This window comes from Corvus kubaryi, unplaced genomic scaffold, assembly GCF_017639235.1.
Source record: "Corvus kubaryi isolate FWS band 111438036 unplaced genomic scaffold, C.kubaryi_AGA036_p1.0 136, whole genome shotgun sequence".
Taxonomy (NCBI): domain Eukaryota; kingdom Metazoa; phylum Chordata; class Aves; order Passeriformes; family Corvidae; genus Corvus; species Corvus kubaryi.
Genome location: NW_024580670.1, coordinates 6,439,010 through 6,511,098, shown reverse-complemented (window position 1 = coordinate 6,511,098; position 72,089 = coordinate 6,439,010). Strand labels below are relative to the sequence as shown.

The following is a 72,089-nucleotide window of genomic DNA, read 5'->3' as shown; positions in this document are numbered from 1 at the left end:
TGAGACACCAGCTGACCTTAAGCCATATCTTCCTATCACCCTTATTCTCATATCAACTTATAAACTGCTGGATGAAGTTAAGAGCAGGATCCGTCTTGTATTTAGAATTTACGAACTATTTGATAGAGCTCAGCTCACTCTGACTTTATTTTGTTCTCATCACTAAACCACATTCATTAGTTACTGGTAAAGAATCCCTGAGCAGGATCTAGGGATTGTAACGCAGCAATTAAATGCCTTTTGGGTCCAAACAGTAGCTATCCAGCACCAGTCTGTCTTTCCAGCTCTTGACAAGTATCACATAGGCCGACAACAAAAAGAGCTGAGTATTTGACAAAAATTTTACCAGATGATCTGGGAGCAGCAGAAAAGTTACAGACTTTGGTGCCTGTACAGAGTTTAGCTTGTGGGGTGCAAGCTAGAAATGCCTCTGATGTACCATCACAAAATTAATGCTCAGTATCTTTAATCATTCCCTACGGTATTTAAAATAGGAATCAATCTAAAGCCTCTCAAATGAACATTGTTTATAGTCTTAGACAGAAAACAATGTGGGAGTTAATGTGCATGTAGAATACAGTATTAAAACTCCCTTCCTATTTTTCTGTTTCTTTGCAAGGGTCCAAGTGAAAATAGCACTGTTCCCTGTTCTCTGAGTTATCTGTCAAAGGGAAATGTTTCTGTGAATGCCACCAGCTGTTTTATATCATAATTAAAGGATTGGTTTTTTTATGGGTACTTACAGAAAAATATCTTTTACTGATAACTACAGCATAAATATTTATGTCAATTAGTTACAGAAAAACAGAAACAGCTTTAATCAGTTATTACACTACCTGGTAGCAGTGTAACTACTAAAAGTATCATGAATGGTAAATAGAAAAATAAATGTTGAGAGTAAGGGAATCTTCATATTTGCTCTTTTCTTGAAGACAAAGAGAGACCCTAGCCCAGCTCTTGCTGTGCACCTGTGATGGGTTTTTTCAAATCACAGATGTGTTGAAATGCAAATGCTGTCATTAAAAACTAAGTGGCTGCTGCCTGTAGTACCTTGTGTACCTCTATTTTTCTATCCTGCAAATGAGTTTGCTTCAGTTTTGCTGCTCTCCAGCTATTTGTTAGCAAATCTCTCTGCTAGGAAATTCACACAAACAACATTGTAAGCAAATATTGGAGCATACTAATGAGAGACAATATTTACATTTACTAAATATATTCTTGAAACCCAAGTCCAAATGCCACAACCACTTATCCAAGGTTAACTTTACGTGCAGTAGAGATTTTACAGACCTCAGGACCACTGCAGTGCTCGAGTAAAGTAACTCAGACACAACCCTTCAGAAAACAACAGCAGCGTGAACTTCCATTTGTTTACATCTGAGAGAAACATTTGCTTACACTCTTAGTTTTAAGCACCTATTTAGGTCTTTATAAACTGTTTTAAAATTCTCAACTGCATAGAGGTGAAACCTAATTCAGAGATGCCATTAGAGAAGAGAAACATAATGAGAAATAACTAGTAATTTGAAAGTTGTTTAAAACTAGCAATAGACAAAATTGCTGAGTGCAAACATGGCCTGTTGATCTTACCCTATTTCTTATTTAAAAAGAGAAAGAAAAATTCAAACAAAATTTGGTTTCAAATATGGATTATTCAAAGCATGAGTGAAAACGTACTTGGTGGATTTCTGAAAGTAGAAATCCTGTGTGGGGAGAAATAAGAGATATTTAATGCAACTGAAGATTTTTTTGTATTTTGCCACCCTCCAGAGATTTTTGTCCACTGAGGACACGTTTGCCTTCCCCAGTTTTCGATTGACTAAAAATACAGAGAAATAAAGAAAATGAATAGGATTGAGTTCTTTTTAAGGGTGATAACATACTTTTAATGCTCCCCCTTAACCAAAGCACAGCTCAGCCTGATGAACCTGCAAACCAGATTGATCACAGAAGACAAGACCACTTCAGTACCTATGTTCTGGTAAAGTTTCTGCAGTTATATTATTCATTATATATTGCTGCCCATGGAATGCACAGGCTTAAGTACCCTAAAGGATCAATACTGTTGGAAAACTACCTTATACACCTCAGACATGCATTTTTGAGCATAAGAAGTTGATGTAAGGATGAACTACTCTGTGCTGGAGATGATGCTAATAGGATGTTTTTGAAAACATCCTGTCACCATCACCCAAAAGATGTATGCTTCTAGAGCTGTAAGCTTTGCTCTGATATTGACAAACACATGGAGGAAGATTTCCCATTAATGCCAACAATGGCAGTGGAAATTGGATTTGAATAGGAAATAGCAAAACCAAGTAGGAAGATGGTCTCAAAATTCCTGTGCAGGAAAAGCACCTTGGTAGATAATTAACTTGCAATTGCACCATGTACTTGAACCAGGGAGGTGAGATCAGAGACACGGCTGAGCACAAGTAATTAATGAGAACAGCTGTGATGTCTGCAGCTGTAACCATAGGTCTGACTCAGAGAACAAAGAGAAGACCTGCTTGGAAATTCCATAGCTTCAAAAAGAAATATTTTTAGCCAAAACAATTACATTGTCATTGAGAACTTCATTGTATGGAGTCTGATGGTTGTGGTAACCTCACCTGCGACAAGGCTGAGTGCTACCCTGTCCCTGAGCACTCTAAGGTGATCCACCTGTTTTGCTGCTGCTGTTGTACCCACACCAAGTCAGACAACTTCTGTGGGCTAGGAACATCTGCACTCAGGTAGCCCAGGCAAAAGCAGTGGATCTGCTTGCCCAGTGAGGGCAACTGCTTAGAGCTTGTCCCAGGGAGAGCAGGTTGGTAGCAGACATGCTTGAAGGCTGTGCTGGCTCCAGGGGTTACCAGCTGCAGGGGTGGTGAACACAAATCCACTGAACAGGTTTTAATTTTCTTCCAGGTATTGCAGCTACATGAAATCCTACCATTCTTTTTTTCTGTCTCAAATTCTACATGTCTCCAAAGAGCATGACTCTGGTGACTAAAGAAGCGATTCCCTTGCATTGCTGGAAAAGACAAAGAAGTTCTGAAGAGAAAAAAAAACAAATAAAAAACCCCTGAAGGTGGGGAAAAAATAAAAAAGAGGTACAGCCTCTTGACTAGTATTGAACAATAATCCTCACCCAAAGTTGTTCCAAGCATATTTCCATTCCCACATGGCAAAATCAGGGCTTTCAAATAACACCCCAGGACAAGCCTTTATTTTTCTTGGAAGATTTCATTCGGAAATCTAGACTAATAGATTTGGGCCGTGAAACAGTCCAAGCTTTTGGATTCTGAAAGGAAAGGATTTCCAACCAACTCTCAGTGAGCTGATATCTACTATCTGTCATCAGTTCTCTGCTCTGTGCACCTATTAGAGAGGGTTTCCTCTTTTCATTCTCCCCAAGAACTTGGTTGGGTCTGGTATGAGAAAATATCCAACAAGGCTGTGCCAGGTATCTCCAGCCCCCTGTGTACAGGCTCTCAGCTTTTTCTTACAGATAAGGAAAACGTGCTCTGTGTGAGGCCATGGCACAGTCACAACATTAACTCCCTCTCCTCCAGGCTCCTCTCCTTCTCATTGTGATTGCTGCATTTCCTTCCCCAGCACACTAAAGTGACAATGCTGAATCCTGACACTGACCCCCAGCCTATCCAGGGCTTCTGCAAAACCAAACCTCCAAATCAGGGTTTCACATTTGCTTCCACAGAGTACTTTGGGGATGCTGAACACAATCAGGGAGAGGTATATGCTCACATAACCCTGGTATTCTGTGCTGCCAGTGAGCTGTCTTTCATAAGAAGAACTGACTGTTTATCTGTCCTATCCATAAGAAATGCCTGACCAAGATTTTCTATTCTAGTTTACGTCAGTTTTCATTAAGCCTTTTGTTTCTACCATCTGAAGAAGCAAGCTTTGAATGGGGTATTATAAATGAAGATCATTTCATCTTCACCCCTCGTAGAATAGTCTCTTGACTTAATTAAAAAAAAAAAAAATTGAAAGAATGAAATCAGACAATGATGCTATTAGAGAGTTCCATATCATTGTAATTTGAGGTCATTTTCTAAATGGAACAGACAAGTGGCTGAATAATACCACAGATGACTGTCTTAACAAGAAATACTTTTCTTATTTTCATCTGTGATGTATGCACAGACAATAATAATGATAGCATGGAAATAATTTCTTTAATTACTGTGTCACAGACTATAATAGAGTAAAATGGCTATTGTTGGCTGGGATTAGAATCAGATGGATGCCTCAGAAGGAAATCCCCAAGATGTAGCTGGACAAACACCAGGCACAAATACATGCAGAAATTCCATGAAGCACTTTATTAGTGGGCGCATTCACTGACTGTCAGCTGATAAGGTTTTCAATTGCACGGACACTGCTAGATGTATAAAGCTCTGTAATCTAAACATAATTAAAAGTGTTAACAATTTTGTAGCCTTATCTGAACACATTTTTCCCACATGCTTTAGGTGACCAGGTCATAATCCAAAGACAAGCAACTCTCTTGTTTTACACTATTAGTCTAGAGAGTAGCAATCTTTTTCCTGCACACAAAGGTCATTGTACCCCAGGCAACATCTCATTTCAGTGTCTTCCACAAATCCAGGATGCACCAAAACAAACACAGATGGATTACATTGTTACTGAGTTAACAGTTGCCTGTTAACTCAGCATTCCTCTTTCTTTCCTCAGATGCCAAAAAGTAATTAAAGAGCACGTCTGTGTGAGTGGTGGCAATGCATTCAAATAATTTGGCAATTATCTTGTCAGCTACCTTTATTAGATTCTCCCTACTGTAAATTGCTTTGAAGTATGTGCTATATGGCTCTACTATGCTTACAACACCAAATCCTGCAATTGCAAGCTTAGAGATAAGTTTTAGTGGTAAACAAGTTTGAGTGAAGTTCAGAATGTATGTATATAAAACATTTCTTTTTTCTGTTTAAAGTCAAGGAGGCTAAATCTTTCATAGGAGGTTAAGTAGGACTTTGTTTCGCTCTACTTTTTTGAGAGGAACTTGGTTCCCTTCCAGTCACACATGCAAATCAACCAATTTTGAAAGATGCAGTGTGTCTCAAAAGCTCTCTTTTAGGCACACTAGTGAATTTTCAAATCTAGCCACAAGAATATTACCCCAAGCCAGGGGACAGGAGATGAGGTATCTATGTCTGACTCTGCAGGAGCCCAGCTTAAGAGAAACCTTCACCCCAAACCAGAAGGCTGTGGTAGCAGACCTGGGCCATTGGCAGGAGGCATATGGGGCACAAAAGCAAGGATCCCCCTTGGTAAAGTGACAAAATTGGAGAAGAAAAAGAGTAAAAAGAGTGTGATTTTGTGATGAACAGCATTACTTGATAGATCAGAACTAGCTGATGGACTACAACGTAACCGTGATCTTAATGTACCCTGAAACACATCTTCTTTTTTCCATCCTCTAACTCAGTGAACATGAAAAGTTACAATAACAGCTTACAAATTGCTTCTCCAGCTCCATTTCTCTCATGCTTACTAGTTTTTTAAAGGAAAGATTTATCTGTCTCCAGTTTCCAGTACTTACTGACACATGGAGATAGACCATGACAACAGCAAAGCCCAGCTCATGGTGTCATGTTGAGAGGCACAGGGTGTGTATGAGCCATCAACATCTATTCCAGTGCTACTTGGAGCACTGAGGGATACGTGGAGGATAATTACCAGCTCACTTTAATTTGCAACAATTTCTGATGAGCCAGGATAGTTGAATGCACAACAAAACTACTGAAATTGTTTGAACATTTCATTCTCACTGTAATGTGTACCTAACAAATGCAGGTGTTTTTAGGGTGTATACTCCCCTGCTCTCTTCCTGACACCTAGAAACATGCAAAATTTTTCTGCTCTATAGCAGATTTTTTTGAGGTTCTTTTTTTTTTTAACATAGGTAAGGCTGCCTGTACTACCTCTCCCCATGGGAATGTTTCTTTCCTGGATTACACACAACTGCAAGAAAAATACAGATGTGCAAAGGTAAAGAAAATATCTCAAAATTTCCACGTACAGCTGGTGTTTCAAGTGTCCTGGATACTTTGGAAGAATCTTGCTAGGACCATACCAAGTTTAGATAGATAAACATCGATTTAGATACATAAACATACCAAAGTACTTGGTTACCTTGATATCACAACAGGATCTAACCTACAGCCTAAACTTCATATTTATTCTGTATTTAAACAATACCATGTAATTTCTACTGGCCTGGATCCCAGTATCACCACTTCCAGGTGACTATCCTAACCAAGACACTCCAGGATTCCTTTCATCATTTTTTTAATTATTTGGTGAAATTCAGGACAATTTTAGCTGAAGAGACCTTCATAGACAAATAGGCTATGAACATGGGATGTGTGGGAACTCATGTCTTCTGATCAACGAATCAATGATTTCACAGAAGCTTCTTATTGTTGAAAATACACTCCACTCACACATTTCACAACTTTGACGTCATACCCTACTTATACACCTTGCTTAGTTATACATTCTACCTACTTATCTTATACTACTTATACATATACATATTACTCTACTTATACATTTTCTTACTTGCTTATACATTTTACAACTTATCCATAATACAGTACATACACATTTTGCAACTGCTGTGCATGAGTTCTCACATTGCTTGATTGGCTTTTCTATTTTGTCCATGAGCTCCACACACACTTTTCTGGTAACATGATTGGTTTTAATCCAGTGTGGCACAGTCCTTTTTTAACTATTCCTTGCTGTCTTGGTATTTAGTTTTTCAGCTTCTTCTTTCCCAATTCAGCACAGTTTACCTTTCAGTCCTTGATTAATTCCTGAGGGATCTGACAGGTTGGGCTCCTGATCCAGGCAAGCAGCATTGAGATGATGACAGCAACAAAACCCATCCAGTCATCAGCAGCCAAGTTAGTCCCAGAAATCCAAACAAGAAGACGGCAGGGAACAGATGTAAGTCTGTCCCACTTCTCCTCTCAAGCCTTCAGACTGGAGCTTAAAAACCCTCTTGGGGCTGATGTGCTGTAGCTGAAGGTGGAAGGCCAAGTGAAGCTGGTGAGGGTAATTCCAGCCTGGTCCCACTCTGAGGGCTCTGATAAGAATAGCTAAAGATGGTTTGGCTGAGGCACACTATCAAGTTTCAAATACCTTACAACAGGGATGGGAACATGAGCCTAATGGGCAGAGGTGGCAACTGCTCAGTGGGGACCCACCAGCCAGAGGGAGGACTTCCCCAGTCCTGGAGCTGGTGGGTTTAACAAGACCTGGCTCAAGGTTGCCTTCTCCACCAATTTCACAGGGATCAATAAATTATTTTCACAGCCAAAAATGTAGATAGCATTGTTGTTGCACTAAGTTTTTTAATTGCAAAGGCACTGCTTCCTCTGTTTGTAAAGGGAGGAAGTATCGCAAACGAAACAATTCAGCTTTTCCCTTGGTGTTACCTCCTTTGTAAGTAACCATCATTTAGCATTGCAGAGTCAACTCCTTTTAAGATACTCTAACAGTTGCAGATATCACACAACTAGAACCAATCTCTGCTGGCTTGCTCACTGCTCTCAAGTTCAAACTTGAGTGATATTGTGTCTAATCCTTGAAATGTCATTAGTAATTATGGGTCTATAATACACCCCTTAAGCTACAACCTTGTGACTCCGCTCACAATGTCACTGTTACTTAAACAAACTGACTGAAATATCCTTCCCCAGGATAAATTTCACCCCAGCACAACTGTCCTCTGTCCTGCTGAGGTAGTTCAGGTGGTAAACTTTGCCTTAACAATACCACAGTTTGGGAATGGGATTAAGGGGTAAGAAACAACAATTGCAGGTCCTCTACTAGAGGTCAGCTCATACATGCTTCCCTGGATGTGTCAGGCAGCCTCAGAGAGGCAAATCCAGAACCAGAGCAGTATGCAATCCAAATGGTAAGTTCAGACCAGATACAACTACACCATCAGGAAGCAAATAATCATCACTCATTTGCAAAAAGCTGCATTAGGAGGGGACAGTCCTATACCTCCCCAGTGATTTATAAGCTATGATTGTAATTACCCCTTTGAAACAACAAAGAGAATGGCCTCCCTCCAAATGTGCATACAACACCCAGACAACTACCCTCTTCTTGGAAGACAGAAAAAACCCAGACAAAATTGATTATTTAATTCTAGCAACAAAGATCTTGCACAGAGGGAAAATGATTCACCTTAAAAAATTTCCAAGTGATGAGTGTCTCTGGAGGTAACATCCCTTCCTTTGAACCCAAGGGTGAAAACCTAGAATCCTGGCCAGTAGACAAAAATGTGTGCCAAAGGCATCTCAAGGTAAGCATGACTAGCAGCCCCTCGTCCAGACAGCTGAAGCCTTTGAAGATGAAGGCATTAATTGAGCTCTGACCTGGAGTTGTACCACTTTTCCACTATTAATTTCTGTTTGTACATGAAGAATAGACGAACAGTAGCCAGGAGACTGAAGAAGAGAAGGTGGCAGAATCAATTAATATGTACTTGGGAAAATGTCAGAGCAAGAAGAGCTCATGAAGTAAAGCCAGGGCAGAGGTAAAGGTCAGGGTGGTGCAAAACTCGGGTAGAGGAAGCAAAGGTGCCTCTTCACCACCTTTATGTAACGCAGGTTCCCAGGGCAACAGGGGGACGGGATCTGTTCACTGCCAGCTGATCCTGCCACATACATGACATGCCCCTAAAAGCCCCCTTTCCCTTGAAGGGGAAAGAGAGGGGACTGCAGCAGAGCCAGCTGTATGGAGGCCAGCCCAGCCTTCTGGTTGTTGCACCCCAAGCAGCAGCTCCACCACTCTGGAGGGCAGCTCATTCTAAGGATGGTGACTGCCTCCTAAGACCAATTCTATTCACCAGCTTATTCAAGGTATTCCAGTGGAGAACACTTTGTTGTATAATTCCCAAGAGAAACAGTGAAATACCAGCAGTTTTCAAGTATTGGAATCAATGGCTGACAGCATGTTGCAGGATATTCCTTCATTGTATGACACATTTTTGTTGGATTGTGTTCACCAACACTTAAAAGAATAGCAAGGATAGCAATTATACCTAGGATCTCAAACATTACTACTACTACTTCCCCACATCCCTGTCTAACTTGGGACCAGACAGGCATTGCTTCCTGAAGCCACCCACATTGAATTTTACAGTAGTGTACCAGGAGCTTTTCAGGCAAAAAACAATGTGGGAGCTGGAACTAATGAACAAAAACTGGGGAAAGAAAAGGCTCAGCTACAAGTCATTTCACATCCTCATCCTGAGGGCTCACTAGACTTCTGCGTGTTTAAAGTCAGACCCACCTTCAATAAATAGAGATAAGAAAGGATATCTCTCCTGCCTGAGGGACCAGCTTCCCTCCTCTGCCACGCCACTTCCCAGATTAGCCACTTAACAGCTCAAATCCTATATGATCCTACATGCTACAAGAGTCAACTGCATCACGAAATCTACAAGGATGTCCCCAGAATTCACGTACTCTCAATCCATGAAAAAGGGACTGACATAAGGATTCTAGTGTAGAATTAGGACATAGTATATCAATCATACTCCAAACAATGCATGGTGAGAAATGTTTCCTTTTTTTTCCAGAAGACTTTTGGAAATTATTTTCTTTCAAACAAGAAAAATATGTTTTTGATATAAAACAAGTCTTGCAAACCAAAATTTTACCCTGGACGGAGATAATTCAAGCTCTTTCCAGCCATGAATTCACAGTGGGAGAGAGAAAACTATTGAGTGTAAAATAGCAAGCCCAGTTTAGCTAGGACCTCAGACTTCTCAGATAACTAAGAAGTGAGTCACAGAAGCAACACAACTAAGCTTGTCATTCATCAAAACCAATCTAGCCACAGACACCACAAGTCCTGTTATCTTGCTGCCAGAAACTACATTTTCCCATATCAGTCTGCCTTGCAGCCTGGTCTCCTCATGGTCTCACCGTCTTCATCATTTCGGTCTTCTGTTAATTTCTTCCTTTCTTGCAAGCATTTTCACTTGATCCACCAGGTAACAGGGAGAGGAGAATGTTCAGACAGACCAAGCCCACATTTTTTAAAATTAACTTGCTGGCTCTGGGAAAAACAAAATAGTTTTTCCCCAGCCCTCTTCAGGGGGTAAAGAAAGAAATAATCTGCATAAAAACACTGACAAATGTATTTTACTGACTCTCCTACTTATTCATGGAAAAGAAATTCTCTCGGGGAAAATAAGGGCATTTTTAACCAGGTCTCTTTTCTGAAAGAGACAGAGGAACAAATTTAAGAGGTAAAAAACCCCTTTCTAGAATCAGAACAGTAGAGATTTGCCCTTGGATAAGCACACAGGGTCTGTATTAGCCGTGTCACTTAGTGCGTGATTAGTGAGCTGTTAAACATTACAGCAATGAGACAACTGCAACAGCATATGCAGAGGAAACAAGAAGCAAGGTTTTTCCTAATACAGACCTACATTTTATGAGTGGCTCTAGAAAGAGACCTCTCACCACCATCACAGATGGCTCAACGTGCACATCACTGAGGAGCCCATTGATGCACCAAGTTTTTCTTTGCTGGAGGCTCTGGGTAAACAGCAGACAATGGGCTGTTCGTATACAAGTCTCTCACATGGAATGATTTCCACCCAGAACTGCTTCCAAACATTGCTTTTGCTAACTGAAAGGGAAGTAAAATAACTCCTAAAACATCTGCACTAGTGGTCCTGCTTGGTTTGTCTCGAGCACATGCACAACTGCAACACAAACACACCACCTTCAGCTGGGGAAAATGGATATGGCTCCAGTGACCTGCCCTGTGCTTAAACCCTGTAAGACCCACTGAGCCTGGATCCTACATATTTTCCATTATGCTACAGCAGCTGATAGAACTGCCATTCCCCTTTATAATGTCTGTGCATATCTGATTAATTCTTCTTTCCTGCAGGAAGTCCAGCAGCCATAGACTACACTTTATTAGGTAGAGTATAGCCAGATGATTTCAATAAAGCACTTGAAAAAAAAGAGACTAGTTTCCTGGTATTACAATAAAAAGCTACTTGAAGAGAATACTTTCAGATGATAAATCTTCTGCCATTCACCAACACTTGCATAGCTGATTAGAAACAGTGCATTGTCCTAAGCACATCCCCTCCAACTTCCCACTGAGAACACTCCTAGTTGTACAGATATAAAACATATTCTCCTACACATGGATACTAATATTGGTGATAAATGTTACCAGTTTAACAGCTATTGTGCTACATTTCTTGACAGACTGTGTAGAAAAAGATCTGTGCATTTTTGTAATATTTACGTCCAAATACATTGGGCATTCTCCTACCATCTTGAACTTTTTATTTAAAGTCCAGAGAAATCAGAACAATCCACTGTCAACACCAAACCCATCAAAAGCTAAAGGAGCAGAATCAGGACAATGACAGGAGTGTTATGGATGATCTCAATAGAGCCCTACTACATACATCATATAGAACTTCTTCTTGCATGGCTCCAGCACTGAATTTTCCTTATTCATCTCATCACAGCAGTACACAGGGAAGCAAAGAGGCAATAGAGAGAAGAACATGAGAAAAATAAAAATCACCTGTGAGAATAATTATTGCATTTGAAATAAGTTTGTTCCAGCCAGGCTTTTCCACTGCTGTTTGCTGCATCAGTGAATGCAATAAAGAATTTTAAGCTGGTAAGCTCAAACATTGCCCCCAGAAGCCACACAGGATGGATCACTGCTGCTAACATGGTACAAGCTGCTGCTCCCAAAGCCACTCAGGATTCAAAAAGGGAACTAAATGAACAAAATGAAGGTGAAACACATTTTCATGTGATGACTGTGCAAACACATACAGTCATTTTGCAGCAAGAGAAAAACCAAGCTCTACTAGCCCATAAAGGAGTGATGTTGAGTATCGCTGGTTTAATAAACCAACAAGAAATGCTGGTTTTGGTGCATTTTACTAAATACAGACATTAACAGTTTCTTTTATTTCTCATGCAATGCTGCCCTTTGAATTTCTATGTAGTTTTGTACTTTGATCCCTTTATGATGCAGCTGATTCTACAACACTGCGCATTCAAATCCCAGACCTGAAATACGAATATAACTGATGAGAACTGACTAAACTGATTTGATCTCCATGTTAAGACTGAGCAAAAAATGTGGAGTCAGAAGTCCATGACTAAGTTTAAATATCCTCTGAAATAATTTTTGCAAGAGTATTTGTGTGACGAGAGGAATACCTACCTCCCTGTTCACTGATGCTCCAAAAAGGAAGCATAATAATTTATGAAATAGGTGTATCTGTCTAGCTGATAAAATGTGGTTTAATCCATGGGCAAACAACTGTCATATGCTAACTCTCTGATTATCCAAAAATCTGTAACTCTTTAATGAGCACCCAGATATCACAACATACTGCATGCAGACAGACTGCAATAAATGCATCTTTCTTTTGGTAGGTGCCTACACTTTAACTGCTGTTCCCAAATCTTTCTTTAGTGTCAATAACCACCCCTGAAAATCAGAATCCCAAGTACAGCACCAATTTTCTGTTGTACGTTGGAAAACACTGCTTTAGTTAACAATGAAGTTCGACTGCTGTGTTTGTGTAGGTTGCTGCTCCAGGCCATCCCTGTAGCGTTGGATGTTTGAGGTCTCCTCAACTTCCTGCCATTCCATCACTTCTCGCTTGGTGCCTGCCTTGAGATGTGTCAGCTACAACATCTGTGCATATAACATCAAAGATTCACTTTAGTTTACATTCTGGTGAGATGATGTAAAAGCAAATTGTTTGGGTCTTTTTAAAATTTATTTTTCCTCCTCTTCTTTCTTTGGAAAAGGACATGCCACTGATGAGTCTCAGTTCCATGCTGGATTAGCACAGTAAATTGTGATGGTTGTCTATGAAGGTTGTTCCATGTTCTCTCCATGGGGGGAAGGGAAAAATATTTTTAAAATTTCCCATCATCAGGTGTAGAGGGTCTTCTCAGAAGGAGTTTAGTCTATTTGAACTCAGAAATTAAAATTAGCCTAGCAATGACGCTTTTTTCGTCCTTCCACTTTTTTAACTTCAGATGACACAAGTTTACCTGGGGAAAACAAATTTATTTAGAAAAACTTCTGCATTGAGGAAGAAGAACCTCATTGCAACACTCATATGGCGAAACAATTACTTATGAACTGGTTTAGAGAAAGAAATCTGGTCTGTCAGGTAGGATGCTAGTCTCATAACTGCTGTATTCATTGTCATACAGGTTGCCACGTAGACAATGGCAACCTGTCATATATGTTGCCTCAGAAACTGCAGATCCCATCCCTGGTTGTGCCCAAGGCCAAGCTGTACAGGATTTTGAGAGACCTGGTCCAGTGGAAGGTGTCCCTGTCCACTGCAGGGGAGTTGAATCTAGACAATCTTTAAGATTCCTTCCAACCCAAAAACATATTATTTTTCTGTCCTTAATTAGGCATTGAAATATTTTGATGAAACTGGATGCAACTCCCACGCTTGAATGCCACACTGTTAGAATGAGGACAGAGATACTTCTCCACCTTCTATGTTGGGAGAATAACTATAGTGAACCCACAGATGATCACATCTCATGGTGACAGGAGACATGAGTTGGCATCAGACAGCTTTGTGTGGTAGAGTACCTGTGTTTGCAAGCCTTAAGAGAAGCTCATACTAAAGCCATCTGCTTTCAGTGTCTCTCCAGAAGTTATTACCACTACAAGGCTCTTTGGGATATTAATTATCAATAAGAAAAAAAATGAACAGAGTTGAGCCACCTAAGGCTTTAATACACAACCTCCACACAGTGGTTCTGGGGAGCAGGAAAGCTCCTGCTGCACACAGAGCTGCTGTGGGCAGTACCAGGCATCCTGCAGAACAAGCAGCGTGAATTCTGCCAGCAGCACTTCACAGGTATAGATGCTCCCAAATGCACCATTAATGTTTGTCCTCTGGAAAATGAGCCTGGATTAAGAGAGTTCTGCATTTCTCCCTTCATCCATAGCCACATACACACAGCAAAAATGCTGGTGTCAGGTCAGGGGGCACGAGGGCAACTTCTGGCTATTTTCATCATACTAGGTCCTGTAAATAAGAATTGCAATTGCTCAGCTGTGCAAGGCCCACATCCATTTGGGCAAAGCCCTTGTGGCTTTTTTGGTGTGCTGTGGGTGTTTTTTTGCTTGGTTTTTGAAATGAAAGAATGACCCTAATATCTAGTTTTCCTCTTCAAGGAAAATTTTTCAGTGTAAGTAGTGTATTTTTTTCCTTCTCTGTGTGTGTTTTATATATATATATAAAAATATATCCACACATACACCCATGAATTTATTTCTATGGGCAATTTATAACCGATTTGTCTCTGAAATGCTCTTTTGAAACATAGCAGGGAAAAGCCACTGATTCAATAGAGAATATTGACTTTTTTTTTTCTACTGGCCGGCATATCTACCCAAACAAAGAGCTGGTTAGACAAAATACAAAGGACCCTTTTGTGTCGGGCTAAGTCCACCTGGGAGAAGTATTAATGAAGTCCCAAGGGGGTGGGGACTCAAACTCCCCTCTGTTTTCAATGATAAAAGAAGACAGGCTCAGAACACTGAATACCCTGCCTTCCTCACCCCTTTCTCTTTAAACCACGAGAAGGAGTGCCAACATAATTGAGAATTAGGGACTTTTCTGCCATTAGTCTATAGGGTCTGTGAAGAAAGCAGGTAGAATTTCAGATGGCACACCAGCTGCTGCATGGCAGCTGAGAATCTAAACCAAAGATTTTAAGTAGGTCAATACTAGAGGACTGTTAACTCTCACTAAAAGACCTTCAAAAAAAGTCAGTACCATAAGCAATAATTACATGTGATAGCTGTACAAATGTCTGAACTTGAAATATGGTTGTTTAGTGTGTATTAAGCCATTTGCTCAATTTTATTTCTACTGCAGAAGACAAGAAACAAAACCATTGCTCTGCCAGGGAATTTATGTCCCTTCTAGTGAAATACTTCCCTACCATTACTGTGTAAATTATAACACTCCTAATTGATTCATCAGCTGTGCTGAGGAATATTCTTTTCTCACCTCATATATTTGTATACTATATGTATACTATATATATATACTATAGTATATATATATATATACACTATAGTTTGCACCCTAAAGTTGGAATAGTCAAACATCTTTATTTGGTTTTGCTCATTTTTAACTTTTCTTTGACTCCTGCTGAGCCCATTGCCTTAACTATTACACCACAAAAAACCACTCCTGACTTGACTTGGGCATTACAGAACCTATACCTGATTTCAGCACTTCTCACACATCGAAAAATAAGACAGTAGATTGCATACTCTCAAGAGAGCTTAAAAGGATGGAAGTGCATGAACAAGGGGCAGCTGACCTGATCCAAGTGGTACTTCCAGGCCTTCTGCCTGGGCAGAGCAGACAGCTGCAAGAGCAGAACAGCACAGGGAAGAGCATCACCCAAGGGATGGGACCTGTCTGTCCACCTTGCTGATGCCACAGCCTTGGCTTGAGTTGGGTGTTCAGCTGCTTCCCTACCCACAGGATGAAACAATCACTTCAAAAGAGAAGGAAAGGCCTATGCCACCACACACACCATTGCCACACCAGTAATTGCAGGAGAAGAGAGCCCAAGCAAGCAGGGAAATTACTTCTTCCTTACAACCAAGGAATTGTGCGATTCCTGAAATACCTTGACACAGTTTTGGGACAACTGTGCTGCCCGTTGCAGTACAAACACAGCCCTGCTATCCTGTTCCCAAGGGCCTTTTGTAGCACAAGTTCTGCTGCTACTCTAGTGGAACCATCAGAGCATCTCTCTGCAGCGCTTTTCCTGTGCAAAGCACAAAAACACCTACACAAGGTATTGGGACTCAATTGCTTTTGCAACAGTCACTGTTTCAATGAGAAGGGCATACTTCCAGATCATCTAATTTATTTTGAAGACCACCTCTGGAAACTGTGCCATAAACCTCTTTCTCCATCTCCAGTGCACACTCAACTTCCAGTAACACAGTGCACGAGCACAGCTTGCTCCAGAGGGCTGTGAAACAGCCCTGGGTTTGTGAATTGTGGCTACTACTAAAGTAATGCACATGGTCACCTCTGCTGAGCACAGGCTGCTGACACAACTGCACACCTCTCTCTTGTGGGTGCTAAAAATCACAACGGCATGTAATTAAGAGCACATATTTTGAATGACTAGCTCAGGGCTAGGAACAATTACAATAGGCTACCAAAGCAGAAAGGTTTATGGCCTTCAGGAAACCACTATTTTGAAGGAGTCATTCTTCAGACTTGTAATGTAAAATCGTTTTGATGAGCCAATTTCCTTTTCCCCTTTCATACATCCCCAACATACACATACTGCCTAGGTTTTCTATTACTTTATTTCCCTAAAAATTTAGAAATGCTGAGAGCATACCAGCACTTGACACAGATACACTGTCATTTCAAATAATGCTCATCATCCAAGAGAAATACTACAACAATCACCATGTAATATGCTTTTAAGCAGGGGTCTCATAGAACAAATGCTATAACGGCATTTTAGGCTGGACTTTTTAAAGTAAAAATCTCATAGCTGATCAAATGCTTTTGCTCTGGGTAGCTTAGCTCTATCTGCTAGTAGAACTAAATCAAAATGAACCTGGTTAGTATTCTTAGGTAAACTATTCTGTCATCTGAAAAACAAGTCTCTGTAGACATAATTAAAGGTTACTACTTTATGAAACTTGATAGAGGGTGTAATGACTCCATTCTAGCTGCACTTAACAGGCAGTCTGTTATGGTAAGTCAATATAACGTTAAACAGGATATATTATACTGCCTTTGTTATGAAAAGCCAATAGCAAAAAGACAGAAACATAATTTTTCAGAAAGTATAGCCCAAGACTTTCTGCAAAGACTCCTTAGAAAAGCAAAATAAGGCTGAGTAGTCCAATTCCACCAACATTTCAGGTTAAAATATACACACAAATTCATTACCTAGGAAGAACACACATGCAGAATCTTCTGTCTTCATGCAAAAAAGAACATGAGATAGCCTAGGTGCTGAACTTTCTCCTGGGAATGTAGGAGTACCTCTTTCACCCCCATCTAGCGTACCACAGAGCACCTTCCAACCAAAAGGAGTCACCACACCTATCAGCTAGCACCTTCCACAAGCTAGTTTCCTTAATCTCTCCTCTCAGAGGAAACAGCTGGACTCATGTTAATCACAGAGTGAAAGCACCTTCATCTGCCTTTCAGTCTTGCTTGTTAGAGTTGGTTAGTAAAGGGCACTGAGGGGCTACAGGTGGGTGGCATTGTCTGCTGGCACTGATGCCTCTCCCCAGCAATGCTGCTCTATGAGCAGGGGCAATGCCAGTTTGAGTTGTAGTTTTACTGAAGCAATATAAATATATTAAAGGTCTGAATGTCAGGTGACAGTAAGCAACTGCTGCAGCCTGTACAAGGTACAAAAGCACAGCAGTAAACTCAAGCACAACATGGTGTCATTTTGGCTGAAATACTTAAGTGAATAATCATCACCTTACCTGCCAGACACAATGCTACTTTATAATCCTTAAGAATCACACCTATGTTTGTGTGCATACATAGATAAAACACAAGCTCATCCCCTTTTTGGGCAGATTGGAGACATGCTCTGTACATCCCAAGTTAAACAGGAAACTTGCCTATACCATCTAACAAGATTTGTCTCATGAGCACTTTATTAAATTTTTCAGTGCCTAACTGTTAAAATGACAAAGCATCAGCACAAGCTTAGCTTTTTTGGTTTAACCTGAAGACTGATGGATATTCTCCCAACACTTGCTGAAAGATTTTATTTTCTTAGGTCACATTACAGAACTGTCTTCCTGAAGAATGAAATAAATTCATCTCTTTGGTGATAGCATGCTTGACTGACACGATGCACTTACCAACATCTTGTAGACAGCTGTGAACATTTGCAGTGGTGCCAATTAATCTACGATAGCATCAATGGAGACAGAGAAACAAAGCTGACACAAAAAAGCTCTATTGAATAACATAATAAATGAGTGATGCAGGTGTTCTATGACTGGGCTTAATTTTTTCAGCCTTGCAGAAAGTTAACACTTGAGTCACCTTGGTTAAGGTGTCTCCCAGTCATTGTCTCTTGGCTGTCTCCTCTCCAATGGCAACACACAGGCCATGCTCTGAGTTCCACTCTCAAGTATAAAGCTTGTACATACAACTACTAAAAATAAATTTTCATGGTTCAGCTGGAGGGACTTTGGTTTCTAAAATAGCCTTCAACACTCTGATGATATTTTAAGGGTATTTTGTGGCATTGGAAAAGGTATAATTTCAGATAACCACTGGGAACGGTTGCAATGTCCAAGGAACAGAATGGCAAAAGTCAAAATGACAAGCCTAAAACTCACTGAATTTAATGGTATGTGAGCACATGGTAGTTGTTTTGCTGAATGGGGGCCTTGCAACCTTAGCTTAATGAGTTGCTTAGTAAGCTCTGAGCTAAATGGAGCTTGGAATCTTTAATGACCAATCAGTGTGAACAGCAGCTACTAAGTAACACTTTAATGCCTTGATGATCTTTTAATTTAATAGACAAATGATGAAGCAATTTTAACCAGCATCATAGCATTAATGCAGCAGGGAATGCATGCTGGAAAGAGCAAACAGAATAAGTAAGCAAGGATATAAAGGATGAACAGTATCTGGTACAACTCAGATGCTCAGATGTGCTTTCCAGAAGTGAGATCTCCAACATTTGTATATGTTCAGAATGAACATATTTTAGCTGAATAATGGTGAAGCGGTCCCTTAATCCTGAAGTATACTGGGCCGGGGTCTTAAAGCCATGGTTCCACTCATGCTAAAGGATGCAAAGTGACTAAAGCACAGTATTGAAAAACCATCTTGGCATGCTCACTGTGAAAACTGAGATTGTGAAGTCCTAGCCCAGTCATATCACAGCTGCCACAGGAAGGGCTGTGCAAATGAGGGGTAATGGAGCAAGGTCATTATGGTCAATACAGTAATTTATAACCTGCACCCCTTCTGTCACAAGGATTGTGTTAGATGTCAGTCAAGTAGTGAAATAAACTCTTTATGGAAAAGATGTGGTTGAAGACATGATGAAAGCAAAGCTGTGTAGTTACAACACATTGCAATGTCTTTAAAGAAGTGCTGAGCATTTGCCTGGAAGTGCACGAGCCAAGAGTACACCTAAGGTCTGCATTTAATCTGCTGATGCACTTGCAGGGGCAGCATGTGTAATATAGCAGGCTGCAGGTGCAGGCACTCTGTGGACCCATGCCTCTGAAACTTGGCCACTGCTCTTTTCTTTTCAAAGAACATTACCATTGGATCCTACCAAAGATGCCAGCTTCCTTACAGGGTCACTCAGTCTGTGACAACCCTTCCAATATGCACTGAGCTTTCCCCAAAGCTCTCCTGTTACCCAATATCCACTGAAACCTCTCAGTTCAATCTGCTCCTTTCCTTCCTACAAGACCTGTATATTCATTACTTGCCTACTTTTCCCCCTTGCAAAATTCTTCCCTGTCAAACTCCCTGGTACCTGGCAGTGCTGTTCCATGGGATTGTGCCACACTTGGCTGTCTCCAAAGGTCTGGTCCTTTTCCTGCTATGTTGTTCCCAAGGCTCACAATCTCTAGGGCTTCTCTGAATAAGCTGTGTATCAAACATATCACCCTTTCCCTGGGCTGAGAGAAACTGCTGAATTTGGGAGGTTCAAAGACAACATCCACATTCTTTTTTAAAGTGGAGTTCAGGAGACATCTCTGCTGGGTTACATACGCAATTTTGGGCATGGGCCTGTGTGAACCCTGGGAGTCACTTCCCATTTCCTTTCTGATCAGGTTCTCTCTTTGCCAGGGAAAATACAGTTTTCTTTAAAAGCGTAAGTCATACCTCTAACATTTATTCCTTTGAAAATGAGCTGCAACTCATGCATGTTTTTGTAGGTCTCCACCATAAAGACATCAGCTTTTGGACTGGCTAATATCTGAGATGTACTGTACCACCACACTGTGGATAGCAGTTGTTCCTTACCTGTTGGGAGGGCAGAAGAAGAACTTTTTTCTTCAGTTACATTTAGAGGCAGCATCAGAGAAAAAGGGGCTTGTCCAAAGTGTAAATATCATGTGTCATTCTTGAGGAGGGAGGAACAGAGGGACCTGAAGAGACACATTTCATATTCCTCAGAGGGTCTTCTTGAGAGGCTGTTGAAACAACTTGCTTGAGGAGAATATGTGGGATGTGCCAGGATCTTCAACGGACTTGCAGGAGAGACCTGGATGTCAGAGGGAAGCCAAGAGACACAGGGGTTGCCAGGGACAGGGCAAGCGCAGGGCTGAATCAGAGCAGAATTAATCTGTGAATTAGCAGTGCAGCAGTCTGTGTTGCACCCAGCAGCTCCCTGCTTTAGTCCATTTTCATTTGTTATAGACTTAATACTCCCAGGTATTTTATGTATCTTTCAGCCTCTCTTCACCTGAAGTTGGTTCATACATCCATCCCAACAATTAATGCAGGAAGCTGATGAAAGGTTCTGAATCTGTGGAAAATTTGTCTTTAGGCTTTTGGGCAGAGCTCTTCCCTGCTCACCTTTCAGAAAGCCAGCTCCCCTGAAATGGTTGGTGATGTTGCTCCTGCCTGGCTGAGAGTGTCAGCAGCTGCTCTTGGTGTCCCAGGTGCAGAATGCTTTGCTCCAGGCAGATGAACTAGGCTGTCCTGAAGCACTGATAGTGGTGAAAAGCTCTGGCTGAGTGGTTCCTCCATTTAGATAAGCTGCTCTTTACTTTTCCTCAAGGTTTTTCTTTCCTTTATGTGGTTGGTGATCCAGACTATGTTGGCTTTTATGGGTGCCTTAATGAGTGTTGGGATTTTAGGAGCTCTCTTGGTTTTTTTTTTTTTTCTGTTAAAGGAATGTTCCCCATACGTGTTGCTAGGGGGACAAATGTCTGGGTACTTCAGTAAAACAAAAGAGCTGGCCATGGAGTGGGGCACATCTGGCTACTCTTTTGTTTCACCTGGGTGTGTGGGCAGTCGGTCTCCGGTCTCTGGCATTTGGACAGAGAGGCAGGCTGCTTTCTTCAGCTGCTTTTTTTTTTCTTCTGCCGGAGAAGCCCCAGGATCCCAAGCCCGCCTTTCCCTGCCCCGCTGGGAGCTGGACTGTGGCCGCCCTGCGCCTGTCGCTGCTTCGAGCCTTCTCTACGCTGTAGCCCCGCACACCCTGCCTGCCCAGACCTCCGGGGGGTTCTCCATTTGCATACACCTCATCTGCCACCCGGGATTTGTGCTCATCCCTGCCGTTCCAGCCTGCTGCTCCCGAGGGTCCGGCCGGACACCGGGATCGGCTGCCCAGGGGTTTGTGGAGCCTTTGTTCCATCCCTTCCCGGGATCCCAGGCCGCCAGTGCCGCGTGCTCCCCGAGCTCGCTCCGGAGCGCCCCCTGCAGCCGCGGGGGAACCATCGCACCTGCCCTGCTCACCGGGAGCCGCCAGCGCCCCTGCCGGCTGCGAGCGGAACTGCACCCGAGGGGAAAGGGCCCGACAGCCGAGAAGGCTGGCACTGGGTTTGTGATTGTTCGCTGTTACTGCCAGAGTTATTGCTGTTTGTTTGCCTTGTTATACACATAGAGATATATAATAGTAAAGAACTGTTATTCCTATTTCCCACATCTTTGCCTAAAAGCTCCTTGATTTCAAAATTATAATAACTCAGAGGGAAGGGGGGTTGCATCTGCCATTCCAAGGGAGGCTTCTGCCTTCCTTAACAGACACCTGTCTTTCAAACCAAGACAATGAGTCTGCTGTGAAAGTTTGCCAGATCATTATTTAAGCGCTCCATCAAGACTAAACAGAATTCACTCTAAATCCATCCATCTCTGCAGAATAAGGCCTGACAAAGCCTTGTGCCCCAGATAAGCTGCACAGGGATATTGTCCTGTGCTTAAGCTGGGGGTATCACATTGCTGTGTTGCAGCCATATCCATGCCTCCTCCTGCACTGCTTGGTGCCTGCAGCTCTCCTGTACCCAAAAGGTAACATTCCTGCTCTGGAAGTTTCTTATCACTAGCCTGCATTTCCCCACTGCCCTCAGAATGGTTTTATTATATTTCTGCAGCCTAATTTCTTCTGCTTAACAGGTGACAGTCCAGTTGGCAGGGAAAAGGTTGCTGATTCAATAACGTACATGCAAATGGGGCCAAAGCTGTTGGAAGTCCTCTCCTGTCTCATGGATTTATTGAGTCTGGATCTGAAAACTTCACACTGCAAGTCTCTTCCTTTTCACTTCTCTTCTTCTAGTTCTTGAAGTCACTGAAGCTTTGCCTCTCTCAGCCTTTGCCCCATAGCTCAGAGATGGACGAGGACATACTGACACTCAGGATGCCCATGCCCCCAGACAGCTTCTGTTTGCCTTTTAGTTCCTCTGTTTAACTCATGGTCTTCCTTTCTTGGAATCTCCCTCTGCTTATCTCCCAGGCTGCTGGCTCTCTGGAGGCATTTCTTTAGGATTAGAGCTGCCTGTCTCACCACAGACTCCTTCAAGATGCAGTCCCACATTTCATAAATAACCTGATCTGTAATTAGCAAGATTTTCTGTCTCCAGACTTGCAGTTCTAGTCCTGCACACTCCCGTGAGTCCCTCCTCATTTCCTCTTTACTGAAGCTGAAAACATCATTCATCTCCTCTTTGAGACTGATGTACTTGTGTGACGCCTGGGCAGCAGATCCAGAAAATGGGGCTCTCCTCCTGAAAATAGCAGCTTGCTCACCTTGTCCTTATCTCCTCACTATGAGATAGAAAGAAATGATGTTTCGTCTTTATCTCCCTCAACTATGTTGCTGGTTCTGAAACCAGACTTGCCTCTTACTACAAAGTTTGTGTAAGGCTTTTTATCCAGTTGTCCTGAGAGGCTGAATCCCTGCAGGCTGCTCCTCTTTCCATCCTACCTTTTCTGCTTTCCAGCCCTCCAGATGCTGCTCTGTGTTTTCCACCGTAGCCCATGTACTGGGGGGGACGGCGTGTCAGGTCTATTAATCCAAACCAACCCTTCACCCAGGAAACCATCCACAGATTTGCTTCAGCCACACTTCAGCATTCAGCTGGGCCATCCATGGGCTGAATCCTGCAGCCACAGTCTCCTCACCACCTTCTCTACAGTTTTGTTCACCCCTCACATTTTGGAAGCACAATCCGAATGATGCCACAGTTGTGCAAGCGCTCTGAAGAGATGTTTTGTCTGAAGCAGAGGGCAGAGTTGCATGGAAGGAGCATCAGTTCACCTGAAGTCCACAACTCTGATGAGCAACATCAATAACTTTCTCTGACTTTTTTTTTTAACCTCTGCAATATTAATCCACATATGTATGAATATGTTATTACTTACATGCTTGCCTATGGAAAGATTTGCTTCCTAAATTTATTCAGTCTGCCAAATTTAAGTGCTGCAGCTTAAATTATTTTGTTATTCTTCAAAGGCTATTTATGAAATTGTATGATAGAAGAAAATTATGCTCTATGTTAAAAATTCTTTTATAAAACCCTCAGTAAAACATCATTTGGATGTTTTTAAAATTGCTGACAGATTTCAAAGGAACAGCTGTTTATAGACAAATTCCCCACTAGAAAAGTGATGACTGGGGTGTACCACATCATATGTCCTTTGTGAGCCCTGGTACTATCAGGAAAGGTGATTTCAAACCTGAAATTTCAGATGAAAACAACATAGGAAGATTAGAAATGTTCAAAATCCAAACTAAACTTGGGTGAAAATTTTTCAGGTGATTCTTTGAGCTTCTACAGATGAATGAGACATCTGCGGATTTAGACAAATATTTCCATGTGACCTCTCCATTCTATCTGAGAATACGACACTGGACTACTGCCGACGACACTGGAATACCACCCCTGTAAGTGTCCCTGGGTCCATGACTTGTGTCTGTACACAATTCAGCACAGGAGAAGGAGAACTTTACCAGCCCATGGCAGAGTTCTAAATACACTTATAAATATATACTTTTAAAAAGCCATGCAAATAGGACTTAAACTACTTTTACCTGGCCACAGGTACAAATAATCAGTATGCACAGGTAGAACCAACTCATGGCAGTGGTGAGCGGACAATGCCACAGTTTTATTTTGTCAGAGGCTGTCTAGTCTGTTGATTGCAAGACAGAGAACTGGGTGCTTTCCAGGACTTAACACGTAACAGAATTCTCAAAAAGCAGACAAGCACTGCAAGCGAAATACTCGAGGAGACTGGCCAAACCAAAGGCAAAATTAGCAGCCATCTCTTTCGCTGCCATGAGTAGCTGAACAGAAGATTTAATTAGGGGGTGTTTTAAATATTTTCAAATAAATTAGCAATACTTCATATGTCTTCATTTCACAGATGTATCCAAGATTTATAAAGTAAAGCAATATTTTTATGGCTTGGTAAATCATCTTTAGTCAGAAACCTTAGGGTATAACCAGAAATGAGTATATGAGGTCAAACTGCACCAATAAGGATGGTAGAGAAGGTCAGCTTCTTATAAAGAACTTAGATTTTTCATGTAAGCCCCAGAGATCTTTCAATTCCTACTGAAACCTGTGCCAGGTAGGGTTTCAGGACCCAGTCTTACATGAATACCATAGTGATACTGAGCATCACAGTCTCTGCTGCTCCACTGCAGTGTCTCCTGAGGTCCAAATGTCTCCTGAGATGAGAAGCAGCCGTTTCTCCCACTCCTACTCCACCCAGGTGGGTTCATCTCTGGTGCTACAGTAGCTAGTTAGAGAAAAAGCACGCTTTTATTTTTAATGGCTCTTCATGGCCAGGATTTTTAGTTTGGAACTTGGTTCTCATTTTCCAGAAGGCCATATGGGGTTTTTTTTGCTCTCTAAGCAGCTTTATTTAATATGGAAAGTAGAATATCTTTTAAAACAGAAACCAGCTGTGTAGTTTATGGGTATCATCATATGGCTCTTCTTTTTGTTTCCTTACTTAACTGGAGTTTGGGGTTTCCAAGTTGCCAAGCTGCTAACACTTGTAAATGAAGTTTATTAGAGACAGTGTTTGTTGAACAATAACATTTTATATAGTCTGTCACTGTCTAGTACCTTAGATGAGTTGCACATTTTTGTTCTCTATTTTTGGTCTGATTTTCTTGGCACTTTAAATCCCATTTTCAGCTGCGGACACCAGAGACCAAAATCAAAGACATGATCTTGTGCTTGCATATGCCTAAAATCTGCGAGCCATCCCTGACCAAAGTCACAGAATCAGACCTCCAAGGGTTAATCCCACAGTGCCTTTTGACTGAGCTTAGCCAGCAGGAAGGGATTGGATGGCAGATGAAATACCTCCCCAGGAAACCCCTTCCAGGAGAGGGGCCCCTTTGCTCAGTTGTAAAAGATAATGTGTCCATTCAAAGGCTGTCCCACAGCAGGAACACAGACTGGGGTGGGTGCGAGGACTGGGAGAGGCATAGACCCTCATGCAGTGATACCATCCCCTCCCAAAGGATCAGCCTCTTCCTGGAGTTTTGGAGCACTGAGGCATTAGGAGTAAACAACACTTGCAGTCTAAGATGTCTCTGGAAGTTGCTCTCAGAGGGCTGCTTTCATTTGGCTCCTACAGGCATCAAATTCAACCCCAGCTAGATGCACAGAGGTGAGCACAGCTTCTGCTTGGCCCTTTGGTGGCTAAATTGCATATGTAAAGCAGGGGCATCACTCAGTAGCAATGTTAGGGGGCAGATGAAATGAGGGTTTTTCACAGCAGCACTCTTCCCCATTTTTTTCTCCATGTTGTGCAAATATTCTGAGCCAGCTCTGGTAGATATCTTTATCTTGTTATCTGCTGCTCTTCCTCTAATCAGAAAAGATTAATGCACTGTCAACTTTAAACTGCAGGCTTGCTTTTAATAGCAGTTAGAAACTTCAGATATCTTTAGAGCTCTCTTTCACGAGGATTCCCCTGGGTTTTGGAGCAACTGGGCTATTAAACAAGCGCTCTGTGGGTGCAGCACACGGAGAACTGGGGTTACATCGAGTTCCTTCCCTGCTCAAGAACTATGGCTTCTTTGACTACTGCTAACTCAGCTCTGAAAAGCTTATTTATTTTCATGGTTCATAAAAATACTTCTGGAGAAATTTCCCTTTTCCTGTCCTCCTTTGGAATAACTACATTGCAACATGACTCGGATTTAAAAACAAATATGGCCTGGAAAATAATATCCTTGGATTTCCCCACTCGTACCTTCTGCTGTACGCAGTGGCTTCACTCCCAGCTTTAAATCAGATTAATGCTATGCTAACAATATACTTCCCATATGGACTGAGAGCAAGGCATAAAAAGTTCCAGCAAATGGGCTCAATAGACATTTGCTTGCCAAGTATTAGCTGTTGCTAGAAGGTAATTTTGATTCCCAGAGTTAAGGGGCCCATGCCAAGAGAACAGGGTTTGATGCTTGATTTTCTTTGAATTACCTTGAAAAATTAGAAAAAATGCTCACACCTTGAAGAACTTATGAAATTTATTAATGGTTATCAATTTTTCCAATGTATTCATTTAGGTGTAAGTGACTCACGACTTCCGTGCAGTAAGCAATGTCACCTGTCTAGAGGAGCTCTTAGTCTATATGTGTGTGCAGAGAGAGTGTGTCCCTCGCTGCTCCACGGCCTTGGCATACAGCTCTTTTGTAGATGTTCCTTAAATATTTGCAGTACACAGGTACAGGAATTGTGGCTGAGGAATCCACAACAAGGCACTGTAGGGACATAGAACAAAAGAATTGTATCTGTCTCAAAGTTAACAGCTTACCTGTTTTTTTTTTTTAAAAAGGTCAAAATAAGATTCTGATCCTTCCATAAAACATGTATGTCTAATGCAATGTTGTGATTAGTCCAATGAAGTCAATAAAGACAGTAACTAAGCAAAAATTGGAACATATGAATGTACTTTTGCAAGTCAGAGGAATGAGGAAAAGCAAATGTATTCCCCCGGGTTTTAGCACTCAGAGAGCACGTGTATTAATAATGTGCAGTACCCAGTGCAGTGCATGGAAAGCCGTAAAAACGTGAGCCATTGGAGACGGGTTCCTACATACAGAATTCCCTTGCTCTTAGAGGTATATCCATTGATATCTACACACAAATCAACTGTAACAGTAAGAATTGGTTTGGCACAAGCTCCCAGACACTAATGGGTAACACAGACCAAAAGTGCTTCTCTTGCCTTTTGTTAGCAATTGTTGTTCCTCACTGGAGACATCCGCAGCAGAAACCTGCTATGGGGCTAAACTGGGAGGGTAGCTAGAGCTAACCCATCCTTGTCTACAGAAACCTTCTAGACACATAAATGTATTTTACAGATGTCCAGTGGTAATTTACTCAGCCCACAAGAATACACTTAATAGCACAAACAGGGGTGCTGGGTTTAATGCACAGCTAGGGAGCTGCTTGTCACCACCACCTGCAGCTAGAGCAGACACTGGAGAGTGTTTTACAGCTGAGCAGCCTAATCCTCTCCTGCTCTCTCATGACGTGGTGCCAGGCCCATCTATTCTGTGGAGTCAGGCATTGGCCAGCACTAAGGGCTGATGCTGCCTTTGGTCCTGAGGTGCAAGCACTGCTGCCAGAGCTTCAGCCCTTGTGTTCCACTTTTGGAGCAAATGGAGCCTGGACTAGCATGCTCTAGGCAGAGAAAAGGGCAAAATTTTAGATAGCACTCCACCAGGAACCAGGGACACAGAAATATCCTGTCCCACATATCTCTCTCACAGTGCAACTCTAGATGACAGAGAAGTTTGAGCCTTGCTCTCCTTCCAGCACAGGCATTTGTGTCCTGTCAGAATCTGGCACTAGGTTTGGAAAGGGGAATTACTGCTCCTTTCCTGAAAGTCAATTACTGCTGTTTCAATCCCAGATAAACAGGAGAAGGGCTGCCAAGAGGTTCCAAATACATTCAAGGCCAAGTTTCTACAGGTGTCCACACAGTTACAGTCAACTCTGAGCTGCCACACCACATATAGAGTGGAGGAACACATGCACCAGTGTGAGGGAATAAAACAAAGTAGTATTAAGGAAGCTATAAAATCCATGTCCATTTCCTAAAAACATGGAATGCAATTTGTAAAAACATCCTTGATTTTGGTTATGCAAATGAAGTATTTCAGATACATGCTGAGCAGTTGGATGAGTGTCTTTGCTTCCTTCCCCTCAGCTTCTGGAATGATTTACAACATCCTTCTAGTAAAGGATCCAGAGTCCTTGGAGTGGGAAAAAGTACTTATTGGAAGATTAAAGGAATTTAAGCTTGCCAAAGCTAACAAATGGACTCAAAGCTCGGCTACTCCTTGCTGGAGCGAGAGATCAGACTTTGGTTAGCAGGAGAGTTGGTACCAGTTTGTGCAAGACTTTATGGCAGCAACAGCAAAGAGGTCCCAGGTTCTGCTTAATAAAGGAATTGATGTACAAACCCACCCTTTGCCAGCTGAGCCAAAGTCCAGGGGCTTCGGCAGGAAGAAAACTAACAAAAAATAATTCAGAAAGGAAAAAGGAACAGTTCAATTGCCAAAACTTGCTCTGCCAGAGTATGACCCTGCTCTCATCCACAGAGAGACCTGCCATTGTCCCCTGTGGGGCAGGGCCCTGGCTCACAGTCCCAGGGTGCCACACCAATGATGTGTCCCCTTAATGGCTCCTAAGAATATACCAACACTGGTAATTTCTATTTCCTCTGCACATGTCTAGTCAAAGCATCAATGGGTGACGTTTTCCATTCTTAGGTTCTCTTACATTGTCCCTGAACAATATGCTCAAAACTATTAACTGCTTTTTAGCTTGAAGATTTCATTTTTTTGCATCCCATCTAATGCTCCACACTTTCTTTTATCTCTGTATTAATCATTCTATTATCAACCTGTGCAGCAGTATGATGGGAGACTTCAAATGTCAGGGATCTCTCCTGGTGAACTGTATTTGCAAGAATGCTTCCCTTTCTATTTCCCATGGTAACAATATTAAGTATCATTTTAAACACTATGGTTTTTAATGTAGTACATGCTTCTTTTTGATAGAAAGGTGATACAGGCAGTGCAACCTTGGTCACTATTAGTCTTTCATAACAGTCTGGCATTTAGGATCAACTGATTTTCTTCAAGAATAAAATAACTCAAGAGACTGAACAAAATGTATCAGGGATTTTTCTATTTAGCTTTTTGGATTTAGAGCCTTGAAAGTCATGTTTAAACCCAGGATTAAGCCAACCATGAAGATTAAAAATTGTATATTGAAAAAGAGATGCTGAGGTTTTCTAAGCAAGCATGAACACTTCAAGAAGCTTGAAGTTATGAGCAGAACAGCAATAAAGTGGAGTGTTAACAACACTGTTCCAGTAACACTACAGGAATCATTAATTTATAATGGAGTTTATTTCATACTTACTTGAAAAGGTTCAGTGAGAGAGCACCTACAGCTATCCATTTTTGAAAGGGCTCCAGAAGATTCTCTAAGAAACTTTTCTACAGGAGTTTCCCCTGTATACCTGTTACCAGGCTAAATAAAGGTATCTGATGCATTTTGCATGGAGCAGGGATGTGATGCTGAGGTGAATAAAGGTATTTGAGCAATCAGGGAGTTTCTGTCTGAATGCACCTCTCAATTAGCTACAAAACTCAGTGCTCTGGGCAGTCTAGCAGAAAACTGCTGTATTGCCTTACGGACGATGCCATGAAATTACCATTAAAGTGTGAGAGAGAATATTAGAATATTTGTTTCAACATCTTTCACTGAAATTGGTGTTTATCCTGCTGCTAAGCCTGTTAGAGTATTGTATTTAGGAGAGGTTGGGACTCTGCCAGTGGATCCTCTACACTGCAAGATGTCAGCTCATCAAAAGACTTTGTGAGAATGTATTGATGCTGATGAGACTTTCATCAGGAAAGGTTTCCTCAGCAAAGGCCAAGAGACACTTACTGTGGACTAAGGAATTGCCTACTTCCTGGGCACCTCCTCAGGACCTAAGGACAATCAAATTTAAGAGCCTGTGTGGTGACTCAGAGCAAGAGGCACCTCCCAAAGACCATGCAACTGGCCTTGCCCTCAGGCTTGCTATTACTTCTGAATAGGCTCTTTAAATCTTTTTTCCTACAGAAATTTTTGGGAGGCCTTGAGTTTGTGTTGATGCAAAACAGAAAAAAAATCTCTGAAATTTAAAAAAATCTTCAGGCATGAGAAGCCTGTTTCTCCCCCAGCTCTTTTTCCTGAAATTATTGATTCAACAAGAATTGGAGATTTCTGAGGGAAAGACTGCAAAGAACATCATTGCTGAATCGTCCTCCTCACAATTTGTTTGAGAACATCAGTCAATGCCAGTATCCCAAGTAGATCAAAGCACTGGAGAAATTGCTCTGTTCTCAGCTGCTCAGTTACCCATCACCAATATCAGATTACTTTGTCTTCCAGTTTAGTCTGCCTAAAGGATTGATTCAAAATTTCTCAGAAAATACTGCTTGTTGGCATCAGCCCTCTCATTAGCAAGGAACCAGTCAGTCTGCACATTTGCAGCCACTCACACGGTGTTCTCAGTAGCTCATAGCTTGGCAAAGGGACGGTGAGCCTCCCCCTGTATCTTGCAACGAGAGCTACAAACACTCCTGACATGCCTGGCTGCTTCTCCGTGGAGCAGGGCATGACCAGACCTTGCAGCCATAGAAAGAGACAGGTGTGGGGAAGGCAGGAGAGGTCTTGTTCCACAACAGAGCTTTGTAACTCACTAAAATCTCTTTGGAAGGCTGTGTACAGACTCAGATGATTTTCCATGGCACAATAACAGCATCAGACCCTGTTATTTCTCACCAGTTGATGAAATCTTGGAAGGATAAGGTGTAACCCAGAAATGGATTCAGATGCTGCCAGGTTTGCCATTTTTCTCTTGATTTTTCCACTTGAAGCACAATCATAAAATAGTGTTCACAAGAAATGTGCCTTTCCAGCTGCAGTGTCTGGAGGTATGTGATGTCTAGACCTGTAAAGACATACTGGGCCTGTAGGTTGCCACGGGGAACTGAAGGTACAGAGTATCCATGTTTTCCCCTTGGTTTTAATGAAGGGCCATGGTCATTTTAGAAAGCTCAGCCCTGGGACAAAAGATAATTCACTTTGTTGATTTTCCCCAGGCAGCATGCTCTCAAATCAAGTGGATTCTGAGCTCGAGAAGGGTTTATCCATTTTCAGAGAGTGTTTCAGCTCAAGTCCTTGGCTGCATTCATGCTTTATCAGCATGTGCAATCACAGCACTCACAGATGTGATTGATTGAGCTTTCTGATGGCTGACTTCCACACAGAGAGCATGTATCAGTCTCTGAGCAGGTATTTGCTCAGATACTCAAATCTTTTGCTTACCACCCAAATCTGGTGTTTTGTTACCATTTGAGTACTATTTCTGGATTATATTTGGCTTTATGCTGCTGTACTTGCTCCAGCTCAACTCCTACCCCCTGCTCTTAGATCTACTGAGATTTTCTCCAGCCAGCCTGGGTCTTGGGCCAGAGGGTCAGCAGCATCAAACCAGCCCTGGTGGGACACAGCCTTCTCTCACCTCATGCCTGCTTCGAGCTCACTGCCCATCCTGCTCCTACATGATGGGGAGGGAATCACATGCTTTTTGTCTTCTGCACAGAATGATTTATGCAGATTGATAAAACCCAGCCTCAGCTGAGACCAGGGCTGCCTGATGTCTGACCACAGCATGGGCAGAGCACCACTGTGCTAATGTATATGACTCTGCTTTGCACAGCTTACCTTACACACAGTCATGAAAGCTCCCTTAACAAAGCAAGTTTTTATTTTTGAAAATGCCACAAGACTGTTTTGGGTTTTTTTCCACAATCAAAAGAAGCTTCTCCTCCAGAAACCACAAAAACCTCCTCAGTAACTCCCTGTGTCCTTACATCAATTTTATTGCATTCTTCCTGGCATGGGGAAGGAAGGAAAATGGGTAGTGGCAAGATATCTGCATGTTTTCTCCTCACTGCTTTTGCTGACTCAGAAACTTGAGAAGAACAACAAGAAGCAGCAGACAGCATAACCTAACCAATCATGCTGGAATCCAATTGTATGGCTTGCACAGAACATTTCCAAGGCAGGCTATCACTCTTACTTGTTTATGTTCTATCACAGAACAGCTGGAAAAACTGTAAACTCCTTAATTTTGCTAAATGCATAGAAAGTTAGTTGTTCCACTAAAGAACATTACACAGAGGCACAGACTTTCTTCTTTTAAAGTTCCAAAAAAAAAAAAAAGCAAGGGGGAAACCCTCTTCTTCTTTTTTTTTTTTTTTTTTTGTTGAGGCTCCTGCAAACGTTCAGACTTGTTTAAAGTAAAAAAAAAGAAACGCTGATGACTGCTAAATCTAACTGCCAAAAATGTGCTTTCTGTTAATAAAGTCCTAATGAGGTAAGTAGGGAAAAGGACAGTTTCTTATTTATTGCTCATGAAAAAAAGAGAGGAAGAAAAGCAATAAACAGTGTAGCTGATTCTGTGGGGTGCAGATAATGGAATGACCTACCGGTCAAAGCTTTAGAGCCATCAGTACGGCACTATGAGCCTTCCCATTTTTTCTAAGGAAATAAATTTACTTGCTAATAACAGTAGTGAGGTATTACCCAGACTCCAGTGAGAGCACAGCACATAGACAAATGCTTTCCCAAAGCTGCCAAGTGCCGCCTGATGTGTTAGGAGACAGTGGAGCATGAAGGGAGAAAAGCAATGAAAATGCAGGTGAGGCCATATTTTCTCATTTCCTGACCACAGTCTATTCCTAGCAGCTCCAGTGAGACACGTTACCTCCTTTCCCGCGAGACTAACACAGCCACAACAGAAATCAAAAGGCACCTGGACTACACAACAAATCCTAAATCTTTACAGAGCCAAGGAATTCCCACGGGGAAGTAGGTTGGAGCCTTCCACTTAGCATTTACAGTACTTATGTCACATCCCAGGACCAGGGGGAAGAATCTCTGCTGAAGGTGTTCATAGGTAAATTCCATGGCTTTGAAGGCCCTGTTAATTCTTAGGAGTCCACAAAGGACAAGGTGTTTTGGAGAGATGGGAGCAGAGGTTGCTTAAGGCAAGTGGGGATAAGAGAGCAGAAAGTAGCAGGGCTACTTTAGTGGTTGTTAGAAGTCATGCTAGATGGAAAATGCAGCAATAAATATCACATTGTGCCTTAACTCCAACAGCCCAGAGACTGCCCTGGGATCAACAGCCATTGCAGGTTTGTACACTGCAAGGATGACCTTCTGCTTGCAAGTACTTTTGCCCCTGAGTGGCCCAAAACACACCTGCAGAGACAGGAGGCAAAGAAAGTCCTCACTACAGACCCACCCTGCTTTCACCAGCACTCAGGCACTTCAAACAGCTTTTGAGTGGTATATTGTTGTCTCTGGATATGGCTGGAGAGAGAAAGGCCAAGTTCTAGTCCCCCCAAAACACACAGTCTAACCACCCATGTCCCTTCCTCACCAAGCTGCCCTCAGTTTGTCCATGCCCAGTAAATTGGAGCTTAGTATTTTGTTTCAAGGCCATTCCTAGAATTAGGAATTGAAACTAGCCCAAGTTCTTTAAACATTGTTTTACAATTACTCAAATAAATGCTTTGAAAACAGTTTACTAGGGTGGCTTCAGGTTACATTACTTACTCCTACTTTTGTTTTGGCATTCACCAGCGTTTGTGGGAGTATGTGTGTATCTGAGCTCCTGCTTGGGGATTCAACCCCATAAAACCAGGCAGAAGGACGGATTTGCCATATGTTTTTGTAACGGACAAGAAGAAGAATTGCTAACAACAGAGCAGACAACCTCTGGAGCCAGAGTGGGGTCTGAGCCTGGCAGATCCCAGGGGCAGAATGGGAGGAAGAGGAGATAGGAGGCAGGTTTCCCCCAGGACAGCCACTCGCCCTCTTGTACTGCTGCCTGTAAGGAATACAGGGGACGGGCAGAGGAAATGCTGACAAGAGAGTAAGCAGCTAGATATAAATTAATCCTAGAACCATCTCAACTCCTACACTGTTCATAATTACCTATCATTTTCCTGGGCCAAACATTCGCTCCTCTAAAAGCTCCTAATCATTACCTGCCATGTAATGCCCCGCTGTAATTTCCTCATCCGTGCTGCAACATTCCACCATGATTTGATGCTCTGGCAAGACCAGGAAGGCACTGAAATTTGGGATCAGCACACATCCGTAGGCACGATGTAGGCTCTCCAGCATCAGCACATGTTCCGGCATCTGAAACTAATAATGGGATGCCAGAATTGGGAAAGGTAGTAAAGTGATTCCTTGCTCTTTCAGGTGTCTCCTGGGTCAGGAGAGCTGTTTGAAGCCAGGGCAGGCTAGAAACACTTGTTGTGTCAGCTACAGCTGCTAAAGGGACATCACACATCCTGCTGTTCAGGCATCCCTACCCTTAGGACAGGCATGTTCCTTAATACAGAAGTCCATTCTGGGGAGAAAGCCATTGATCCTGAGCAATGCTGCCCCAAAGAGGCATCATTCTGGGTGTCTGGACGCCTTTTTTGTTTTGGGGGCTTTTTTTTTTTAAACACTGCACATGAAATTCAAAACAAAATACATAAAATTTCCAAACAGTGGTTTACACGCCCTAGTTAGGGACTGAGGAGCAGTGTTTGCAGCATGATGAGCTTTAGGATTCTGCTGCTCCCCATTGACATGTTTGCAATTCTGTCTGTCAATGCCCAGGCACACATGTAGTAATTACAGCAGAAGCAGAGTCCTGTTTGCCTACATCTAGTTTGAACAACAGTATCTAAGACATGAGAAAAGACAAATTCCACAAATCCTTTAACCAGAGAGTTCAGCATCCCTTGCATTAAAAGAAAATCCTCAAGATCCACCATATTAATCAAAAATGTGAATATTTCTAGCTGAGTAGAGAAGGTGCCTTTGCTGAGCTCTGCCTGACATTGAATATGTGTTGCCTCAGACCAGGGTAATGTCTGTTTATAAGGTTCAGATGGGGGGGAGGTAAGCAGCTCTTCCATTTTTGGATAAACAGCTGCAACAAAAACACAAGAAAAACCACTTTTGTTTTGTTTTTGACTAATTTGTATTTGCTGAGAGCATGTGGCCTGTTCCTGTTGTTGCAGCTGGAAATTTCAAGGCGGCTGCAAGGTAAAAACTGAAATTGTACAAGCAATTAGCCCATGGTAATGTCTAATCACTGCTGGCAGCTAAAAAAAAAAGTGAAACAGCAGGTATGTTTAACTTTGAAAACCAACTACTGCACAGATGCAAGAACTCTGTTTATTGAGGAAGTTTTCCTTGGCATATCGATGTGAATTTAAAAAATTGGCTCTAAATATGCCAACATAAAAACCACAGAACTATGGAAAGGAGTGTTATTTTTCATCACATCAACTTTTGAGTGTAATTCCTAGGAAACTTAATCACACAAACCAAATAGTTTTTAAGGGCTAGTCTCCACCAGCTCAGTTAACAATTAATTATTTTCAGCTGTCCTTAATATGCCTCAAGTTCATGCTCTTCTTAACCATGATGAGTGCCAGTGTGATCCTGCATCCTTTGCACAGGCTCTGTGTGTGAGCAGGGAGGGGTCACCCCAGCAAGAGGTCACAAACCAGCAAACTGTGCTGCACCAAGCAGCATGCAGGAGCCTTAAGGAGGTATGTGTGCCAAAACCTACAGCGAGAAGCTGAAATACATTAAAAATAACCCTAAGACTCATGTCTACAGTTGGGGTTCAGCTTGCTGGGAGGCCTCCAACCAGGGGGCTGGAGACTCTCTTGCCTGCCCAGCCCTGATGAGCTGGGTAGGAAAAAGCACCCATTTCTTTTCACACATTTTGTGCTTCATAACTGATGTGCCATCTCCTGTTGACCACTGGGGTTGGTGCCAACCTCACCACATGAAAGAGCTCTCCCTGATGCATGAGTAGGGTCCTACTGTTATTCTGTACAAAATTATGGCTGTGGTGTGTTGCTTACTCCAGAAGTGCATCCCAGAGCTATGTTCTGGGATCTAGAGGTACAGCAGTTGACTCCACATTTCTCAAAATTTGCTGCTAGTTTGACTAATGGAAAACATCAAAAGAAATTATGATTTTGTAATTACATACCCAGAAAACCATGCATTAGTGTTCAGGGGGTACATAATACACAAGCAGAGGACAAGGCACATCTGCGTCCCCGTGGTGGTGGCACATGAACCAGCTTTAAGAAGAAGGGCCTGACAGTCCTTTCTACTCCTGATCCAACCCAATACCAGCACTGATGTGTGGCACAGCACAGTACTTTCCGCAGCCTGCTAAGTCTATTCTGGTCTTTTTTCTTTTTTAAGCCCTTCCTGTATTGATTTAAATCAGTGCATGGTAACAAAATTGTTGAGGGTGTAACAACATGTGTCTGCACCAACTGCCAGATCCATATTTTCAGATGAAGCCAGAAAGAATGGCACAGCCAGCCAGCTAAAACTATGTTAGGAAATAGAGGAACAGCTAAATACACTCTGCAATCCTCCTACCTGCTTAATATTTGCCCTGAGCAGTGTCAGTACCAGAGCACAGCATTGCATGGCTGGGAGCTGTTAAAACAGCCAGCTTTGGTCTGAGAGGGTAACAAACCATTCATGCCAAGGAGAGCCAGGACAAGCCCACACTGACAGCAGGGAAACAATCAGCACAGCTCACCCAAACTTTACTTCCTTCCTCTCCCTTTCCATGAGTGGCCATGCTGGCACTCACAGAGCGCCCACTTACCTGCGGGGCTCCCTGTGGAACATCACAGACAGAATGAGAGGATGGTATCTCTGCAGCCCATGCTGCCTCCAAGAAGTCTGCTCAGTCAACAAACAGCAGAGGCTGAACTATGGGTGTTTTTAAGGAGCTTCATGTAGCCAGATCATACTCCTAATGCTTCACCCCACACAGGAGAGCTCTGGGTTTCTCCCCTGCAGTAATTTATACTCTTTGGGCAGGTGAGACATCTCAGTAATTGGGTTCAACTTGGATAGTAATCTGTAGGGAGCAGCCTAGACCCAGCTGGTCTTTCCTTGAGAATGAACAAGGTCCTGTCTCAGTGTCACTCTATGATCCCAGGGAGGAGGTGTTTCCAAATGTGCCTTTGGAGCCCTTCTAGCTCCCCCGGGTGCAAGAGATGCACAGGGGCAAGGAGCTGTCTCTCCCTTCTGTGCCCCAGGGGAGAAGTGTTAGTCAGACTCACACTTCCCAGCCTCTGCAGCAGATGCAGGTGGATATTGGTTTGTAAATCCACTCATGCACCCAATGCACATCCCAAGGGAGAAGGATAATCTGTACAAAATATTCCCAGGTGGGAACGGGCCAGGGATTTGGACATAATCTGCTCCCAGAGCAAGCAAGTGGTCAAGCAAGTGGATGGGTGAGATCCATCCACAGTCACTAGCAGTCCAGGGAAAAAAAAAGAAGTGCCTGGGTTGTCACAGATTGCTTCCTCACAGTCAAACTGCATCATTTCTTGAGCTTATTGCAAAATTTAATTAAAATAGTTTTAAACTCTTTTTTTTTTTTCCATTTTACAGCTCCCATTTCCGCCTCCTTGGATTTTGTTGGCTCAGCTCTCTTTTTTTTATTATTTTCATTACATATTTCTGTCCTTCTTCATCAACTATCACATTTTTTTTAACGACACAGTAAAGCTGAAATTGGGCTTTGACCCATGTGTGTCATGCCTTTGTTAGCAAAATAAAACTGGAAAAGCCTCTTTCAAAAAGATTGTATAAAGGGCCACTATGTATATAGTTCAAACTTTCTTTAATCCACAGCTGAGCACTTTTTCAAAGCTGAGAAAGGAGATGCAGACTTTTAGCATAATTCTCCAGCATCATGTAAATCACAGAAGAAAATGCCAGCCCCTGCAAACACCAGTCTGAAAATGCATGAAGGTAAATCTGATGGTTTGACAAATCTGATGCGGTTTTGCTGAGCAAGTCAAATGTGCAGGTTCAAGGTTGGCTGAGCATCAGTACTATGTTCCAGTCTACCTCTACTGTCATATATTTAATCTCCAGTAATTAAACTTCTAAATGAATCCATGTCACAAGGGCCACGGTGCATGGAGTGAATAGGTGAGTAAATTTTCATAACCTCAGGACCGCGTCTGGATCGGGGTGGAGCTGCTCCCTTTGCAGCAGCCTATGGAGCAGATAGAGATGTAACTGTCAAAATAAGGGAAAAACTAAAAGAAATAATACAAAGAACTCTCTTGGCTTGAGGTTTTCAAGTTCTTTCCTGTTACTAAAAAAATATTTTTAGAACACAGACTCACAAGAGCATATTGTTTTGCTGCAGCCCCTGGTTAAAAAGAGTAAAAAATGTAAGGAAGCTGATTAGAAACTTCTGATTAGAGGTAAAACGTATCACTGACAACATCTGGGTACACAGTGAGAATTCACAGCATGGTAGGCATGGAACTCCTGACACATGGATTGTTTGCTTTGGTGAGATAAAATGGGTTATTCCATGGTCAAACCCAATGCAGACAGGTAGGGCCGGGGACTGCATGTCATGCACCTCCAGAAGGATGATACAGAAAAGAGGGGCCTTGCATGGCTTGTTCTTTTGAAAAGTCAGAGCTCTAGTCAGGCTCTGGAGCAAAAAGGGTAATGCTTGTACCAGCGGTGCAGAATGGCAAACCCAAAAATTTCCCCTCAAATGTCCAGGAGATCAGCATGATGTGACAAGCAAGGCCATGCAGTGCTAATGCCTTATGCTTCACTTCAATTTTTATCCATTCCATGTGTTCCTTTCTTGAAACTTAGAAACTCAGTTCTCATTTATCAGTGTTTTCATATTTCACTTCTGGACACTGCTACTCATGAATTATCCATCCTTTTCATCTTGCTGTTTGAACTGTGTTCTGCAGCTCTGGTTCAGTTTTATCATTCATTCATCAGCATGAAGTTAAACAATTACTAAACAACTTGGGTAGCTGGCAAGCAGCGAGGAGGCAGGATCCATTTCTGCCCGGGGGGAAGAAAGACTCCATACAATAGCATGGCCTTTGTCTTGCATCTCATGGGTGATGCTATTGATGTGAAGGTTCTATCACATTGTGTGCCAAACCACTCGAGCTAGTTTCAGGTTGCAGTTCCCTCCGGGGTGTTTCCACTCAGTAAACAAGATAACCAGATCTGCTCTCTGTCCACTCCCAGCCTGGACAGTGCTTAGTCAGCTCCCCAGTCTTGGCAAGCTGAAGCGAGAAAGTGGAGTTGCATTCCCTGCCTAGTTATTACCATTTTATCAATGATCACTCCTCTTAATGCTGTGGAGCACATGGCTAAACAATGAGCGAATTACATGTTTTCCTGAGGTGAGCAGAAAGCAGTGAAGTGACTGTAAAACATGGCGCACAGACGTGTCAATACATTGTGCTTACATCTGCAGTAGTGCTTTAATTCATGACCACAGAACTGCTGATTACCTTGCTGTAAAGACAAGGACTCTGGAGTGCATGGCAGACATGTAGTTCTATTTCCCACACATCAGGAACATCAGGATTCTGGGATCTGACCTGGGTCATGTGCTATTTTTTTAGAATTATCTCAACATTTCCCATTACTAGGAAACACAGTACAAATAACAGTAATCTTAGCTTTGCTTTGTAGACTTTTATGTCCCCCCCTTTTATTTTATATCATTATTTTGCATTATAATTAATATTTCTGGCTTTGTTGCACTGTGCTGACATGAAATATCAAGGATTTTTTTTTCTGAAGAGTTTGATACCTACTGGAAAGACTATAGCAAACTACAGCATAAGAATTATGGTTGAACTCAGCAATCTTACAGGTCTGTTCCAGCCTTAATGATTCTATGGTTCTATTCTATGACTACTGCTGGATGACTTGGACTGGGCCTGAACACCAGAAACAGAGTGTGAAAAGGGGCCAGTCTGCCAACAGCCCCTCCACAGGCATGGCTGAGGAGCCAGGACTCCGAAAGCAGGATTTGAGATCTGGCCTGGGGATACTGTCCAGAGCTTGTGCTTTTGAGGAGATGGGAATGGGGTCTGCTGGGAATAGTTTAGGATTTTGTTGATTTAACCCTCTCAAGCTGTTTAAAAATAACATTTCCTGTGCTTAAAACATATCTCTGCTATTCCTGTGTCCCATGGTTTTTTATCACTCTTTTTTCTTTTTCTTTTTTTCTGGTTAATGAGCTCTCACAAAATGCCTGGAGGCACGTAACTACTCTAGCATGAAGTTTTGGGTTTAAGGAACTAGGCCTTGGGGCCCTTCTGACCAGGAAAAATGCCAAATACAGGATTTTACCTTAAAGGGTACCCAGGGGATCCAGAGATGGTAACAGCATCAGTTACCAGACTGGGTTTCTCCAGCACAAGCTGCTGGAGAAGCTGGGCAATGCTGGAGAAACTCAGCTTGTCAGATGGGAAACTGCTCATGGGGTATTCATGTCAAACAAGTGTCACATAGAGTAGGGCAACAGATTCTGCAAAGATTTTACTATAGCACACTGAGTCTGGAAGTTTAAAATGTCATAAGGAAAATGCCTTAATTTTTCAGGCCACTGCTAAAGGACTTAATCAAAATTCTCTGTGAAGAGCCTGAAAGCATCAAGAAATCCATCACCTGAACTCTTTGAGCTGGGCTTATTAATCATCAAAATAAAACAGTCTTTTTAATTTAAAAAATACACATGCAAATACTCATCTCTGTGCAAGAGGCTCAGGTTCAAGTCCTTTTTCTGCTCATTACAGGGGATTTTTTTGGCTCCCTCCTGCTGGAATTGCTTAATTTGTATAAAAAGTGAAGCATTCACCAGATTAGAGCTCCTGCCAGTATAATCTGGTTGTTGGCGTGACAGCTGTGAGATGGAAATGCCCCTGCAGGTTTCCAAACCAGGCTCATTTCAGGGAGGTGTCATGGGTCTGAGTGCTCATCTGCCATATCACCCCCTGCTGTTCACTGCCTCTCTGAGCCAAAAATCTGTCCCCAGGGATTCCTTCCCATCCCAGCACTGTCGAACTCGGCACATTCCTGTCGGTCAGCATTGAGCAATGAAGAGCTGAGGTTTCTCACCAACTCTAGGCTAAATCAGCACAAAAGGGATGGTAATTTCATCACATTTTATGTGCAAGCTCAAAGGCATCTTGGACTTGGTGTATCTGCTAAAAGTAGTCCAGTATTTATTAGCAGTTAGACAGTATTGCATATCAGAAAACACAAGAAAATAGGTTTATTGTGTTTTCTTGCCCCATCCAATATATTTGTGTTTATTTCGATTTTAGAAAAGAAACACTAGAGGAAAATTCACCAAATTAAATGTTTGCCAATGTTTTCACAGAAATATTTGCCACTGGAGGTCAGCTCCACATTTCCAACAGTAATTTAGTAACTCAAATCTATTATATCAAAAAACCCTCTGGACTCCTTACAGACTAGAGAGATGTTCATAGGTCATTTTAAGAATATCAACATATACTTTGAAGATTACTGCAGAATCCCCTCTGTGCTATAGATTCTTGTTGGACAAATTGTCCCTGAATCTATTTATTTGTATACATTTTTTGCAGTGTTATGAGAAAGCATTGGTTTATCTAGCTAAAAGTGTCTTGCTGTAGTCACAAAACTGCACTGATATTTACCAGAGATAGCAATACTGACTGAGAAAACAATGGAACAGATTAAAAGTTACCTAGGAAAGATTTATTTACTCAAAATTGTTTAGTGAAACTCTACAATTTAAAACCACCCAAATATCAAAACAGATGCTATAAATGATTTCACTCAATCCCAATGCTCAGAACGCCTGAATTGATGATCTGTGCATTTCTTGAATGCCTTTTGCATCTTTCAATGTGCACATTTTTCTTTTCTTTCAAATGGAAAAAGGAAATTTCACCCAGGTATTCTCAAAAAATTGACAAACTTTAGACAAAAAGCCTATTCAAGTCAATGTAGGCTGGATTCATCAACCTTCAAGTTACAATGGCCAGCAGGCAGGCAGAAACTCAGTGGATGCACAGAATCCTCCCTGGAAATGCTCAAAGCCAGGTAGTTTTTTGGCCAGTCCAGGTTGTCCTGGCTCGGTGAGACCAATGTTGGGGCTGGCACAACGTGGTGCCTTTGCTGCACCTGCACTGCAGCTGTGGAGCAGCACCACTGGCCTGGCACTCAGGGAGACTTCCAATCTGCTTCAGCAGAACTACGCTCACAACATACCCAGCAGTGGAGACCAGGGGCTCCAGGCCAGGCTGGAAGTGCAGCATCAATTCAGTGCCACACAGAAATGAACATGCACATGGAGAAAACCTGGGCTTTAGGCAGTCAGAGGCACATCCTTCCAGGCATCTCCTCATGCCTGCAGGCAAAGTCCGTCTGTCTGACACAATAGAGAGAACAAATTTAATAAGATCTTTTAAGCTTTTTGCTTCGTGATGAGGTTTTCAGCAGGCAGCTCTACAGCTCTATGCGATGGAAGACTTCCTGTCCTGCTGGCCAGGCAGAACATCCCCAGCTTACTGAGCCTCACAGAGTAGCAAAACCTCCACTTCCATCCTCGATGCTGCAGTGGAGAGAGCAGGGCTGCAGGCCAGCTCTGACCGAGTGACCCAAAAAGAGCGTGAGTGAGGAAAACCCTGACCTGACTAATTTTGTTGTTTAGTCAGAGTATCCAGGCAGGAGTCAGCTGCTGTTCATCCTTCCTCATACCTACAACATGAGTTAAGAGTCACAGCTCATTTTCTTGCCTGATCCTAGAGCAACACACATGCTCAAGGACATCTAATAAATATTTCTCCTAGCTCAAAGGAGACTAACATTTGTTCTTGCTTTAAGAAAAGATTATACCCTCTAAGTGTATCCTTGCATTGCTCTGGCTGTATGCAGCTGGTTTGGGATGAGATGTCTGCAGATTCTGGCTGGAATAACACTAATAAAACAAGAATCCAGAAATCCTTCAGTTGCATCAGGAAGCATATTCTGCAGCCAGAGGAAAACCCAGCACCTCAGATGCTCCCTGACAGAAGCACAGAGGTCTATTCCTCCCACACCAGCAGGGCTGGGTGATCTGGGCAGAGCTGTCTTTGCTGCTGAGGTTGGGCTTCTCAGTGAGGTGAGGACAAGGCGAGTTTTTCTGGGGGAAGATTGGAAAATGTTTGTGTCCCTGGATAGTCTGTGGAAGCGTGTGGGTGTTTCTGCTTGCATGAGGGCCCAGTTCCACAGAATACTTAGGCACATGTGTAACCAGAAGGGACATCAATTAGAGTCCTGCAGAGACAGACACTTTCAGCCTCCCAGCTGCAGCAGGATCCAAACAGTTTTCCACGAAATCTGAATTGTTTTTCTTTTGTTCAAGTCACCACAACAGCTTTCATTCTGGCAAGTCCCTGCCCATGTAGCAGCTGAATTAAACTCACTTTGAAGTTCTGCAGGTCCTCCTCCTCACAACGAAAAGTATCCATAATACAGGTAAGAGATCTTGCACTGCTAAATATTACCTGGCTACTAATGTGAAAAACAGAATGAATTCAATGCCAAAAAGCTGTGAGAAAGTTTGTGCAAAATCAACATCAATTATAGGGACTGTCTCATACCACAGCTATTTTACAGCAATTTCACTTTACATTCCTTGGCCAGCACTGCTTATTGAATAATTAAATGGCCAGATGACACACAACCAGATTCAAAAGCCTTGAATGTGAACGAATATCAGTTTCCCAGTTCTGAAAGGAATTTAATAATGAAAACTTCCACCTACTGTCCAGTTTACCATATTCTGGAGAAAGCTGAAAAGCTGTGATATCCATGAGATCATCTTCATGGTACTTTTTCCAGAACAGAAGGAAACCTGAGCTGTTGCCTCACAGGGGAACAGGATTTGGGATGAAATCCCTCCTCTTCTCATCTTCACATAATGAAGCTTTCTGACCGGGATTCCTACACCATAAAACAGACACATCATTAAACCAGACACTTCATTAAAATTGGAAACACATTTAAAACTGAGAGTGTGGGGTAACTTCCTAGAACTATAAAGAAAATAATTATGATCACAGCAAAAGAAACATTTTTTTCACCTAGTATTATTCAATATGCATTGAATATATAGTATTTATTATAATATATAGTATTTAATACGCATTGTACACAGTGCTTTGTGTTGTATAAAGACACTGTGTTTCTCAGCTTATAAACAGTTAATTGTAATAATATCTTGCATTTCAGCTGCAAAGCTAGACATGTATATTTTCTGAATGTGTCAAATAAGCAAGACACCAAGTAACCTTGGTGTATTGAGAAGAACGTGTTTAAACCACATGCCAAAGTAAACAGGAAAGCTAAACTCTTGGTTGGGGTGTGTTTGTTGTGGTGTTTTGTTGGTAATTTTTAAGCATCCCAATATTTTATTGGAGCCCTAATACCTATTAAAATGAAAATATATGGAAAAGTGTTGATTCATCTACAGAATGAATTCACACACCCACCGGGAAAGACACTTGAAATTTTGAAGAGTGTCAAAGCATCACTTTGCTCTCATGTATTTTCCTTCTCCTGTTTATAAATCCAGAATGTACCTAAATAAGTGACAGATTTAGTCAGACTAAGTTTTAAAGTGAAATGGCAGCAGAGACCCTGTTTTGTACAGAAAGCCATCCTGCAGAGAAGTAGGGATGAGGCAGCTGCAGGAACTTAAACTTTGTGCCAAGGGGCTCCAAGCAGATGAACAGTCAGGACAAAATATGGAGGAACTCCTCACCAAGGCAATAATCACTATCTGCAAAATCGTTGAACAAGGTAAACCAAAAGTTTCCTTGATGAATTTGCATTTCATGAGTAGAGGACCATTCACTTTATTCACTCAGCTATATCATGTCTGATAAACATACTTTTCCATCATACCTTCTGGGACTTCTTTAAAGTACCTACAGAATTAAAGCCCAAACTCATGAATTGTACAGCCAGTGTGAGGGAGATGGTGAGAAAAGCATCACCCCCATACAGCAGCCCAGGCTCGTGCCAGATTAGTGTCTGCATTACCATGGCCTGATGTAAACAGAAAAGAAATTTCCTGTCTTGGACCACACGGCAGGGGATGGGGGATTTGACCTGTAAATGAGGGGAGGATGAAAGGGTAAAGCCTCTAAGTACACAGAAGAGCAGGCCTGTGAGTAATGAGCCCAAGTTAGAAATGCCACTGGAGACTCACACTTTCAATGAATTGCTTAAAAAAGACTGGTTTGCACGTTTGTCCTAAGTATGCCCTGGGATTGCCCTATGAAAGAGAAATACCTTGTCATTCCAAGGAATAAACAGACTGGAATTTAAGTCAGGCAGGTGCTGGCTGCTGATGGATCTGTGTCCACCTACCAGCTATGTCTGTTTACAGGGCAGCTGCTCAGCTCAAACACACCAGGGTGATGCTGCAGTTTGCACTGTGGGCCAGCAAAACTGATGGGAGGCTTTCTTGCCTGCCCATCGTCCATCCCTGGAAGACTAGTCAGCTTTAGAAGATTAATTAGCCCAGTTTGGTGCCTATTAAACTACTGCCTCGGACACAGAGGCAGGGTAATCCTGGCAAGGGATCTTAACATGCTTTGGGTAATGCTGTTATGATCAGCACCATCCAGAACACCTGGCAGGAGATAACATCCAGACTTTTGGCTGAAAGACGGACTCACAGAGAGGGCCCAAGGGAGCAAAGAGAGGTCGGGACCTCTCCACCAACATTCCAGCACAAAGAGGCAGAAGCGCAAGAGAACCTGTTTGAATTAGGATGGGAATTGTTGCTACAGAGAAAACCAACATCCACTGGTCTGAACTGTGCAATACTGTGAGGATCTCCATTGCTGGGATTGTGTGAAGCCTGCTCTTACGCTTCTGGCTGTCAGATTCCACTTGAAATCTGTGTTTCTTTTTCACTTTGTGGATGCAGCAGCATCTGTCTCAGGGGGAGGGATATGCATAATTAAGTACAAATTGTGTTCTTATGATGCAAGGCAGACTCATCTAATACTTCACAGGTACCACCATCTCAAACAGCTTGGCAGGAATTTACCAGTTGTGAGGCTGGGATTTAAGAACAGCAGTAAACTTCAGGACTGCAGAAGTGCTCCTGATGCACCGTGGTCCGATCCTGCTCCTGGGAACAGCTGTGTAAGACCACACTTATGGCTGGGCTGGTATTTTGAAGGGAAGCTTGGTTTACATGTTTTTCCTCCTTTTCCCTTAAGACAGCCTTCACTTTAAACCCAAGATCTCTATGTTTAGCACAGGGGGACAGTGCTGTCAAGCCACTCCAAGTGGCTGCTTTGTGTAATGTTCAAGACGCTCAGTGGAGAAGACTAAAAACCCCCCTTAAGTAATCCCTACAGAAAGTGTGGAGGAGTGCCATAAATTATGTCAAAATGCAGGAGAGCCATTTAAGAGCAGCTGACTGGTTTGCTGGTTGTAGTTGTGCTGGAATGAAGAGAGAACGAACTGTCACCAGGGCTGTGAGATGAGGGATGTGGCTCCTGAGTATGCAAAGAGATCAAGAACGGGCAATTCTGTGGTTTCCATCTCTCCCAGGCCTGACATTTCCCCTCTGCCATGACCAAATTGGGTAGGATAAGCTCACTTTTTTAGCAAACGCTCAGCTGATGAATGTCAGCTGTTTATCACAATTTTTTTGCCTTTTGGCTCAACCTGCAAAGTATTTTTGGCTTTTGGCAAAGGGTATTGAGATAAGTCTTTCTTTCTTTCTTTATTTGAATAAGTAAAAGTACAAACCACAAATTTCCCTGATGATAGCTCATCCCAGACTAAGTTTTTGCTACTGCAGCTCCTGGCTCAGCCTTGGCAGGTGGCTGATAATAAAGATAATTCTATCATTAATAATGATAACAGTATCATAAATAATAATAATAAATAATAATTAATTGATAATATGCTGCACAATCCAACAAGGAGCTTTATCAATCAAAACAAGCCCTCAACAGGAATGTTCAATCACTCTCCTCTAGTGAAATCAGCCTAAACATAATGCTTTCATCCCAAGATAATATTAGTCTGCAGGTTTGGATCTGTTCTCACTGCTCCAGGACTATTTATTTCTTCATACCTTGAGGGTCTACTAATTAGCAACCTTCCTCCACACCCTTTGATATCACTAAAGTAATCTCAGTGTAAGCAACTACTTTCTCATGGTATCTTTGAGGGAGTAGAGAACAGCTGGAGAATCTGAGCAGTTCTCCAAGAGCAGTGATTGAAAGATGGCAATAGCATTGCTTATGCAAGTAAAGTACCCTGACTATGAAAGATATTTACTCTCAGCTCAGTCCAGAATCAGTAGATAGCAGAGTGATAGTCTGCTGTATCTCTCAATCATTTTTTGTTCCCCCCTTGCCCACCTTCCCATTTGCCTTGTCTTGTTCAGCATGTGGGGTCTTGCATAGGCAGAAGACTCTCAGCACATTGAGGCAAAGTAACAACAAAACCAGGACCTGAATATGAGTTTCATTAGGAGTCTGGGAAAGCAGCTGAGAGGTTGGTACTGCCTGCATGGAATTACTCAGTGATTCCCACACTTCACAAACCCTCTGATTCACAGTTTCTCACACAGGACAGCTGGGATAACATGTTTGAAAGATGAATTTTACACTGCTGAAGTCTCTTTTCAGGTAGTTTCTAATAACATAGTGGGTGTTTATTTAAAACATAATTGCTGGCATCTTTTTTCCACATTACTCACTTCGCTCCTCCACAACACGAGCTAATTTAAAGGCCTGTCATTAAATTTGCAAACTCATTCTGCAAAGTTCAAAACTGAAGATGGGAAAAAGTTTTCTCCCTGTTAAAAATGCACTTCAGACCAGAGTGACCCTGATGCAATCCAATGGCAGGTCTTACTCAAAAGATGAGCCCTCGTAGGAAAACCAGTGGTTTCCAACAGCCCCTGTGATACCTGCCATTAATTGCCTGCTCTTGCTTGCCTAGTCTCATGGCAGCCTCCTGTCCTTCGCTCCTTTGTGTTCCTGTTCCAGCTCTTCCTTTTGCTCCCCTTCAGCACCATTTTAGAGAGGTAATAAAACCCTTGTGGTGATAGAAAGAACCAGATGCAAATGGCTGTGTGAACCTGCTTATGTTTATAACATGAAGCCAGGGAACAGGCTGTCCTGGGTTCTGGTTTCCAACTGCAGCATAAATCCATCAGTGAATGTGTTACGACCCCAGGGAAAAAAGCAGAAAGGTACCAGCAGACACTGCGGGACATCCATCGGAACCCTGTCTCTTAATTCTCCAGAAGTGTGAAAGATGGAGGCTTTCACCCCAAACTAGATGAGCTGTCATTTCGTTTGTTGGTGGGGGCTCCCTGCAGGAAGGAAGCAGGGAGATGGTATCAGATCAGGAGCATTAAATACCTGGTTACATGTTTGAGCTCCTCCTCAGCTGAGGAGGCACTGGGGCACCTCGGAGCAGTGTCCTGGGTCACATGCTGTTCTTGCTGCCCCTCATCTGGCTGCACAGCCAGCATCATTGGGACATCACCCTGATGGTCTTCCTTCCTTAAAGCAGCTATTAATTGAATAATATCATCCATTATAGTAACACCAGGCCAGGCTAGATGGAGCTTTGATCTACTTGGTTCAGTGGAAGGTGTCCCTACCCATGGCAGGGGGGGTGGAACAAGATGATCTTTAGGTTCCTTCCAACATAAGTTGTTCTATGATCCTCTTTCAGCCACTCAGGGAGAAGTGTTTAATTAATGAATATAGAACAAACTTTCCTTTGCCAAGCTTGATGCACATAGCATTTACCAAACTCAGCCCTATCCCAGAATGACAGCAATTTCCTTCACCAGACAGCAGTTTTCAAAGGGAAAGCTGGCACAAGTGGCTTCTCAGAACAAAGGAAAGCACATAACAAGAATATTTTTTCTTTTTTCCTTTGAATGTTCTGCATGCAAGGCTATGTTAAGTACAAAGCAGATGACAAGCTAAGAAGATTGTTTCGGCTGATGCAGGAGTCTGTCTCTGTTCTGGTGGAAAGAGATGACAGCAACATGTGCAAGACAGCCTGGCTGAACTGCAGCCTTAATGTGAGATGTTCACATCTCAGTAGACTTCAAGATAAATGGCCTTTATCTTGTCTTCCATATGGTTTTGCTTTCCATGTAAGTAAGTGAATCATAACATTATCTGAAAGAGAGCAGCTTATCTGACTGCGCCAAGCTGGGAAAGGAGGGAAGAGGGAACAAAAATTTGGAGGGCATAGAGAAACCCTCCATGGAGGATCCTCATGGAGTTTGACAAGATGAAAATGGTGCAGAAGTAATGAGCAGCTCAGGAGGCTGAAGAGAGCCTGCCCAGCAGATGGTGTGAAAGGCAGTTCTGGATCTGGATGAGAAGGGATCATCTCCCTGGCATTGCTCACTCTCTCAAGGGAGTGTGCGTGCATCAAACCACTCACTGGTCAGTTTGCTTCAGGCCAAGCACACATTTAAGCACGTAGGTGGTTCAGAGTCTTGGAGCAACGGTTCAAGGGAAGGTTACCTGTCACCGCTGAGATCAGTGGGAATTTTGCTGAGAACGTCACTGGGGCTGTGCACTCCGTAATGCTGTAGAGAAGAAGTAGGAGCAACACGGCAACAGGCTGTACTTCAGCATTATGCTTACATTACTAACACTGCATTCACAGAGTAAGTTAGGAGCTGCAAATACTGTCCTTCAACCTAGCAATATTTTATACCTTAACATATTAGTTTGTCAAGGTTAAAGAGATATGAAATACATATTAAAAGCCAAAGCAAATGCACTCAATGAGAGGGCAGACCCATGCTTCAAGAAGTCTTTGGTTTTATAAGCCAATTTAGCCGAGGTCTATTAAGAGCTCTTCCTGGTGAAAGAGTATTTTCTCCGCTACAATCATATCAGCCTGTACTCTGGGTTAATGGAGATAAATACTACTGCCAGATTTTGTTCTTTCCCTGCATGTAATCTAATGCCAGATGGTTCTGAATGGGTATTAAATCCCCCATGTGCATGACCTCCCCAAGATTTTTATCATTAGAACCTCAAAATAATTCAAGGAAAGCGTTCCCTAAGCCCGATAATAAACCTCCTAATGAGGAGCTGAAGTCACAAAGAAAATCCTTTTTAAAATTCCCAGTTGGTGTTTTTTTCCCTCCTTTATGACAAACAAGCAAGAATTCAGAGATGCTTTAAAACTGTTTTAAAACATAAAAACACATAAAAAATGAGCATTCAGGTTAACAGTTCAGGTTCCCAGCATGGTTCAGAGATGTAGAAACTGAAAAGCCATCGTCAGCCTCTAATGCACAGGCCAGTAACATCACCATCCCTCAATGCACATAGAAATTACTCTGTCAGTAACCGACTGTTTTATTCACAGTGCAACATAACACCTTGTGTCAGAATAAATAAGATCCAATGTCAAACGAGAGATTCAAATGGGACCTTACCTACACAAAAGTACAAGGACTTACATGAACACTATCTTCACACTAACTGGAGCTAAGCAAGAGAAGCTAAATTCCCAGAGATTTTCTTAGAAATTTTCTGTCTCTCACCTGCACAGAGTGGAGGATACATTTTAATGATTTTACATTTGGTTTTCTACTTGCTGTTTACTGCATTGCACCAAACCTTACTTGCTGCCTGTTGCTTGAGCACATAAGAGAAAATTGTTCATATCCTCATGGGTTTTCTGTACTTCCCATTAGTGGATTATCCAAAACCAACATAAGTATTCCTGCAGCTAAATCACATGTTGCGAGAATAGGGAAGGGTGAGAAATAATAAAAATAAAATTTAAAAGTTTCAGAAATTTTGGGGTGTCCAGCCTGTCCAGAAAACTTTACAAGGGCCTTTACGCTGTGCATGCAAGACTCAGTTCTCATTAATATCTGTCTCAACTGGGAATATGCAACACCTGCAAAAAAACCCAATCCTTGGCCAAAACCACAGGATCAATAATCCCGAAAGACTTTAGTTTGGGTAACTGAGGAAACTGAACCCAGTTCATCAGAGGGTATTCAAATGCATGTGACCTTAACCGTGGGAACATCTTGCCTTGTCCTGAAGTCCCACACTCACTTTCCATCACCTAGGAAGAGGAAACTGGAAGATAACATACTACTTCCAAGATCTGGCACTAGAACAGAGCCCCCCAGCATAGCAGGAGACCATTTATTTAGACATAAATGAACAAAATATAAATAAAAATACAAAACTTCCCTCAACACCCAGAAGCACCCTGTCATGTCACCATGGATGGCATCACTGTGCAGCACATGATTTCCCCAAACCAGAGTCACTCTCGCCCACTTCTCATGCAGCCACACAGACAGTGTGTGTACGGGCACCTGCTCTGTATTCTGACAGAGATGCAGGTGGTCTCTGGAATGGGAGAGGTAGGGACCCTTTGCCAGAGCTCAGAGCTGAACCAGGTGCACTGAGCTCCAGACACTGAAGAAAACAACATCCTGATAGGTAATATCAGTTCATTAAACATTTGAATGTAAATCTGCCTCTTCTTACCTTCAGCCTCAGATATCCTGCCCTCATTACAACCTCACCTTTTATGCAACTTTATCCTGTTTACCCTAATTCCATTCCTGTTTCATATTCACTGTTTATGTCCTTGTGGACCCCCACACCCAGTCTCCAACCGTCTCTCCTGCTTAATCCTCATTGCATTTATCTCCACACTTTCCTTATCAGCCTTGTTAGCAGCTCATTACCTCCCAGCATGTCCCTGACTCCCATATTCTAATCAAAGCCCCTTTTACCTGGTTCTGGTCGCTGTCTATCCACCCACTCCTCACAATCCTTGTGCACACTGTCTTCATTGGGCATCTCCACTGAGGCCAGTTTGATGTCAGTCATCCCCATCCCAAACTATCACCTGACCTGCAAGAGGTATTTGTCTGGACAGGGAAATAGTTCATGTGGTGAAACACTGCCAAAGACTTAGGGCCAAAGCCCTGTGTGAAATCAGAAGGCATCAGAACTGGGAATGGAGCACAACCAAACTCAGCAACAGGTAGTTGCCCCCATCACCACTTGGTGTAATTTTCCTCCCTAGCACCCTGGCCATGCCCCAGCATGTCCTAGGTTACAATGCAAGATGTGCCCACATCTGTATTCTATCACCATCTTCATGAGCTGTTAAAAGCAGGTGGGGCAGTGCTCCCTGCCTCCTCCCTCAAGACTATGTCCTGTTAATGGCCCATCAGTGCCTTGTCTCATGACTCATCATTCCGCTGTGAGATGCTCCACCCAGAGGGAGAAACCAAGCATCCCATCCTGGACATAAACTGCGATTTTTGAAGACCACAAGCAGCCTTTTTCCCACTGGATTTCCAGAGGGCAACAGCTACATACCTACCACTGAACCTTCTGAGGAAGACTAGATCTTTCTACACAGGATCACTGCTTCAACAGAACCACATCCATTCACTCCAGGAGGACTGCAGCCACCACCTTATCGGACTGCTACCCTGACTAGCAGGGTCAGGTCATATCTGTCTCTGTCAGTTTAAATCAGTTTTGTTCTTTCTTTTTTCCTGCCTTGTTTATACATATAAGTAAAGAACTGTTATTCCTATTTCTCATATCTTTGCCTGTAAGCCCCTTGATTCCAAAATTATAATAATTTGTAGGGAAGGGAGGTTGCATCTTCCAAGGGAGGCTCCTGCCTTCCTTAGCAGACACCTGTCTTTCAAACCAAGACACAGCAGCACCATCGTGGGCTGTGCAGGAGCAGCAGAGAAAAGGCAAAACAGGGTATGGAAGGAACTAATGAAGCTGTGCAGAGCCCTTCATCCTGCAGCCACTGAAACGCTGCCCAAGTGCAATATTTTACAGCAGCACGCAAGCTATTTGTCATCCCAAGCCGAAAATAAAAAGAGTTGTTGGTTTCTGCCCCTTCCTTAGATGCCATGTTTCAAAAGAACAAAGGAGCAATGCTGCCACCAGGCCTCACCAGAAAGGGACCTGCTGGGGCTGGAGGACAGGCCCCTTGTCCTGGGGAAACCTAACACTGACCTGGGGTATGGGATACAGGCTGCAGGACCCCAGGATGTTCCATCTCTGGGGATGAGGAGGATTTCTGGCACATCATCCTGGCACCTCCAGCAGGCCGAGAGCAAGGAGGGAGGCACGGGGTGAGCAGGCTTTGCTCTGCAGCACTTTTGAGGCAAAGCAATTTTACTAAAAAAGGAACTTGGAGCACTTCAGTCCGTCGAGCGTTGAGGCTGTGCCAGGTCTGTCTGCATCCCGCTGCAGTCCCAGGAGGAGGAGGCAGTGAGAAAAAAATGGCAATGTACACCCTGCTCTGCCCTGATGACGCAGGGCCAGCCACAAGTGAGCCCGAGGGTTTTAGCCAGCCCACAGAAGGGTGGGGAGAAGCACACGGGGATTTGGTGGCTGGTCTCACGAAGCAGCAGCAGGGGACTGGTGGGGAGTCTCTCCCTGTTTTCCCCTTCTTGCTCCTTCTGCCCAGTGATGCTTGCACGTTCTTCAGGGCATGAACCCACTCCTGCTGTGTGTCTGTGTCTCACCCATGCTCTGGGACATCACACTCGACAGGGACCCCCTGCCCCGGGGGCTACTGTCATGGGTAACAGCGTTCTCAAAATCACAGTTCTGGCCACACGGATAATATCAACTTATTATAGAATTTCCCTTTTTAGCTGTGCTGCAGACGGCATTTCCAGATCTCTGTAAAGCATTCTTGGTTTTTCTTTCCATCCTTCAGTGCAACTTGACAAGTTTTGTGGTTCTTTTCTTAATAAGCAGGTTTATTTTATGTCACTGAGCACTGGCAAGGACAGAGAGGCTTTTAAGTCACAGTAATCTGAATTTTAGAAATAACAAGCTACAAAGATCTGTGATTAAATGCGGAGCATGCAAGGGCAGCAAAAACAAGTACTCTGTGTTCTTTAAAAGATCATTTGGGTAACAGTGACATAACCTAAGTAACCGGTTGCAGTCCAATTTAATCAGCAAATATGCCTCTGGAGCAGAACCATCTAACTTAGGAAAAGAAACAGAAGTACAGACACCACCAGTAGGAGAAATTACTGCATTCCACTTAGACAAAGATTAATTATTATGAATCACTCCAAAAATACATTTGCCCCAAGTGGGAGTACACGGTCTTCTATTCATCAAGTTGCTTTCAAATAATCATTAAACATCTTAAGACAGAAGAAAATTTTGTTCACCCAAAACAAGCACTACAAAATGAGGACCACATTTTTTAGTTTGGAGCATTTTGATCAAAAGTAGCTGCCCAAAAGTAGGACGGGCAGATCATCTGCTAGAAGAAATGTGTGTAGATGCAGAGGACTGCTAATTCCAGTATATTTTTTCATGTAAAAGTTTTCCTGTCAGTGCTGATTTTTCCATATCATTTTTATCATAAGTTCACCAAATTAAATTTATATTTGCTACTAAATTTGTCCAGTTTAAGGGCCTCAGATATAACCTCAATGGCATCTCAAAGGATCATAAATCAGATTTAAAGCCAAAAGTCATCTCAGCTGAATGTTTTGAAGAAAAATGAACATGGTGGTTTCAGGAAGGGCAGGAGTAGGTGCCTTAGTAAGGTCTCCCTTTGCACAGGGGTTCTATTAAAAATACTTCAGAAGGATGATGGTGGGACAAGTATGTCTGAAGCAGACTGGGTTATTAACAGCAGACTTGGCTCCCCTTCACCACTTACATTTAATTTTTCATCTGTCTCTGGGAAGTCCCTGGTAGACATGTCCTTGTGACAGTGCTCCAATAGAGCATTGCTCTGGGTAAGACAATGTTCAAGAACAAGAACACAGTTCAAAATAAAATTACTTTGTCTTTTACAAGAGAGAAAAGAAAAAGTGCAAAACTAAAGGACAGCAGGAAGCAACTATGTTAACAACTGGAGAATATTACTGTTTTATTAAATTATGGATATGGAAAGCTTCTTCTGTGAAATGTTCCCCAAAGCATGACCCCATTAGCATTCCTTAGCATTTCTGGTGGGATGGGAATGAGAAACTTGTTTCCTTTTACTTTGCAGGGCCAGGGTTAGGCACAAAGCAGGCAAATATCACATGATCCTGGGGTCCCTTCCAACTCAGTATATTCCATGATTTCTACGATAATTTGATCAGCAGAACCCCAGATGCTGAGGTTGATTTCACAGCCAACTTTATCTGGGAGACTAAGAGATGGCCTTCTAGGTAAAGCATTCTTCCTTTTTTTAATAGTCTTTTTCTCCAGTGTTAGAGACATGGTTTAAGACTCAGTTCTCACCCAGCCCAAGCAGTGCTGATAGGCAGTGCTTCCACCGACACTTTTTCCATTACAAAGTAATGTTCTACCCAAACATACTTTGTTTGACACCAGTAAGTCAGGGCAGCTCTTTTAACCATACCCGAGACTGAACTAGGCCAATTTTTTAAAGGGTATAAAATTTGGTGACTTTTCAAAGGAAACTTTTTTTTTTCCTTTTTAGTGGTACAGTCCAGCACTCCCTGTTCCTGGCAGCAGCTCAGAAGCGGTCTGAGACATGCATCTTTTTGTGTCAGTTCTGACCCAAATGAAATCAAGAAACCTTGGAAATCTCACAGGAGATGGATTTTTGTGAGTTTTCCAATTTAAAGAGGTGGAGATAAACCAAGATAAGTGTCTAAGAAAAGATCTGCAGTATGTGGAAGGTTCATCAATTACTAGATATGTCTGCCTTTATTTTTATGGCCTTACACTTTTCTAGAGATATGCCTACAGGCACTTGATTAACGCTGGAGTAGTTATGTAAATGAATTAATGGGACAATAGATGTAGTAGAGGAAAGCCTTAATTCTTAACTCTGACAAATGCTTGCTTTCCAAAGGAGAGATTGTTTTAATTGCTCAGCTAGTTCCTCAGAATTGGTTAGAAAGGACAGGGAGAGGACCTTCAAAAGCCAAGCAATTCTGAGGCTTTTCCCAAGCAGCAGCAATGATAAAAGGAAAAAAGAAAAATGTTGTGCTTGTTTCTGTTACTTAGATATTTCAAACACATTGCTTCAAATCAGCTTTTAAGTTTTTCTACCATACCCATACAGCAAAAAGAGAAAGAGACAACACCTTTATCTTCAGAACAGCTTGCTCACATCACACCACAGTTTATTTTGTGACTCCAATATACTCTGTGCTTCTTTTTCTCCAGTCCTTCATTACCACCTCACCATTAGCAAGTGTTGCTAAGTAACATTCTAGAGGCCCCTATAATTTTGCTACATGACTGCACTACAACCACATGCTAATGCTTCACAAAGGCAGTAACTATCAGCAATAACCACTATATTACTTTTAGGGAAACCATGGTACTTTCTCATTATGATTGTGTATGCTTCCAAGTTGCACCAGGGTAATTCACCATTGCTGGAGGCTGGGATGAGTAAGTTCCCATGCTGGATTTACAGAAATCCTGGTGGTTCTCCCACTCAATGGACATGTGCAATGAGTTGAGCTGTGACTCATTTCCCTGGCATATTGAACACATTGAATACCTGCTATGGGCTTTAGGTGTTTACCAGTTGCTGTATGGGCAGTACTGGGAGGGCACCCCTGGAATGAGCTGGCACCAAGCCAGTCCTCTGGGTCACTGGGATGTAGTGACCTCAGGTCTGTCACAGGGGCTCCTGAAGGCTGCATCTTGACATCAAGATGTCACTACACAGTGGATGGGAAGAGGATGATCTTGGGAGGCTTGGTCCCTTGGTGCCTCAGCTGTGGGTAAGACTCTTGGGTGTAGGTGAAAAGAGGCAGGTAAGGGCAAGAAATCCTGAAGAAGGTCACTTTCAGAAACTAGGTATCATAAAAGTTTCATCAACAGGAACACGAAAAGATACACCAAGAAATTTTTAGCTTAACTTCTACCTGAAATGATTCACTGGTCCTACCCAGCCAGGACAGAATTAAAATCCACATTTCAATCAAGAGGTGATGCCAGTGCTGAAGTGGGATAAAGCAAGACTCCTGTAAGCTGGCTCCCAACACACACAGAGTTCAGAGGAAGTTTTCTGCCTGCATAAAATTTGAGGAGTCAAACATATAATTACCATGAAAAAACCCAAAAAACATCCTTTTCATTGTGTGGTAAAAGAAATGAAAGGAAAATAAAATACCTCTAAAATTTCAAACTGCTGCACTTTGTCACCAATCCCAATTTGCCATAACAAGCCTTGCAGGAAGTTCAAAAGTTGCAGTGGGACAAAAATGGGCTTAAGGGATGTTGGACAATTCAGAAACATGATTCTAATAGCACCAGACAACGTCTGTGTTGACCTAAATATTTTACTCTTATGCCTGTTCTAAAGTGGATGCTGTATGCACGTATAAGCACGTATATATTTATAGATACACATTAATATACAGAGTCCATGTGTCTACATGAATGCTCATATTAACACAAATGTCAAGGAGAAGACTCCATCAATAGCTATAAAGGTTTAATTTCTTATCTAGTGCATTCCCTGTTTTACTTGGTTGAAGGCCTAGTATTTACATGTTTAATTATCTAAGATTTCCTCTCTCCCAAGGAACACACTGGTTTGCCATGTTCAATAAAGTAATAAAACATAGAATAAATCTTTCTAGTAGAATAACTACATGATACTAAACCCACGTTTTATCTTATCCCCACCATGCACTTCAGTTTCTTTAAGTGTATCTTTGTAGCAACCAAACTTGCCATAAATAAGTCATGATGATATTACAGCTGAATGTAATTTCAAAGTCTCTCAGCAAGTTGTTAAGCGTTTGTTGTCTAGGTCACTGCTGAGGAAATTTGAAAACTCTGACATGATTTATGAATATTACTATATTAGTATTGCATAAAAGGCTATGGGGAATAAAAGCACATAAACCTTTGTTTAATTTCGTTCCAATAAAAATTTCATTTCTTATAGCAAAATAAACAAGTAAATCAATGTTGAATGATTCTGTTGTTTTATTATGTAACTTACAATTTGGCGCTAGATATCCAAGCCAAGAAAAATCTGAGACCCTGCTCATTTTTGTTGAAACATAATTAGTTACACTTAGAATTATTCTGCAGAGGTTGCTTCCTTGAATGGCATCTGTAATGTGACGTAAGAGAAGAAAGTCCAGGAACAAAAGGCTTGGCTTTTTTCTCCCTATGTACAATTACATTATCCCTATTATTAGCCAATTTCTCAATGTAAACCTTTTTTTTTCTGAAGTTTACTCAACTGTTTATGGGATAATTAGTTTCCTAAAATTCCTACAACATCAGTGTTCAATTTAAGAGATGCTGTTACCTTGAGACTTGATGTTGTATGAATTGCATGGACATACAACTTCTCTTCCTCATCATGTAGCCTATCCCCATAACTGGGAAACAGTCCCATCTGTACGAGTCCCTCTCAGCACATGGAATGGGAAATGCTAATTAATGAGAAGACAAAGTTTAAAAAGTCAAAACTTTGGCCATTTTTGCCAAATCGCAAGCTAATCACAGCTTATATTAATCACCTGCTGAAGATTCAGCTCTCCTTTAAGAAACTGAAGTCTGTGGGACTTGCACATGTAGGAGCACAGTGACATTTTGGAGGATGTGGCTGTTGCTGTCTAAAGCACCAAGTCTGTCAGCTTTTGCAACACCATGCAATCAAAATGTCCCTCACTCTAGTGAATGACTAACCCAAGCAAGTATAATTTCTAATTTATTGTAGGTGTATATAAATTAGTTTCCCAGAAATATTGCAGACATTTCTCGATCACTCGGAGGCAGTAATCCCCAAGTTTAACTAGGTTTTCTCTTGGACATACTGCTTGACCTTAGATGAGTCATTTAATCTTTCTTTCTCTCTGTTTTACTGTCTATTAAACTATGATAATATTGGCTCACATCACCTGCTGAATAAGCCAATATTCAACACAAATAGCTGATGTGAAATTAATATTTCTAAAGTACTCTGTTGCTGAAAAATGCTGTCAGTCCAAAGTGTACACTACTATAGTTATGATATACAATAGAAATCAGGCAAGTTGTGGGTATTCTTGAGCCAGCCTCTATATCTGCTACTTGACTTCGCATGCACACATCCAATGGAAAAGAGATTTAAAAATAAAAGTGTCCTTGAAACTAGGTAAGAAACTTTCAGCCAATGGAGAATGTCCATCAACACCTATCTGGGGCTACAGGTTTTTTTCCAGCCAGTTCAGTCCCATTTTGTTTCTTCATGCACTCAAATCCACCATTCTGGCTGTTAAAGGAGGAAGGGACAGCTTTGAGAGAAGGATTGTGGTAGGTCAGGGTACAGAAGGGTTTGAAAAGACCCCTCAGGGTTTTGATTTGCGATGCTTGCGTTGTTTGCACACACCTGATGAGGGTAGAGCATGAAGTGACAGCAGTCCTGCCATTTCCACATGTCTCTCACTCCATGCCCAAGAAGAGGTTCCAAAAATCCATGTTGCTGCCCACTCACCAATGAATTAAAATACATAACTACTCCCTTTGGCTGAAAATTCCCCGAGAAACGGTGACTGGCCCATCTTTTTTCTATCCTCAGAGAAAATATTAGCTTGATTTTCAGAGGCGAGCAATACATACCTCATGTCAAAGCCTTGTACAAATCCTAATGCATCATCTTCTGCCACAGAGCAGGAGGAACAAGGAGCTTTTCAGCATGCCTAAGAGAGCACAAAACAACTTTTCCCTTTAAAACTGTGAAATCATCAGAAAGGGCTGAAATTTTAGAATGAATGTGATTACACTTATACTAAACAACTGCTGAATGGAATCTTCTCCCTCTTTCTTCCATGTCTCTTTAGCTCTAACTTTCTTCCACCTGGAAAATGCCCCGAACATTTTGGGTACTATCAGGAGCAAGAAACGACTGTTCAGTCACAGCTGGCCTGAGGCATTTCTGAAAAATAAGTCACTCTATTCTCATTGTTGGGCACAAAGTGGAACAGTGGGTGAAGCTGGTTTTTTCTGCCCCTCCAACTCCACATTTCCCCAGGGAATTCCAAAAGATTTCTCAGCATCCACCCAAGCAATGTCATGGTGCAGCTGTACTGTGTTATACCAGCCAAACATGTGTCCCTACTGCCCACAGATTTGTACACCTTTGAGGGAAGGACAGAATTACACAGCTGCTTTGGCCAAAGCGTGGGTTGATTTGTTTGCATACTGTTCCATTATGAAAAAACATGGGCCTCTAGCTTCCTATAAAATGAACAAAAAAACCCAAAGAAAACAACAGCCTGGAGATAAAAAGTCCCAAAGTTCTAGAAAATGTCAACTCCAAGAACTGAGGTGGGTGTAAAAACCACAAATTAAGCTTTACATCCATATACAGCATCTACGTTTGTTCAGAACAAGGCTCAATGGTGAGAGTGGGGAACCCTGTGAGCACTGCCTCCCACTGTGGACATGCCTCCCATTCCTGGGGCCAGAAAATTCCCCTTCCCATGGACACCCCCACAAAGCCTCTGTCTGTTCTTCACAGCACTGGGCAGGAGTTTTGCTTCCTCTTTGCAAAGCTGTTTCCAGCAGGATGGAAATGGAATTTGCTCCAGATACTGGGAGTACATCCCCAGCAGTGTGTGAGCAGGTACCAGGGCAGGTCACTGGATACAGCACTACCTTTTGCACTGCCGTAATGGGTGAGGAGCTTAGAAGCCACTGCATCACTCCAGGTCCAGTTGAGGACTGGGTTTGGCTCATTAGTCTTAGGCCAGATCACACACTGTCCACCTAGCACAAAGGGTGACACAATAATTCATCCTCATTAACCTACAATAAGTCAGGAGAGGACAGAAAATTCGCATATTGCCATTCATTAAAAACCCACTGAAATGTGACTCAAAAGGAACTAAATTAGAAATCTTTCAACCAACCCTTCTCCAAAATTTGAATGACATAGATTTTCATTTTTTTTTAACAAAAATCTTTTGTCAAATGTACAAAATGAAATGAACAAAATACCAAATCTATTTATCATGAACATCCTCATCTCTGTGAGATCTCTGTGGCAGCTGAAGGTATTACAGAGACTATAAGGCATAGAGTGCTTTAGAGTGAGAAAGTGCTTTTGAATAGGTTATAATTCATTTAAAACACACAAAATTATTTTTAATGCATGCAGTCAAAGCATTAGAAAGTCTTTTAAAAGAAAGGCTTTATAAATATTGGGTTATTCAATAGATGTAAGACCTCACTGATTCAGAGAGTGGAAATGAAAATTACTGTATAAAACTACTTTTACTGTGTCCTTTGCTGCTTTGGAAGTTAACCTAGATGCTATTGTATCTTGCAGAGATGACAACTACGTATTAGTTATTAGGTTATTAAAATCTTCATTCTTTCCAGAAGACATTACACAACTCACTTGCACCATGATATTTGGGAAAACGAAATGCTTGATCACCTTCATGACTTTCTCAGAGAGGCTGCATGGCAAGTGCACATAAATTTTTCAAATGACATTCAAGCACTGAGGAGGAGCTACTGAATTACTGGCAATGTGAGCTAATACTGAACTAATATGTACTTCATGCAAAATTTTGCTTTGGCCAGAATTGCTGGTTGGAACTTGTAGTAAGAGGCTTATCAGAGGTTTGCCAGGGGGGTCTCTCCGGCAGGCTGTGAGCTGCAGTTGGAGCTGCCTTTCCTTCAGTTTGCTCTGAATTTAGGACATGCTTGTGCAGCTCTGCTATAAATTTTCAGCTGGAGAGGAGACAGAGAGGAACCCAAGAGACCTGAAGCAAAGGGATAATCCCAGTGCAAAGTCAAGCCTTGGGTGAAACTGAAAAAGTGAAAAGTTTTTTGAGGCTCAGACTGGGTATAAGGCCATCTCATCTGGGCTGGGGAAGCTGTGGACTCAGGAGAGATGAAAGCATGCAGTTTGCTTGTTTTAATGACTGGGCTGCCTGTAGCCAGAAAGGCATCCCCACCCCTAGATAAGAAGACCCACCACCCCCACAGAGCCATACACAGGGAGCTCAGTTCCCACCAGACAGAAGCTCAGTCCATCCCTCCATCACGGCCTACTTGACCACTGGCACAGCAGCGAGTCGAGTTTCACAGGGAGAATTCACACCTTAAACCTTTTAAAAAACCAAAGAAAATCCCAACAGGACAAGCTTCATCAGCTGCACCACTGAGTACAACAAAGCACATCACTCTCCTCATGATCTTTGTCTCAGCAAAGACAATAACAACAACAAAGACTTGTTTTCTGCTCTCCCAAGTAAAGAAATGGTTGTTGTTCCCTTAAGAAAGCTCTTCCCAGTTCACAGGAAGATTTCCCTGATATTTTGCCAAGAGTTGTATAACAAACGGCTGATGAAACAAATAACAAGAACAGGCCATAGAGAAGAGAGGAAATATCTAAAAGGAGGAGAAGGACAAATGAGTCTTCAGAGAGTATGAGCTATAGAGAATGTGCTGAGTTTATGTCTGGTATATTTTGCTTCATTTCCAGTAATTCATGCCCTGTATGTTTCTAGAAACAGATAGATGAAATATTTACAAAACCCACACCAGTGGACCTGAGACAAGTTGTGAGAAAAAGAAATGTTTTCAAAGTTTTGACAGTCAAAATAGATTTGTCACTAGGCCAACACAGAATTTTCCCCTTCTAACTTGGGCTGAAAAAAGCAAATAGGATCATTTCTTCTGTGCCTGATTTCTCTGTCCAGTGGATTCACTCCACCACTGCTACCCCTGCACTGGATGGTCCATGGACCTTAGCCAGCACCTTTCCGTCACAATTCTTGTTTTCTTTCAGGAGTTGAATAGTGGTTAGCACATGGACAGGACTATAGAAACCTCCAAAGACAAAGGCACCCAGCAGATCCTCTGAAGGCATTTTGGTCAGAGGTCTCCCAACAAGGCGCCATCACTGCTGTCAGGCACTGGGAGGGGGACAGCGAGTGCACTGCTGACACACTGTTACAGTGGGGAAACTGCAACACGTGCACCAAACAACAAGGCCTGTGGAAAAGAAACATATATAGAGACTGATTCTTGATAGATGTTTCAGAGAGATGTTTATTTTCCCAGCCGCATGGCTGGGATCTGCCGAGGAACTACATTTCACCTGTTTATTTTTAACAAAAAGAGATTTAAAACTTAACATTGAAACAACTGGATAAACATAACAAGAACAGTTTCAAAACAAAACAACCCACCCACCTGAGACTTTAAATGTCCAAACAGATTCTCTGGAACATCTTAAGGCTGACAGAAGGGAGATAGGACTCTCTGGGCATGCTTTGTGGGGAAACTGAGGCAGGAGAGGGTTTCTTCCATTTGTACCTGTTGGAACTCTAAACAACAATAGTTAATTTCTTCCCTCCCCCTCTTCATCCCCCACTCGGCATTGGAAAGGGATTTTTGGGGAAACAATTGGCAAAGGTATAGTTTTATGAGGGAAACCATGGGTGAAAAAACTGATTGGGAATACACTGGGGGTAAAACGGTAAAAGGGAAAGGTGAGATTAGGAAAGGGAGACTGTAGGGTGGCCTTACAATGGAGATATTGTCTAACATGACTATGATTTTTAGCATATATACTGCCTTTTACAGAAACACCATCAGGCCCAGTGACCTCTGCTGCTTGCAACCCTTTTCTACCTTGCACAATTTTGAATTCTACTACTTCTCTATCTCCTAAACTTGGGATGTATTTTTCAGGGTTATTCTTTTTAATACCAGTTCTGTGAACGAGTATGTCTTCTTGGTTGTCACATCTTGTTATAAAACCATAATTTCGTTTAACATGATACCATTTTACTATTCCTAAAACCTTAGCTATGGTGATTTTTTCCTTTTTTCGAGTGGCTGCTGTTTTCTGTCTCGCTGTGTTTTTGCTTTCTCTTTCACTCGCTCCCATGTTGGAGCTGCCAGGGCTGCTGGGGCCGTCGGGGCTGCTCGTGCCTGCACACTCTTCCCGGGGTTGCATTTGGGGCCGCACGGGCCGGGCCAGGCTGCTCAGCTCCCCGCGTGCCACCACCTCTGCTCTCAGCCTGGGGCTGCGCCCACGTCTCGGCCGGGCCCCCGAGCGGTGGCCCCCCTGTGCCCTGCTCCAGCGCGCGTTTCCGCTGGGCTCGGCTCTGCTCCACCGCCACCGCCCGCGTGCCGCCCCTCTCGGTCGGGCGTTCACGGGGCTCGCTCCACCACGCGCTGCGCGGGGCCGGGCGGGCACCGCCGGGTCCCGCCTCTCCCGCCGCGCCTCGCTCCACCACCGACCCTGCAGCTCGCGCCGCTCCAACCGTGCGCGGGAACTGCTTCGCTGCTGCTCGGAGAGCGCTCGGTCCATGTGGCCCGGGTCGCACGGTCCCTGAAGCAGTTTTAACTTCGCAAGGACACAGCGGACATTGTTCAACAGTCTCAGTAATTAAATAATATTCATGAAAATATTCTTCCATCGGCATATATTTTGACTCAGAAATTAACTGTGTCCAAATGGTCTTCCAAAAGTCTTTGGTAAGAATCAGATCCCAAGAAACATAGAAAAAGTTCTTAAACAACCATGCCAGGAAGTGTTTCAGTTCCTTTTCAGCTTGAATTAAGCTAAAATTTACAAATCATTTGTAGTGGTTTGGCCTAACCTATGACATCATTGGTCAAGAATCTTTTCAAGTTTAAGATAAATGTCCGTATGTGGCTCTGAGAGACAAGAGTCTTTCCATGGTTCCTCCATAGTTTAGAGATGGAACAGCAAAACAAAAACAAGAAGAGAAATCCAGAGTTTACTCACAAATCAGTCACTGTCCTTAGGGATCGTGGATCGCTCTGCCCGCATTCCCCACCATTTGTTACAGTGGGGAAACTGCAACACGCGTATCACACAACGAGGCCCGTGGAAAAGAGATATATATATAGACCGATTCTTGATAGATGTTTCAGAGAGATGTTTATTTTCCCAGCCGCATGGCTGGGATCTGCCGAGGAACTACATTTACACACACCACACAGTCCAGCCTTAACACTGGGGAGAACTTTGGAGGAATTCAGAAGCAGAAAATCTAGGAGGAGTAAGGGGAAAAAACACAAATAGGAGATAAAAAGAAAATGAGAGAATGAAAAAGCCTTATGCTGTGTAAAATTTGCATATTAATAATATTAAAATAATGCTTGTTTATAGGAAAATTATGAACAAGCAGTGCTTGTTATTAACAGCATCTTCCTAGGACCACTTTGCACATCTGTGCTCTCCATTAATACCAAGTAGCAACCTTTGGAGCACATGTTTTTCTGTGAACACCAAAACTGTCTTACACAGATATTGGGGAACATTTCCCTAGATAAGCTGTGCATGTATTCACAAGTAAAATATGCAGCTATACCAGTCTGCACACATAAACCACTCAATTTATATGAGCAAAACAGGAGCTCAAGGCAGGTCTGTACTACAGAGACCAAGCTCTGAACTGGCAACACCAATCCATCAGGACCTGTCGCTGCCAAAAGAAAACGTAACAACCTTACAGCATGAGCCACATCTTAATTTTTGTTTGGGCTGGTTTAGCCAGCCTTCCTCAAGACCCTTGTCCATTAATACAGAATATAATTTGGACAAGAACATGCTTATTCTGACCATCTAATGCATCATTTAGGGAAATTCAGGTGTAACTAAGCCTCATAAACAATCACTACCTCCTTCTGAAAAGAATCACCTAGAAGGCTACAAATTGTATGAGTAGCAGAGTTATTTTCCCAATAAAGCTTTAATGTGTTTCATTTTTGCAATATTGGTACAAAGGAAAGTCTCACATGTACAAATGGAAATTTCAGGTGACAAATTCCAGCTGATTACCAGCAGTCAGCTTCTAAAGCTCAACCTGATTGCAAAAACTAGAAATTTTTCCATTCCTTAATAGGAGACATTAAAGCTTATTAAAACAATTCACCATTGTCTCAGCAATTCTCTGTTTCTGTACAGTGATATGTTTTCCTGGAATAACAATATCCATAGCAATTTTATGGGCGTGGTTCAGATCAAGGACGTGCTGCTAGCTGGAAAATTGCATTTGATCTCTGCTTTTTCTTATCTCTTTTCAGATTTTATTGTCTCTTAAGTTTAAAGACACTTTCATTAAAGAAATTATTTCCTTTCTTTGGGAGGTTGAATAAGAAGGCACTAAAATCAGTGAGAGCCTTTCCGTTAATTTAGGGGAGCTTTACATTAGACTTTCAATTAGAAATAGTAAGTGTAGAAGTATAAAGAAACCAAAGATAAAGGAGAGGGGAGCAGGAGGTGGAAATGTTTCACGAACATTTACAAACCTCTAAGGTTTCATTTGGCTTTATGTTAAATTTAGGTCAAAGGTTTGGGTCAGCTTTTGTTCTCCTCAGCCCCTGTTTGATCTTCTGTTCCAGAGCGGGATCTTGACAGATGCACTGTGAAAAGGGAAAAATCGGTTTTAAAAGCTGGACTCAAGATCTGCTAGAGGCAGAATGATGAGGCAACTGCTTTGCAATTTGTTTCATGTCAGAGGGAACACAATCGCCTCAGATAAAATAGTGCAGCATTGGACTTAACACTCCAGATATTTTAAGGAAATGTAATGAGAGGGACACATTAGAATTAATGCTCCTGCTTGGCATCTCCTGCAACCACCTCAGTGGTGACAAACCCTTGAGTTTTGGGGTTGTGCCAGGCCCTGAGGCAGCAGCCTTGACTGTGTTTGCCACTTGTAAAACTATTCACTTGAGGACAGTATTCTGTTGACCAGTGGCAAAACACCCAATCTCCCACAGGGAGATGGACCACTTGTCCTCCAAAGGTCACTGGACTGCAGGGTGGCAAAACCACTCTCTCCAGCCTTTGCCTGGCATTGACAAGAGAGGAGTGAGGAACAAGAGGAGGATTTTGGTACTTACGACACAGAGACACAAATAAGGCAACTCCATAAGGAGAGATAGTATCTTCAGGTTAATTTATTGTAGTTTTTATAATTTCTAGATGATATTGTGGGAAAATCAGAGCAGCTTCCTGACACGTCTTCTAGCTAACTTCAAAGGGAAGTAAAAGTTGAAAATGATTACTAAATTTAACTGAATTATGTTAATCAACTGGACAAATTTAGAGGGGGGGGAGAGCGGGGCAAAGGGCAGCTGATATATGGAAAGTAAAGAAGGATGTTAGGAGCAGAAGTGATAAAATCACTAGCCCTGGGGGACAGCAGGAGAAGCAGGCAGCTTTTAACCCCAGAGCACCAAATGTTCTGTCACAACACAATTCCTTCTGCTTCATCCCCAGCTTGCTGCTTCTGCCTGAGTCCCCTCCATCTCCACCTCAGCCACATCAGCACAAGGGTTTGCAAGGCCCCTCTAACCCAGACCACTAAGATCTGAGTTAACACAAAAACCTCCTGCACTGCTTGGGTGCAGCGTCACTGGATGGGGCTGGCACTTTACATGTGCTTTAGCTCAGATTCATCCTGTTTAGTTTAGGCATTTAACCACAGACTGTCTCTAATTCCCTTAAAATCCTTCTCCAGCAAGCAGAGAGAGGTGGGCACCCCCAGGGCCAATCCCTGCTGTTGGAGGGATCATTATTCTCCCTTGTCAGGGGGTACAGAGGGAGCTGGGCCCCAGGCACCCTCCTCAGCCCAGCATAGGACAGGCCCATGGCTGCCAGTCACACCTTCCCTTCTTCTCACAGGTGCAGGGACCAAGACATGGCCACAGAAGAATAGAGACAAAAATAGGTTTCTGACCTACTTCTTGGCAGCAGGCAGCATTGAGAGCGGCGGCTGGAGCTGAGGGGGAATAGATCATAACCACACAAACTGCACGGATGTGTTGGTCAGCTGGGAATGACATTGCCTCTCCACACTGGTTTTTCCAGCTTTCTCGTTGAAGCCTTTTCTCTCTCTTTTTCACCATCCTTGACACACAGACCTGGACGATTTCTTCCCCCTTAATTTCTGTTGATAACACATTTTCTTCTGTGTTTATTTGAAACAACATTATTTTCCATGGTTTTGAAATCAACTCAGGACACAATTGTTTTCTCGCAACATTTTGGAAACAGCATTTAAGAAACATTTTCAGAAACATGAATATTTGAAGATTATTACATTTCAATAACTTCCAAATATGAGATTCCTTTGCTTCTTGAGGGAGTTGTGCTGTAATACTTAACTCTTTTATATTAATTTTTTCCCTTTCTGATTTAAATTCAGCCATACTGTGGATTTATATTATTACTTTTCATCAATAGCAAGTACTTTCCATGCTAGCAGGCTCTCAGTGGTGTCTGCACTGAACAACAGAAAATACCTATTCCTTGGAGGAGTTTTCTCTAGACAATTTTTTATTTCTAGCCTATGTTTTTAATTATCAATATTCTGTAGTGTTTAATCTTCCACAGAAACTTCCAATATTTTTAGGACATCTTTTCAGACACCCTAATTGTTTCCTTGTGGAGACTGAACTGGATCCATGGGATGGTCAGCCTTAAATATTTGACACCTCTTACTCTTGTTTTCTCCTATAGGATGGTTTATATCAGGTTGGCTGAAGATCTGCTCTAACAGAGGGAATGGATGCTGTACACTGCACACATTCAAGCAGTCCCATTGTCATCAAGTATTAAGATGAGATAATTTCAAAGAAAACACTTCCTTTGTCCCATGCAAATAACATTTGCATTACTCATTTCAACTGGCTAAACAACAAAACCAAAGTTTTTTTCTTAATAAAAAGTGAATGGTCTTAAAGCAAACACCACAAAGAGTAAAGTTGCTGGAAATTTCCTTTCTGGGAAGGGATGCAACAGAACTGGAGTTTTATTCTTGGGTCACCAACACTTAGGGTAAACCAGGGGATTATCTTTGAAAAAATTAAAACTCTCATGAGAAAAATAGCACACTACTCCTTCTGACTGACTCCAAAGAAGAAAAAATTGCAATTTTACCCAACACATCCCATCTGGTTCATGCCTGGGAAGGCGCATTTCTTTCAGAGTGAGCTTGTTGCTGTCACATCCTCTCATCAGCTGAATCCTGGGAAGTGTCTCTCTGTTCTCTCTGTGCTGCCAGGATGCTCCTTATGCCCCTTCTGTAAACACACAGGACAGGTCTCAGCACACTCAGCAAGATACTTTCAGTTCTGTTTGCACAGAGCACTCCTTTTCCATTACAGGAAATCAGGGAAAGAGGACTCAGCCTGCCCTTTGGCCGAGAATCACAATTCTTGGGCATCCTGTAGACACAGCTGTTTAGGGTACACTCAGAAGACCCCAGCGCATTCTCAAAACAGTTTCTGAGCTTGTTTAGCTTTAAAAAACATGAGTGTTGTCACCGCTGTTGATGCCATTTGGGCTCAGATTTATGAAAAAAAAAAAGTATTTTTGATTAAATAGGCACACACCTGTACATATACTCACACTTCAGAGGTTTGGGAGAATTAGATGTAAATGGCTGTTGATGAAACTCAAGCACTGTGTGCTGGTGCTGGAATTCAGAGCCAGCTTTCCGGGATTAGGTGTCCCTGACTAACCTCAGCTGTTAGAAATTATTTTGGAGCTTGGCCCTGGCAGGTGAGGGGTCACTGTGAGGAGGAGAACAAAAGGTTTTCTTCTCTCTTCTGCCCCTGCCTTCCCCCCTCTGCAGTATTGGGCAAATGTGGTTTTAATTCAGAAATACAAATGTAATCTTCAAAGTCACTCTGAGAAGGAAGGGAGGGGGAGAGAGCAAAAAAACCTCCCAAAAAACCCCAACCAAACAACTGGATTGCAATTTGTCAAGATTTTTTTGACTCTGAACTGGAAAATCTTAACAGCCGGCTGATGAGCCAGTGGGGGAGGAAGAGAGACTGGGAGTGCTGGAGCTAGCCTGCAGTGCTCTTGAAATGCAATGAACTTTCTTGCTGTCACAAACAGCATCTAATATTTTGCTTTCTTCAAGGCCAGCCCTTTTCTGATATAAATAATCCTGTGATCCCATATCACCAGGAGTCTAGGGAAAACAGCTCCACCTTACGTGCTGTTCTTGGAGTGCTTGGAGAAGGCAAAACTGCCACCGAAAGCTGTTTGGGAGCATTAAGCAGTAAGGAAACATTTTTTCCCCTACCTTGCACTTTTGGAAGTCTCCAGGCTGGGAAGTATTTTTGTTTCCTCCAGGTTGTGACAGCAATGGCTGCATATGGGCTGCAGCTCTGACAGCAGATGTGAATAATGGAAAAGGGTTCCGAATACGAGAAGTCACTCTGAGCGCCCACTGTACTTTCTTAATGTATGTGACATTGACATAACACGCCCCAGGGCATTCTGGATCAGACCATGTTTGCCTGTTCCACGTGTTGGTTTTATGAACAGCAATCAAGTTGTAAACATGTAGGCAGTTGAAACACATGTAGGCAGCGTGTGTGGTGAGTGGCTTCCCATGCTGTGCATAGGTGGGAAGAACTGAGCAGAGGTGAGGGCAGCAGAAACAACATTTTACCATGAGAGGAGAAGAATCCTGCTCCCTGGCAGGGCTCATGGTGGGCAGTCTGGATGGTGGTGGTGCTACATCATGTTATCTGATTGTGTAAGACACACAGCACCTGGAAACAGCTATTGTGATGCACAGAAGCTCAACCAGATACATCTCACAGGATCTGATGTGAGCTGGATACGCTCTTCACCAATGTAAGAAATTAAAGCTTTCATTTCCCAAGCACAGATGATGGATATCTAGGTCACAGCTCAGCAGATGGTCAGTCCAAGCCCCTCTTCCTTAGTCTGTGAGGCAGTGGCAGATACACATTTCACAGATCTGTGTTAGTGAATCAGCAGCACTGAGAATCCTGTTTCCCCCTTCCACATCCCCATCCTTCAGAAGGAAAAGTCCATTTCTGCAGGGACTTAAAGCAGGATTAATCCCTCTCTGATCTCCTCCTCTAACTCCTTCTCCCTGACACCCCATTCCAGCTTTCATCCTATTTGGGCTATTTAGTCTAGAGCAGGGAAGACAGAGGAGAGAGGAGACAGGATAACAGTCTTCAATTATATAAATGGCTTATGCAAAGATGAAGGCAATAGATTGTTATCCACATCTACAGGGAAAGCACAAAAAAAGTAATGGGTTTAAATTCAGCAAGGGAGACCTGAGTTCAGCACTAGAATAACTTCCCTGCTGCAAGGGTCATTGGGCACTGGAGGGGATTGCCTGGGGGATCTTCACAGCTGACAGGGTTAAAAAAATACTTCAGACAAATGGATCAGGAGTGGTTTGTGTGGGGATGGATGAGGTCAACTCCTCAGGTCCCTTCTAGCCCTGTTTTCTTCTATACCATGGTGGTAACTATTCCAGACTCAATCCTTGGCAGATGACAATGATAAAACTCCATTCCTCCTGTGTTTTTTGGGTACAAGTTGGCAATCTCATGGCAGCAACACAATTGGGTCAAGGAACTGATGAAGCCAGAAGACAGGATGGTCTCTCAGTACACAGCAGGCATAGCTATCAGGTCCTGCAGCACCCAGTTATTCTGCCCAATCCTAAATAATTTAATTTTCTCTTAAAGAGTCAGCAAAAGAAACTCAAGCTCCTAAGAGATCATCAACTCTGCAGATGACAAAGGTTCACACTCACAAATGCACACTATGATTCCAAAGCAGTGGCACCTCAGCAGCCTCCCCACAACAAGACAAAGAGAGTTACTTTGCCCTGTGCAAGATTACCAGATACCTTGGAGTGTGCTTGTGTTTGCAACTGGTACAGCCTCATCATGCACAGCCCTTGCAAGAAGGAGCACCCCTGGAGATGCTCTGCTCTGAAATGCACTTCTCAGCAAATTGCACTGAAAATGGGACTGATCCTATGTTTACACAAGCATATCCTTAAGTGCATTGCTGGACTGGGGCCTTACTCAGCTATATTTCAGGCTTTTGGAGGTCAGTAGGGATTGATTAGCTTCTCTGCCTGACCTGGGCAGTGAAAGCCTACATGTGTCAGAATAAGGATGTTTTACAGGATATAAGGATGT

The 72,089-nt window shown here is 42.5% G+C and overlaps 3 long non-coding RNA genes across 14 annotated transcripts in view; 1 reads left to right on the top strand and 2 right to left on the bottom strand.

Moving 5' to 3' along the window:
* Positions 1–37,564: 37,564 nt before the first annotated feature.
* LOC121658208 lies at positions 37,565–63,325 on the bottom strand. Of its 2 annotated transcripts, XR_006013887.1 has the most exons (7): positions 63,300–63,325; positions 62,934–63,098; positions 60,747–60,857; positions 59,709–59,788; positions 58,414–58,540; positions 44,586–44,675; positions 37,565–44,037 (listed from the first exon to the last, which is right to left on the bottom strand). It is a non-coding gene; the product is annotated as an uncharacterized LOC121658208 (long non-coding RNA). The 2 variants fall into 2 exon arrangements; XR_006013886.1 differs by lacking the exon at positions 60,747–60,857.
* On the top strand, positions 38,070–52,560 carry LOC121658213. Its single transcript, XR_006013889.1, has 3 exons — positions 38,070–38,080; positions 50,013–50,015; positions 52,467–52,560. It is a non-coding gene; the product is annotated as an uncharacterized LOC121658213 (long non-coding RNA).
* Positions 63,326–65,005: 1,680 nt separating the features above from the next.
* Positions 65,006–72,089, bottom strand: part of LOC121658199 — a 52,931-nt gene continuing 45,847 nt past the window's right edge. For 9 of the 11 annotated variants that reach the window (XR_006013885.1, XR_006013877.1, XR_006013876.1 and 6 more), the window contains 4 exons: positions 69,034–69,176; positions 67,832–68,041; positions 66,396–66,509; positions 65,006–65,134 (listed from right to left, as the gene is read on the bottom strand). This is a non-coding gene — a long non-coding RNA (uncharacterized LOC121658199). Of the gene's footprint in view, positions 65,135–66,395; positions 66,510–66,992; positions 67,121–67,831; positions 68,042–69,033; positions 69,177–72,089 lie in introns of all 11 variants that reach the window. The other 2 variants (XR_006013883.1, XR_006013879.1) reach the window with 2 other exon arrangements.